The sequence below is a fragment of the Lynx canadensis genome, chromosome C2 (genome assembly GCF_007474595.2).
Source record: "Lynx canadensis isolate LIC74 chromosome C2, mLynCan4.pri.v2, whole genome shotgun sequence".
In the NCBI taxonomy this organism is placed as follows: Eukaryota; Metazoa; Chordata; class Mammalia; order Carnivora; family Felidae; genus Lynx; species Lynx canadensis.
The window spans coordinates 137,680,908-137,752,996 of record NC_044311.2 but is presented as its reverse complement, the minus strand read 5'-3'; positions in this window follow the sequence as shown (position 1 = coordinate 137,752,996).

The following is a 72,089-nucleotide window of genomic DNA, read 5'->3' as shown; positions in this document are numbered from 1 at the left end:
CAAGAGTCACATGCTCTACCAACTGAGTTAGCAAAGAGCACTTAAAACAGATTAACTTTTAGTTAACTTTTAATTAACTTTTAATTAAATAAGATTAACTTAAAACAGATTAACTAGGTGGCTTGGTGGAGTGTCCAATTCTTGATTTCGGCTAAGGTCATGATGCCACCGTTTGTGAGATAGACCCCCCACGTCAGGCTCCATGCTGACAGCACAAAGCCTGCTTGGTGTTCTCTCTCTCCCTCTCTCTCGGCCCCTCCCCTGCTTGAGCTCTCTCTCTCCAAAACAAACAAACATTTAAAACAAAAGATTCTGTCTCTTCTCCCTCTACCACTCTCCCCTGCTGGCACATGTGCTCTCTCTCTCTCTCTCTCTCTCTCTCTCTCTAAAAAAAAAAAGCATTAACTTTTAACTGAAATTTTATTTTATTGTTTTTTCTTAAATTCGTGGTTAAGGTAATACAATTACCAAAGAAGAACCAGCCAGCATAATTATGTAAAGTCTTAGTTAAATGTAACGCACTGAATTATTTTTACTGATGATACCTGGAAAAAAAAAAAAGAGAGGGGACCCTCGGTGGCTCAGCTGGTTAAGTTTTCGACTCTTGATTTTGGCTCAGGTCATAATCTCAGGGTTCATGGGATCAATCCTCACATCGACTCAGCTGTCAGCACAGAGCCTTCTTGGGATTCTCTCTCTCCATCTCTCTCTGCCCCTCCCCCACTCATTCTCTTTCTCTGTCTCTGTCTCTCTCTCTCTCAAAATAAATAAATAAATAAAATTTTTTAAAAAGCCACAGTCATTATTGTAATGTCCATTTAAAGATAGAAATGTCGCTGAAATTTAATTTTTTTTAAATTCTTTTAATGTTTATTTTTGAGAAAGAGAAAGACAGAATGCAAGCAGAAGAGAGGCAGAAAGAGAGGAAAACAGAGGATCCAAAGCAGGTTCCAGTTACCGAGCTATCAGCACAGGGCCCCACATGAGGCTCCAACCCACAAACTGTGAGATCATGACCTGAGCTGAAGTCGGATACTTAACCAGACTGAGCTACCCAGGCGCCCCTAAAAATTTTGTTCAAAAGCAATATATGATTTGCATGCATGTTTGGAAAAGGCAGCTGTACTTGTCCGTATGTCTGTGCTTTCCTAAACTATTTGGCTTAGTTTACAGTTTATTTCAGTATTTCAGTATATTCTCAGCACTTTACATTTGCATCTGTTTTATTTTTAAAGACACTGATTTTAGAGGGAATGAAATAAATGGAGCCTCAGACTAATATGTCCTAATATGTTTTCTCTATATTTCAAAACATTAAAGTGCATTCAGAACAATTAAAATATATTGGGATGTATACACCTCCAGAGAAATACTAAGCAACCCTGGCTTGAAGTAGCTTCAATGAGATAAAACAAGCTAAAAACTATTTGTAATTTCGGTGGATATCCTCATGGTATAAAGAGAGAAAAAGACATAATGAGGTTAAGTGACAATTTTTATAATCATTTATCGTCATTGATAGGATTTTGAGAATTTCAGGTGAATATATATTCAGGTAAGAATGGTTCTAGAGGTTATGGTCGTTTAAACAGTAGGTTTCGGCTGAAAACGTTTATTAGATACCAAAGGGGTATTATGACACAGCACTGAGGTCACAGTTAATGGCATTTGACAAGATGTTGTTCTTACTCAGGTTATTAATGTGAGAAGGGAAACCATTGTATTGCCAGACGTTATATTTAAAGGCAGGTCATTCCCTCTCTGAAAGGATATATATTTTGAGTCTAGCTATGGGCAAAAGGAGAAAACAGTGATATATATGATGGGTGGTTGTAATAAATAAAACACTTCTGTAGGAGATTTTGAGTGTTGGCCTGCTGGGATTATCAGCATGGGCAAATCAGATATGTAGGGCAATGGGACAAAAGATGAAGCTAGTCATATACTTGCATTATTATTTCCTTTATATTTGTTAAATAGCAAAACACTTAATATTGAAAATTAAAAGACAGATAATGGGGCACCTGGGTGGCTCAGTCAGTTAAACGTCCAACTTCGGCTCAGGCCATGATCTCACAGCTTGTGAGTTCGAGCCCCACATCAAGCTCTGTGCTGACAGTTTAGAGCCTGGAGCCTGCTTCGGTTTCTGTGTCTCCTTCTATCTCTGTCCCTCCTCCACTTGTGCTCTGTCTCTCTCTGTCTCTCAAAAATAAACAAATGTAAAAAAATAAATAAATAAAAGATAACATTTCAAGTCTATAATTTGAAGAACCAATATATATTTTTTTAAATTTTAATTCCACTATAGTTAACATACAGTGTTATGTTAGTTTCAGGTGTACAATATAGTGATTCAACAATCCCATACCTCACCCAGTCCTCATCATAAGTATACTCTTAATCCCCTTCACTGATTTCATCCATCTTCCCACCCACCTGCTCTTTGCTGCCCATCAGTTTGTTCTCTGTGGTTAAAAGTCTGTTTTCTGGTTTGCCTCTTTTTTTCTTTGTTCATTTGTTTTGTTTCTTAAATTCAAAATATGAATGAAATCACATTGTATTTGTCTTTCTCTGACTGACTTATCTCACTTAGCATTTTACCCTCTGGGTCCATTCATGCTGTGGAAAATGGCAAGGTTTCATTCTTTTTATGGCTGAGTAATATCCCATATATATAACACATCTTATTCATCCATTCATCTATCAATGGGCACTTGACATAATTTAGCTATTGTAAATAGTGTTGCAATAAACATAGGGGTGCATATATCTTTTTGAATTGGTGTTTTCATAGTCTTTTTAAAATTTTTTTAATGTTTTTATTTATTTTTGAGGGAAAGAGAGAGAGAGAGAGAGAGCACGAGCAGGGGAGGGGCAGAGAGAGAGGGAGACACAGAATCTGAAGCAGGCTCCTGGCTCTGAGCTGTCAGCACAGAACCCGATGTGGGACTCAAACCCATGAACTCTGAGATCATGATTTGAGCCGAAGTCAGAGCGGCTTAACTGACTGAGCCACCCAGGTGTCCCAGTGTTTTTGTAGTTTTTAGGGAAATATTTTGTAGTGGAATTACTGAATCATATGGTAATTCTGTTTTTAATTTTTTGAGGAACCTCTATATTGTTCTCCATAATGTCTACACCAGTCTGCATTCCCAGCAACAGTGCATGAACAACCAGTATAATTTTAAGGTAAATATTAATAATACATATCTACTACATTAGTTGTGTAGATACACCAGTTAGAGTTAGCAACTTCTTAGTTATAGACAAATTATTTGAACATGGTCTTGTTTTATATCAAAAATCAGCTAGGAATTTTATTTTCCCTTTTATTGTCATACATACATAGGTGTCCAGTTAGTCATCAGTCTACACTGGAACCAGAAAGAAAGATGCTTTTTGTTTCTTTCCAGCTTCTTTCTTACTACCTCTCAGAGGTAGTAAGTATTACAGTCACAGTTACAATCACTCATATAAAGATACAATTAAGCCTTAATTGCATTCCTTTTCCTGCTTCCCTCATCAAGGAATTAAAATCCTGAAATAAAAGATAAAGGATATTTTTGAGTGGTTTTGGAGGAAAATAACAAGTAATGGGAAAGTTTTTTTTTTTCAAAATGTTTAGGCCATTTAAAATTCGCAAGTACTTAAAATAAATTTTTTATTGTCCCTCCCACCCACATTATAAAGGAAAGGAAATTAAAGTAAATCTGTATTGAACATAGTACATTTTCCAAAATGTACTTTTAAAGACAAAATAGATAGCAAACAAATTCTTAATAGATAAAGTATTTACATTCAAGTGCATAAGTCAGATTGGGAGACAAATTAATGTATTCTAATCCCTTGTGATCTCTCTGTCTCCCCCAAATCCTGCTATATTTACATTATGTAAAATTATGCATAGCATTCTCTTTTACACCAAAATGCTTTGCTTTCTAACATTTTTACATGCCTCAGTCTTTTTTCTAAAACTATTAAAATCTCTTAAAATAAAGACTATATCCTAAGAGACTTTTGAATTTTTAAGACCTTTATAAAGTTTTGAACATACAGAGGTTTTGTATCTATTTTAGTCAAAATATCTAAATAAATGACTTGCACATTGAAAGTGACATTTTTATTTAATTAAAAACTAATTTTGTATTTAATTATATAAAGAATAACATTTAAATTTCATTATCTGTGATTAGCAATGTTGGTATGTATTTTATTTTAAGAAATAAAATTAATAATATATGAAAATGGTGGTGATCTATTTACCTAGCATCCTACCATCCTATTAACAAACTTTTAATCCATAAATTGAATGACATATGCACATATTTTCATATATTAATGGGGATAGAATTACACAGTACATATTAATTCCTTTTAACTTTATGTAATATATGTGAATTATATATTAATTTAAAATCTATGCATGTTGATTATCCAGAGGTCATGCTGATAGAACTCTCTCCTCTCTCTTATTTTTTCCCTCCTTCCCCCTCTTTCTTACCCTCTACACACACCCATAGAGCACATGCATGACTGTTAAAAAGCAAAATGTGGAATAATCCACAGTTATACATTCTTACAATTATTGTATCATACATAAGATAACTGAATTACTTTTGATAGAGGATGTAGCCAAGGGAAATTGTCAGAGGTACTGAGGTTTATTGTCTGACGTTGATACATTGAAATAAAAAATCCTTCCTTTTCAGATGCCCTTGAGACATTGGCACTTTCTTGTCTCAGAGTCCCTCATTGTCCCAGAGTCCCTTCTAATATTTTTTGCTTTATTTATGGTGTTCTTGTGTATGAACTACTGCAATTGCCCATCAGCAAGCATAATCCCTCTCCAAGGAACTGGGAATTCACAGAATGTTGCTGGTACAGTCTTATTCTATACAAACACAATGTGGTCAGTCATTCAGTGTGTTGGCAATATTTTTCTTATTTTTTTCCTTTAAAAAAGGTCCTTTGTTTTTGTTGTTGTTGTTTTAGAAATATGCTAACTTGATTGTACTCAAAATGTGCAGTCCTTGTAGACGTGGTTTACTGTATTAACAATGAAAATTTTTCTACACTTTCCATTCAAATTGGCATTCCCCTCAAAATAATTCACATCTCTCACCTCATATTCATTAGTGCTAAGAAGGCTTTGTTTAATTTTTCTTATTTAAAAAAAGGTAATATATTCCAACCTGCTGCCTTTTTGTAAAAATAAAAACAATTCTGTGAAATCAAAATATGAATCAAATACCCAGTGTTTAGAAGACTCTTAAAATGTTAAACTGTATTTTAAAAATAATATAAGTTTGTGAGCTATAATTTACCAAACTACTATTTGTTAGACAATATAGTATGAGTCTCAGAAGAAGAAATCCATCTCTGGATTCCATTGTTTGCTTTTATTTAAGGTATCACATGAAAATAATATAAATCTTTCCACTTGTGGAAATAGTAACAACTTAAAAATTAGTTGTTATAGCCTAGGAAATCCTGATGAAAGTATCTAGAGATGAAGAACTTGTCTCATCAAATTTTAGAATACATTATGAAGCTCTTGTGTTTAACACACTATAATATTGGCACAAGGATAGACAAACTGGCCAATTGAACAGAATGGAGATTTCAAAAATGGATCTCTATATACATGGCTATATGATTTGTAAGAATGATGAAGCAGACCAATGGAAAAGGTTGTCCTTTTCTTTTTTTTTTTTTTTAAATTTTTTTTCAACGTTTATTTATTTTTGGGACAGAGAGAGACAGAGCATGAACGGGGGAGGGGCAGAGAGAGAGGGAGACACAGAATCGGAAACAGGCTCCAGGCTCTGAGCCATCAGCCCAGAGCCTGACGCGGGGCTCGAACTCACGCACCGCGAGATCGTGACCTGGCTGAAGTCGGACGCTTAACCGACTGCGCCACCCAGGCGCCCCAAGGTTGTCCTTTTCAATGACAGGTAGTGGGTCAATTAGATATCCATGAGAAAAAAAAAAGCCCAATAGTTCCACGTAATAGCACATAACTGTGAACATGCATACACACACACACACACACACACACACACACACTCATGATTCCAGAAAATTGCAGATTTAAACGCTTAAAGTAAAACAATATATCTTTGGGTGAAAACTATACAACTTCATGACTTTAGACAAACATTTCTTACAAGAAGTAAAATTAATCAGTCATAAAAGGAGCATAATTAACTATATTAAAATCATAACTTGCATGATTAAAAAACACCAATGAGAGTGAAAAGATAAGTGACAGATTGGAGAAGATATAAAATGATAGGTAGAAAGACAGATGACAGATAGGGGTGCCTGAGTGGTTCAATCAGTTAAGCGTCCAATTTAGGCTCAGGTCATAATCTCGAGGTCCGTGAGTTGGGCTCTGTACTGACAGCCTAGAGCTTGGAGCCTGTTTCAGATTCTGTGTCTCCCTCTCTCTCTCTGCTCCTCCCCCACTTGTGATCTCTCTCTCTCTCTCTCTCTCTCTCTCTTCCTCTCTCTCTCTCTCTCTCTCTCTCTCAAAAGTAAATAAATATTAAGAAAAAATAAAAAAGAAGATGGATGATAGATAGATAGATAGAGACACAGAGAGACAAAAGGTATATATGCATCATATCATACAATAGACTCATATCCTTTACGAAGAATCCCTACCAATCAATTAGAAAATGACATATAAATACGCACAAATCTTAATAGTTACTTTACAAAAGAAAAGTACTCTAATGACCAATTAGTATTTAAAATTTGTAAAATATCATTAGTCACCAGGAATTGAATCAAATAGAGTGGATGCTGAAAAAAGAATGTGCTATTCATGGTTTTCTTAAGTCATCAGATCCCTACTTGAGTAAACTTATGAAAAAATAAAAGGATATGATGGCAGTGAAACAAACGTAGTCTAAGGTAGGTCTGTGATGAATAAAAATATCTAATCTAATCTCAGGGAAAAATCTAAACTGAAATTTTAGAACAGAAGGCAGGTAATGCTAGAGACAAAGGACAAGCTAAAAGTTGTGATGTGGTTAAAATTGGTCTGTGTGCTTGGATATTTCCATACTTTAGTAGTTCTTCCTACTTAATGTGATTATAGTAAAGTAGATAATAATGCATGTAAATTAATCTCTAGGTTCTTTAGTTTTCCTATGCAGTCATCGCTCAGCCTAGAAGCTACCTTTATCATAGGGATGCAAGTATGGAATAAACACAGTATATATGGTTCAGTACTATCTGTGGTTTCACACATGCACTGAAGGTCTTGGAACATATCCCATGTGGAAAAGGGGAACTACTGTATACTAACATCTTCCATATTACCAGTTAGAAAGGTCCTTATCTTCTAAGGCCTCAAGATAAATAATGTTAGAAATTAGACGCTGCAATTAATTGTAACAACAGCCAACAAAGCAAACAGGAGACTAAATGCATAACTGTGAGGTATCTCCTAGTCTACAGTCAAGGCAGTGATGTGGAAAGAGGAGAAACCTAATTTTTGGGATGGAAAATCAGTGTGAATGACTGGAGAATCTTCTAGCCCCCAATTCTGAAACTTCTGGTTCAGCACATACAGCTCTATCTTTCTTGCAAGATGAAGCAGTCCTACTTCCCTGGAGACAGTGTAGACCTCCGTGGGGTGGGTGCCCCTAGATGATGGTTGCACTTCTTAAGTTCTTCTCTAGTTTCTCTTCACTGTATCTAGACCAATAAGTGTGGTCAGGTCTTAGTATGAGAGAAGTATATTCTGGCCCAGGAGAAAATAGCTTACTCCCTGAAATATTGCTAGACCAAAAAAATATATGTACTGATAAGAACAATGAAAACTGTGTCCAAATATATATTAAGTATGCTGAAACAGGGGGAACAGTCTCAAAGGCTGCCTAAGGAAAACTGAATTGGCATGTGATCATGGAGCCATTTCCTATGTCTCCCGATTTAATATTTTATCAATGATAAATAAAGCCAGGTTTACTTCGGGGATGCTCCGTTGAAAGTTGCATTAGACAATGCCATAATGTCATGAAGTGTAGATGACAGAACCTGTTCATACAAAACAGTTAGGAGGCTCATAAAATTCGTCAGGCCATGCTTACCAGAAAAGCACAGAGGACACACACTCCACTCAGACAATAAGAAACGGAACCTGCATCATTAGGCAAGCACATGGTGAGTGTCCTCTGCATGTCAGGGTTGATGGTGGAGAGATATGTCCATAGAACTAGGCTCGGTAAGGTTGAGTGATGCTATGATGTGATTCTGAACAGCAGAAGTTCAGTTTTGACCCTCAACCATAAGAGGCACTAAAAGCATCAACATCAGAATGGGCAGCAGAATGTGGGAAATTAGTATACAAGTCTCTGGCATTGGTTAATAAATTGTGATTTTTTTTCCTGAATGGGTCTTTGATATGGCTTGTTAAATACATCTTGTAAAAAGAGCTGGAAACATATATGCATGAACATCACAGAATAGGTACATATTCCAATACCTGAATTTACAAGGTGCTCAATTTATTTTTCAAGTGGCCTCATTGATACATATTATAAGATGGATTCTATTTTTTTCTTAGTAGAGTTGACACACAAGTTTACATTAGTTTTTGAGTGTACAACATAATCATTTAAAGGTTTTGCACACTGAAGGAAACCATTGACAAAACAAAAAGGCAATTTGATAAATAGGAGAAGATATCTTTAAATGATGTATCAAATAAGGGGTTAATATCCAAAGTATATAAAGAACATATACAACTCAACACCACAGAGGAAGAAAAAGAAAAACAAATAAACCAATAAAAATGGGCAGAGGACCTAAATAGACATTTTTCCAAAGAAGACATACAAATGGCCTACAGACACATAAAAAGATGTTCAACATCACTCATCCATCATAAGGGAAATGCAAATCAAAACTACAATGAGATATCACCTCGCACCTGTCAGAACGGCTGCAATCAAAACCACAAGAGACAATAAGTGTTAGTGAGGATGTGGAGAAAAAAGAATCTTGCGCACTGTTGGTGGGAATGTAAATGGGTGCAGCCACTGTGGAAAACAGTATGGAGTTTCCTCAAAAAAAAAAAAAAATATCCTATGATCCGGAAATTCCACTAATGGATATTTATCCGAAGAAAATGAAAACAGTAATTTGAAAGGATGTATGCCCCTCTCGATTGGGAGATCTTAACCATGAAAAATAGGTAGGCAACCAGGCAATGGCCTACTTCTACAAACAGGAAAAAAAGAGTTGGTGAGAAACAGACTGATGTCAGATGCGACAATGGAAAATTACAAGTCCTCACCCTTTCCAGTTCTGAACCGTTTTTAAGATCCATGCTCCGCATAATGAAAGCAAGACAGAAATACCACTGTATCACTCTATAATTATTCCTCCAGTCCTTTCTCAAAGGTATATGCAACCAGTTACCTTAGCAACTGTATACTGGAGAAAACTGAATACCTAAGGCATTTGATGTCTATTGGTCCTGATTCTAAAGGACACGAATACTATTATAGTTCTGCAGTGACAGTGAAGGTCTCACGGATGCAAAACACAAATGGAATCCTAGCCCAAGAGTCTCTTATGGTTTATCCAATATTTCTGAATTTCTAACTGCTGTTCGTGTTCCTGGTTCTTAAACGCTTTATTGATACAGATAATCAAAGAACAAACAGAACCTTCATGTTTGTTCCCTGATGGGAGGAAGTATCACCAGGAAAATCATAATTCATTATATTCTGGGGTCACCCTCAATGATAGAAAGTAATCCCCACCATATCCTCAATCCAAAACAGGTAAGTGAAGCTGAATTATATGGACTAGCTCAAATGCAACCAATAGTTATGCCTCAATCTCCATTTACTTCCAGTTATGGGGTTTTTACTAGCACTAACCAACAGACCATCTGGCACTCGATGTTTTGCGACTGGTCTGGCAAATGCATTTTTTTTTCAGTACTCATCAGAAAAAAGGATCAAAAACATCAAGGAACAACAGGATGCTTTACTCTCTTCCCCAGGGCTATGTTAATTTCCCTTCTGTCAGTTACTATATAGTCCACTGGGACTCTTATCCTCCAGACCAGGGGTTTGGCAAGCTATAGCCAGGAGCCAAAAAGCTAGCCTGCATTTTTGTGCTTATGAGCTAAGAATGTTTTTTTTTTTTTTTCTTTCATTTTAAAGAAACATAAAAATAAAACAAAGCAAACAAATAAAATGTAATAGAGACATTCATGTCCTATAAAACCTAAATATGTACTGCCTGGTCCTTACAAAGTTTGTCAAATTCCAATCTAGACCCTGGTATATCTTTTGTAGATGCTTATTTAACAATAAATATACATACAGTTTTCCCCATATTAAGTGGTGTTTTTTAATCCTTAAAACTACTAATTCCATCTCCACAACAATCTATGCAGATGAGTCTTGTTATTATGTTTATTTTAGGGATGATACAGTCGATGATGCTCAAAATGGTTCTGTGACTTGCCCAAGTCATACTGTAGCAGGATTCTTGCACAGAGAGTCATGACCGGGAGGCTTTTCTTTCCAGGAAGCAACTTTATTCCTTCCTGCACCACTCAGTTGGTTCATACCCTAAGAACTGAGCCCCGAACCACCACATGGGTAGTTTTCTATATATTTTCTACTTCTTTGTCTTCCATATATGGTAACATACAAACATGTAGTCTGCCTACGCGGTCTCATGTTACAAGGTCTTGAAGGATGTTGTCATGTAAGTATACAGCCAGGTTGCCTTGAGGTTTTGTTTTTGTTTTTGTGTTCCTTTTCCTTAGGGAGGGGACCCTACCAACAATACAAGCTAGTGAATGCTGGAGTCAAGATTAAAACCTAGGTTTACGGCTTTATATTCTCTAATCCCCATTCCATAATTGAAAACATTTGTTATGTACTTAATATTCTTATAATCAAGTTTTACTGAAATTTTATTGAAGAGGCAAATATATATGAGAATTTGAGAGCAAATAAAAAAAAGTATTTAATGTAAAATGGTGCAAGCAAGTAAATGAAAATATGGGGTTTCAAGTAAAGCAGCATCCTAGGGAAGTTTTTGTCACATTAATGCTTCTTATATGAAAATACACATTAAAATTCATGAAACATGGTGTGGGAATAGAGAATGGGATTCTTATTACTCACCCAGCAATACCATGATTGGTCATTTTACGTAGTGAGATGAATAGAGTGACTAATTGGGTTAATTTCTGTAGCTACCTGTCTCTTTGTTACTTCTCTAGATTAAGAACATAATGGGGGAGCCTGACTGGCTCAATCAGTGGACCATGTGACCCTTGATTGTAGATTCATGGTTGTAAATTTGAGTTCCATCTTGAATATAGAGATTCCATAAAATAAAGGTTTTTTTTTTTTTTAAGAACATATCAGATGTCCAGATCATAGGTATATTAACACTGATCTATTGCTATGGTGATGGCAAAAAGAAGATTTCAGCCGCAGAAGTTTGGACTTCTTGGGCTCACAGGTGTAATCTGTATTGGAAAGTCAATAATTCATTAAAATATCTAATATCATTGCTAACTGGAAATTTTTGTCATCTCATAAGTGAGAAAACAATGTCTGGGGCTCTCTCATTTCTTTAATTTGCCACAATTTTGTAAAGCATACCTATTTTTCTGTTAGGAAGATTATGAAATAGCAGAATTCCCAGTTGAGGTAATTTAGAATGCCTTTTCTTTGCTTCTTATAACCAATTCGTCCTTTGGGGAGGGGGTGTTTTAATGTGTAATCCCTTCTATTATATTCTGAGTTTAATTTTGTAAGTGACTTTAGAAGCTGTGTGGAAATAAACACATATAGACCTTGGTATAAGAAGTATACCAACATAGAGAGTTCTAAATTAGAAGAAAGAGAAAGGTCTGTATGTGAAATATACATGCTAAGAATAGTATATAAAGCTACTGATTATAAAACTGATTAATTCAGAGTTGTCTAACAAATACACAACTCAGGCAGTGCTGAAACCTGACAAATATCTGTTCGTTAGAATAATGATGATGCTTTATGTGAGGGCTAGAACATCGCCAGGTTTGCGCTGTTCTCATGAAGGCAAATCAGCTGGTTTGTTTCCCCTCAATTCTTCAATCTCTTTCTTACAAGGATTTTTACCCATCCCCTGATTTTCATAGTATGTATATGCCAAAATAATTCTTGAAATATGGCATTGAGTCTGCTTTATTATTCTATTTAAGTGGCTATTTCTCTAACCCCTCCAAGATGTTTTAAGGTATAGGATTGTCCTCCACATTATCATTTTTTTTAATTTCTTATTTGCCTTAGAAAATATTCCTTATAGTCAAAACCCTCTAATGTATTTCCCAATAGCTTACACTCATTGGAGAATTTATTCTGAGACATGAGGAGGAAAAGCAAATAGCAGAGCACGGTTGTGGGTAAAGATAAATTTATTTTCATGAGCCATTGAGGAGAATTCTGAAGAATCTTCCAATTCCAAAGCAACATTATTTTCTTAAAGGCGAGAATATTCACGAGCCAAAAAAAAAAAAAAAATAGTGCCTTAGGGAAGGTCAAGATTGAATACGCAATTGTCCAGCCCTAGAAAACTTTCTCTGTTACAAGTGTGGAATTATAATGAGAAGACACAACAAACTTCAAACTGGACCATTTTTTAAAAAGTTAGTGATGAATAGAAAGTTTAGATGACAGAGCACCAGTGGACTAAACTTGATTAATCAAATAAAACTAACTCAGAAAAATTAGGTTGTATGCTCATTTGGCTGACCTTATTTTATTTCATCAATAAGCAAATGCCTATTTGTTCACCTAAAATTTCTCTATACAATTGGTTGACATTAGTGTTCTCACCCTTTTGTGTCTCAATACACTGGCACAATTAAACGATGTGTCTAGCACTCATTGGTAGTTTTAATTATTAAATTATTTTTAGATTAAGCATTTCTGTGAACAGTTCGGAATTTAAAAACAAACACACAAAAGCATGAAATTGATTGCCTGCACCTGTGGACTTAGCTTCCATAAACTTGAGACAGTCTTATTAAAAGCAGGCCAATGAAAAATAAATTAAATAAATTAAAGGAGGCCAATACCAGAGAATTATTGACCTACATTTTTCTGGCATTGTAGGAAACAGGACCAGGTACTAACAATGTAGCAACTTTAGTGCTACATTTATATGGCAATTATAATGTAAATCCTCAGTTGCTACTTTATATTTTATTGGAAATGCATTGTGTGTGATCATCATACTAAATTTCATTCTTGAGGAAACAATTTAGTTTTAGACTTTTTTTTTTCTGATGGTTTTTCTCTTTTTGTTCTTGTAGTTCTTATGCTCAACTGTTTTGAATTTGTTTTCCTTCCTGCCTGAAATCCTGAATCCAATTCACTGACCTAAAATCCTTATTAAGTTGCATATATCTTTTCATCAGAAACCTAACAATTTTGCTGACACACTATCTTCTTAGGGGCACAAATTATTCTTAGGTGGTTTAAAAAAAAATAGCTTTCACTAACAGTGTTTGCTTTTGCGTTGTTTTTCAAATGCAAAACATAGATGGCTGATAAGTGTCACAGCAAAACCCAGTATCATCAGTGCAAGCTTTTAATGTTCTATTTCAAAGAGCCAAAAGGAAAGAACAAGAAAAAAATATCCCAGCTCTACTTCTCTTTTACTGTTAAATTCCTTATGATCAAGTAAGCAACTTAGGTTGTTTTAAAAGTTTGACACCTGTCATAAAAGATATTGGGGGGATCATCCAAATTCTAATATTCAATTCTATTCTGGGAGTTTAGAGGACTTTAAAATGATTTCTTGAGGATTCACATTAAAGCAGTTTCACCCATAGATGAAAATCGAAGGGTCTGATTTTGGAAGTGCCACAATCCTGCAGCAAGGTGAGGTGACAGTGATTTCTCACTCTGAGGTTAGTGCCAACACACAGCGTCTGCTGATTTAGCTAAACAGTGTTTGACCTCATTTCTTAGTATGGCTTCATCTCTGTTTCTAAGCATATGCATGCAGTCTAAGTGTATATGCAGTTGATAGATTGTTCAAGAAGTAAGCATTTTATGCATTACTCCTGCCCTTTCTGGTTTTCCATTGTTCACCTTGTTGTCAAAAACAAACAAACAACAACCACAAAACACTGCTGCATCCATTAGCAGGTGACTAGGAACTGAAGGGAGAAGGGAGTTTTGCCCCATAATGTAGTTATAGCAGGAGGTTTGGGGAATCCAAGCCCTGGCGAAAACGAACTGAGTAGGCTTTACTTCTGTATGTGCTAGGGGTATTGAACACGACCACAGTATATGCTAACTCTGAAAGTTTACAGAGTGGCATTAAATATTTATGTGCTGACTATATTACATCAGGGGCATTAATTCTAAGCTGTTAAATATTTAAGGACCTGGAGTGTTTAGCATGAGGACACTTAATTATGTTTTTCATTGCACTTTAGTGACAACAGATATTGTTCGTAAAATTGAGAAAGCTTGGAGAAAATTCCATGTGGGTTCCCAAAGTATTTTGCCCATATAAATATAATGTTAACCTCTTCTTTCTACATATTAGGACATTGGAATCATGAAAATTTGGTGTGCTTATAGCATGTACAACATTTCTAAATTGGGTTAAAGCTGCTATTTATAGACCCTAAAAAGAAATAAAATATGCATACCTATCCAAGGGCTCACTTACCCGCACTCTTATACATGCACATGGACACACACACACACACACACACACACACACACACACTCAGTCTGTCATCTGAAAATTACGATAACAATAGCACCCTCAAAATTAGAATTAAATACACTCATTTGTAGATCCATTGCTGAGCCTGGTGTATGATAAGTGACAAATAAATACAGTTCCCTATTCCATCTTTAAAACCAGTAAACAGGGGCACCTGAGTGGCTCAGTTGGTTAAGCATCTGACTCTTGATTTCTGCCCAGGTCATGTTCTCCCGGTTCCTGAGACATTTTAGCCCCACTTCTGGCTGTGTGCTCCCAGTGCAGAGCCTGCTTGGAATTCTTTCTCTCCTCTCTCTCTGCCCCTCCGCTGCTCACTCTCTCTCTTTCTCTATCTCTCTAAATAAATAAATAAATAAATAAATAAATAAATAAATAAGAAAAATATAAACATCTGACAGAAGGGAGGTGGGTGGCCAGATGGGATAAATAGGTAATGCGAATTGTTGAATCACTATATTGTACACCTGAAACCAATATTAAACTGTGTGATAACTAACTGGAATTTAAATAAAAACTTTTAAAAAGTCCAGTTGTAAGTAGTATGTATTATAAATTAAGGACATGAAAAGAAAGGTGTTTCTCAATATATTTCTCAATAATCATGCTGATGATATTGTTTCTAAATATAATCGCCGTACCAATATCATCTAGGGTTTCCTCTATGCTGTCTTCTAAGAGTTTCATAGTTTTGTGTTTAACGTGTAGTTTTTTTTCAATAAGTGAAATTTATTGTCAAATTGGTTTCCATACAACACCCAGTGCTCATCCCAAAAGGTGCCCTCCTCAATACCCATCACCCACCCTCCCCTCCCTCCCACCCCCCATCAACCCTCAGTTTGTTCTCAGTTTTTAACAGTCTCTTATGCTTTGGCTCTCTCCCACTCTACCCCAAAGGCAAGGGAATTAAAAGCAAAAATGAACTACTGGGACCTTATGAAGATAAAAAGCTTCTGCACAGCAAAGGAAACAACCAACAAAACTAAAAGGCAACCAACGGAATGGGAAAAGATATTTGCAAATGACATATCGGACAAAGGGCTAGTATCCAAAATCTATAAAGAGCTCACCAAACTCCACACCCGAAAAACAAATAACCCAGTGAAGAAATGGGCAGAAAACATGAATAGACACTTCTCTAAAGAAGACATCCGGATGGCCAACAGCCACATAATATGTAGTTTTATGATCCATTCCGAGTTCAGTTTTGTGGAGATTGTAAATCTTAAGTTTAGATTCTTCTTCTTCTACTTTTTTTTTTTTTTTACATGCAGATGTTCAGTTTTTTTCCGTGTCATTTGTTGAAAACAATTTGTTACATTGTTTTGTGCTTGCTCCTTTGTCAAATATCAGCTGATTATATTTATGTAGGTCTATTTCTGGGCTTTCTATTCTGTTCTATGATGTGTTTGTCTATATTTTCCTCAATACCACACTGTCTTCCTTACTGCAGCTTTATACTAAGTCTTGAAGTCAGGTAGTGTTAGTCCTCCAACGTTGTTTCTCTCTTTCAGCACTGTGTTTGCCACTCTTAATTTTTTTTTTTTTTTTTGCCTCTCCATATAAACTGTAGAATCACTTTGTCTATATTCATAAAATAACTTTCTGGCATTTTGAATGAAATTGCACTGGATCTACAGATCAAGTTGGGAAGATCTGACATCCTGACAATATTAAATTGTCTTAACTATGACATGGGCTATCTTTCCATTTATTTGGTTATTTTTTATTTCATTCATCAAAGTTTTGTAGTTTTCTTCAGGTACATCATGTACACATTTTGTTAGATTTATGCCCAAGCATTTCATTGTGAGGGTGCTAATTCAAATAGGACTGCGGTTTTAATTTTAAATTCTGCCTGCTCATTTCTGGTAACATAGGCAAGTGATGGGCTTTTGTATGTTAACCTTGGTTTCTGTAAACTTGCTATAATTGCTTAATAGTTCCAGGAGGGTTTTTTTTGTCATTTCAAAACAAATTTTCTACACAGATGAAATTGTCATCTGTGACCAAAGACAGTTTTATGTCTCCTTTGCCAATCTCCTTTTCCCTTTTTATGTTTTATAGAATTTTCCAGAACTTGTAGTATAATGTTGAAAAGAAGTAGAGAGAGAAGACATGATTACCTTGTGTCTGATCTTAATTGGAAAGTTTCTCACCATTAAATATGATGCTAGCTGTGTTTTGTGTGTTTGTTAGTTTATAGATAGTCTTTATCCAGTTGAGAAACTTTTCCTCTATCCCCTATCTGTGTCTCTCTGTATCTCCGCCCCAACCCATTCGCATTCTGTGTCTCTCTCAAAAATCAAAATAAACATTAAAAAATTTTTTTAAAAAGACAATTATAGAGTGTTAGTATAACTTCCTTAAATTTTGTGGAATTCACCATAAATCCAAGATGCTCTTGTACTTCCTGTTTTGTAAAGTTATTATTGATTTAATTTCTTTAATAAACATAGACATATTCAAATTGTGTATTTTTGGGTGAGTTTTGGCAGACTGTGTTTTTCAAGGAATTTGTCCATTTCATCTGGGTTTCCATTTTGTGAGCATAGAGTTATTCATAGTATTCCTTCAGTTTCTGTGATATTTGTAGTCGTGCCCCCACTTTTATTTCTGATATTAGTGATTTGTGTCATCCACATTATTTTCTTAGTTAGCCTGACTAGAGCTTTATCAATTTTATTGATTCTTTCACAGAACAAGCTTTTTGTTTTATTGATTTTCCCTACTTTTTTTTTCGTTTTCAATTTTATTGATTTCCATTCTGATTCTTATCATTTCTCATTTTTCATTCTGATCATTCTCATCATTTTTGGCTTACTTTGGATTAAATTACTCTCCTTTTTCCCATTTCCTCAGATGGAAATTTAGATTACTGATTTTAGATTTTTCCTACTCTAATGTATGCTTTCAATGCTATAAATTTCCTATTAAGCACTGCATTCCACAATTTTGATTAAGTTGTGTTTTCATTTTCATTTAGTTCAGAATACTTTTTAAATTTCTCTTGAAATTTATTCTTTTACCCATATGGTATTTAGAAGTATATTGCTTAATCTCCGTGTATTTTGAGATTGTCCAGTTTTCTTTCTCTTGTTGATTTCTGGTTTCATCCCCTTAGGGTCTAAAAGTAGATATTGTATGATTTGTATGATTTGTATTCTTTTAAAATTGTTAAGGTGTGTTTTATTGTCCAGAATGTTGTCTATCTTAATGAATGTTTTATATAAACATTAGAAAAAAAGTAAATTCTGTTCTGGAATAGACTACAGATGTCAATTCTATCTAGTTGATTGATGGTGCTGTTGAATTCAACTATGCCTTTACTAATTTTCTGTCTGGTTGATCTGTCCATTTCTAAGACAAAAGCTTTGAAGTCTCCAACTATGATCATGCATTTATCTATCTTTTTTGCATTTCTCTCAGTTTTTGCCTCATAGAGTTTTCATGCTTTATTAGGTGCATACATGTTAAGAATTGTTGTGTCTTCTAGGAGAATTGACCCTTTTATTGTTATGTAATGTTTTTCGTTATCCCTGATAGCCTTTTAATAATTTTAATGTCTGCTATGTCTTGTTCTGATGCTTGATCTGTCTCTTCAAAGTGTGTGTGTGTGTGTGTGTGTGTGTGTGTGTGTGTATGTGTATGTATTTTCCTTCTGATATGGTTTGTAATTTTTTCTTGCTAGCTAAACATCATGGATCAGGTAAAGGGGATTGTTGCACATAGGTTCTTGGTAATGTGTTGGTAAGGTATGGGGTGAGGGAAACCATTCTATGGCCCTAAGATTAGGTCTAGGTATTTTAGTGAGCTTATTTCTATTTCTCTGGATGATGAACTTCACAAGTTCTCAGTTTTGTTTTTCTCCTCCTTAATTGGGACAAGATGACTAAAGTGTTCTGCAGTTGGGTATTTTCCTTCCTCTAGATAAATTAGGCTCTGATAAAATCTGATAAAATCAGCAGGTTAAGCTCTGGTTAAATAGTTTCTTGTAAGGGCAAACCTTGTTAAAAAAAAAAAACAAACAAACAAACAAACAAACAAACAAAATGCTCTGGGATATTTCAAAATGATTTTTTTCCATTTCTCCTGCTAGAAACAGGAAGAGATATTTCTCTGACATGTACTATGGGAACTTGGTCAAAATCCTAGAGGCAAATGTCACAGTAATGTGGAGGCCATCCTATCCCATGATTGGGTTCTCCCAAAGTTTTTAGCTCATAGAACTCTCCACACTGAGCCTCTAGCAATTTGTCAATTCCAGTTCAGGTTTTCCTACTCACCGCCGGATCCTGCAGAATTTCTGGTCCTGAGTTTCTGCTGTGTTTGCCTGTTGGTCTTCAATCCTGAACACAATGGTTTGCCCTGTTGCCTCCCTTTTCTTATACATCCAAGGAAAAATGGTTGATCTTTTCAGTCTGCTCATATTTTACTGGTCAAGATGGAATGGCAACTTCCAAGCTATTTAAATGCAGAACCAGAAACCAGCTAAATTAATGTATTTCTACATTTCTACATATATTTCTATATTTCTACCAAACAAAAATTTAATTTTGTGTTCCATTCAAATCTCTAAGCCTTTAATAATTCTATTCCTGTGCATATATTTGTCCTCTAGAACTTCTACTTTATGATTCCCTTGAAAGTTAGCTGGAGACCGTCAGATTAAGAGCCATTTTTCAAAATAATAATAATAATAATAAAAACCCTTATTGGGTGTGTGAAAATATCTTTTGTATCTGAGATCTCAAAGTGATGAAAAACAAACATGTTTTGTCCTGTATGTCTGTGACCCAAATACAGCTCTCAACCTCCTACTAGTAGTAACTTGGGAAGAATCTTCTTTTGTGTTGTATTCCATTCTCACCAGCTCAGGGTGGATAAGACTTTACCAAATGCTCAACTTTGTCTCAGCCTTTGAATGTCAAAAAGACCTAGCTCAATAAGTGCAAGGTCATTATGGTTGTTTTCTCCCAAAAGCCAGAGAACATGCAATGGCTGAGAGAGAAAGAGAAAGAGGGAGGATTTTCTTTGGCAAGTTTTGTTTTTAGATTCAGATTCCACTCTCCATTTGAGTATTTATCTTTCCTGTGAAAAACAGTGAGAACCTGAACTTTAAAAGAGTTTAATTCACAACTCACAGGCAGTTGCTGGAAAATCTCAGGGGCCCTGGCTCAAATAAACTTAGAATTAATAGAAGAAAAGAAGAAGAAGGAGAAGAAGAAGAAGAAGAAGAAGAAGAAGAAGAAGAACAACAACAACAACAACAACAACAAGAACAAGAAGAAGCTATATTCTTTTCTAGCTTTTTTCTCCAGAAAACAACTTGCTGTAAGGAGTGTTAGTTAAATAAACAATTAACTGATGAGAGTATTTAGACTAAGGTAGGCAGTGAGGGAGACAGGAACTATAGCAATCCATAAAGACTTCTTTTAAAAGAACCAAAAGGTGTTAGTTTCAAAAACAGGAAAAATCAAGCATATTTGATTTAATTAATTTTAATGACATAATAATTTCTTCAACTCTTCAACCTTCCATGAAGATGGTAAAGAAGACATTATAAAAACAAAACTACATTAAATCGATGTTCTACAAAAGTTGATCTTTGAATACATGTGTTTGATATTCTTCCTTGAACCTGCAATATTATTTCCTATATAATATTCAAAACTAGCTGATGCAAAAAGCCAAAAGTCAATCTTATGAGGTTCTAAAATTTCAAACTCTTTACACATCTCTCCCATAGTTTAAGTAGGAAAAATAGTCTAATTGAATAATAATATAATTCCTTCTGAAAAACCTCTATGACTATTAATTTCACAGCCAATTTTAACACAGGTTGTTATTGTATTAAAGTTTATATTTTTATGAAACTAACAAAGACTGAAATATTACAAGGTAGCATATTGAAGTGGTAACGGTTTCACTAATCTTTGTCAAGCAGAAAGTTTAGTTGGTGTTGTTTAATGAATATTGAGGCATTCAACCAGGATCACACCATGAAGCTTAAAAACTGGCTAAGAAAGGATTTAGCAGTACATCATTGTTTTGGTTTGTTTTGTTATCATTCAGTTTCTATTTTTTTTTCTTTATCCTCTGGATATAACATAGCTGTCTAACATCCAGATAGGAAATACTATTTCTTATTTTTTTTTTTAGGAAAAAGATAAATTTTGAATGGATGTCTTCACCTGCTGCACAGCAGTTGAGGCATGAAAACAGCAGCAAGGCAGAGCCAAAAGATATATTATGGAATTTGTGGGAAAAAAATAACAATCAAGACACTATTCTTTTAAAAGGTGGTCCAGGGGCACCTGGGTGGCTAAGTTGGTTAAGCATTCAGCTCAGGTCATAATCTCACAGTTCGCGAGTTCGAGTCCTGAATCGGGCTCTGTGCTGACAGCTCTGAGCCTGGAGCCTCCTTCCAATTCTGTCTCTTCCTCTCTCCCTATTCCTCCCCTGATTGCACTTTGCCTCTCTCTCTCTCTCTCAAAAATAAATAATCATTATATATATATATATATATATATATATATATATATATATATGGTCCTGCTGAAAAGGAGATATAGGGCTTCTAGTAGAGACTGTGAACTTGGCAAAGTTCAGAGAAATGATAGCCAAAGTTTAAGGTGTAGGGGGCACCCGGATGGCTCAGTCGGTTAAGCATCTGACTTGGGCTCAAGTCATGTATTCACAGTTCATGAGTTCAAGTCCTCAGTAGGGCTCTGTGCTGACAGCTCAGAGCCTGAAGCCTTCTTCTGATTCTTTCTCTCTCTCTCTCTCTGCCCCTTTCCCCACTCACATTCTGTCTCTGTCTCTCTTTCTCAAAAATAAATAAAAACATTAAAATTAAAAAAATATATATTAAGGTGTGTGGTTGCAAGAATCAATATTTTTTTAATCATTAATGTAGAGGCTGCTTTTGGGCATACAGGTTTGAGTGATGGAATATAGAAAGGGCCCACAGTGACTAGCCGCCTGAATACACACAGGTCCATCAGGCAACCCACCTCAACATATCCAAAGGTCCTAACCAGCCAATGGGCTACTTACAACCAAGCCCAGTTCCCAAAAAGGGGGAAATTTCCTAAGTCGCCATACCTCCTTACCTTCCCCTTTAAAAATGGTCCCTACCCACTTCCTCTTGGAGACAGCCTCTCATTTGCTGTCCTGCCTATTGCTCCCTTGTGATATTTTCCATAAATTTCTATCTCTTTTGTTCTGCGTCAGGTGAATTCTTTTCACTGCCCATGCCATTGACGTCCATCCAATTGGCACCCCACATTTGGGGGCACCATCTGATTGGGAGAGACACCACATTTAGACACCATAATTAATAAGTGTTGTATTCTAAAGAAAAAATAGATTGAAAGATAAACACATTTTAGTGTCATTATATAAACTGTCATTTTTAAATAATGATACTAATTCCACAATCTGGGCATGGAATGTGATCCTCTTACTTTGCAGTCATGCTTGATCATCAGTTGAATTAAATGTCAACCTTACATAGACTTGAACAGTCTCCAGAATTGCTACCATTCACCCTCAAGTCTGTTAACACAAATGCCACAGAGAAAGTAATGTTAACTTGCACCATGCTTGAAAGGGATCTGTACATGACTGGTACTTAAAATCACATTACCCTTATACACACATATTCTCAAGCTTACCTCCTATCTCATCTCTAATTCTTACTAACAATGAAGATGTTCTTTTCCATGTGCAACAGAAATGATACATTTTTCTCATTAAACTTATAGGACTTCAATTTATACACATCTCCATTTCCTGATCGACAGAAATGTATTTACATTTTTCTGCACAAAGACTTGTGTATATTCCCCTATGATCTCAGCACCTTCAATTACTTGACTCTATCTAGGTAATACGTTTTGATCAAACCAGGATAAACATAAATGTGATGGAGAAGAGCTTATCTTCAGGATCTTCCTATCCCTTAAGGTTTCTTTCAACTCAAATATCCTATCCATAGATGCATACTTTTTCTCTTTGTCATTGGCCTTTGCAATATGAATGGAAAGAGAATGGAAAGGGAAAAGAGAAGGAAATGGGAGGGAAGGAAGGAATGGAGAAAATAAGAGAAGGAAGAGAAGGCAAGGGGGAATTAATTAGGACTATGATATTACTGAGCATCAGATTAATAAAGGATATATTATAATAATCTTCAAAAAGAAGTTTAGGTCATGTGTATCACTATGTTCAATATATAAATTTGGGGGTAATATAAAATTATATTCTTCTAGTTAAAATTATTCTAACATAAAAACTGATGCTTACAATTTCTCTTTTCAGCAATCATGTGGTTCATTTCTCTCTCTTTCTACACATTCTCAGGATGCTGAAATTTCAAGGTTAAGAGTTGTAGCCCCTGTTGTGGGAAACAGACATAATGACAATTATATTATGTTATAAAAAATGCCTTAGAAGTAATAAAGGAAGGCATGACAAATCCATCCTGAGAAACTGGGGAAGTAATATTTGAGTTAGCTCCTTCGGGACTATAAGGATGGATTGTATTTTATTTATTTATTTTTCTTTTTTTTTTTATATATATATGAAATTTATTGACAAATTGGTTTCCATACAACACCCAGTGCTCATCCCAAAAGGTGCCCTCCTCAATACCCATCGGATTGTATTTTATTAGAGTGATAAGAAGTAACATGAAATATAAAGCCCAGATACTTGTAACATAATCTTATGTTTGAGAAAATAGGAGAAATTTAATACAACTAGATCATAGAAAGCATGAGTCATGACCGTAACCAAAAGTGGGATTAGAATGGGATTTCAGAGACATTTCAGACTGCAAAAAGAGGTTCACTCTTTTACCTTCAATCAGTAGCAACTATGTTACAAAGAGCAAAAATTGAGAAAGGTATGACTAGATCCATGTTCTAATGGAATAATGTAAAAGAGAGAATAGACCAGAGAGGAATAATGAGATGCCTTTAAAAGGTCTATTAAAATAGTCATGGTATGAGATAGTGACAACCTGATAAAAGTCAATGGAGGTAGGAATTAAGAAAAGGGAGTAATCAAGAGGTACTTACTAAAAACTTTGGACTGAGAATGGTGCTTTATTACATTAAATCAGTGTTCTGACAGTTAATGAGAAACAATGTATTCAAAAGTATAGTATAATGAATTATTACCAGCATGTGAAATTTATAAGCCTATTTTATAAAATTCAAGTGAATTGTTTTGGTATCTTTTCTTGCATCTACCTCAAATAATATTTTATTATTATAATAGTTCTAGTAAGCAGGCAATATTACCCCCTTGAGAGATAAGCAAGTGAAAGATTTGCTTTAAATTAGTAGTTCAAGGTCACATCTTAGATTGGAGATATAAACCAGCTTAGTTGTTGCCACAGAGTCCAAGTTTGTTTGATTAAGTCCAACAGTTCAAAATTACTTCAAATATTTGTGAGCTGGTGTCAAGAACATGAAGGTAGTGAAGTAACACGATAGCCAAGACCAAAATGTTGGTGTCAGAAGACCAATACCAGAGACGTGGGGAAATAATCACACTTGGCCTTTAGAGAAGACTGAGGATAATGGAGCTGGACTTCATCTACGCATACCAAAAGGTGACATTATGTCAAATATTTATATTTTTCTGTATAAAACATATTATCCCACAACATTTACAAACAGAAAAAAAATAATTGTAATAAGGTTTACTTTTACTTGTCATTTTAAGATTTGAAGGAAATACTGTGGAGTATAAGGCCTTTCTTATTACGGTCACAACGTACGACTCACAACGTCTAGAATGCTAGCATTACGGTGTAAGTTCCGTCGATCTCAAGGACAGTCATGAATACAAAATGAGTGGCATAGGAAAGACTATATCTATGTCTTAGAGTATCTTTCTCATACGTGTTTTTCCTTTCAGTATGGACCTACCCATGCAATTGCAGCTGGTGAAGGAGTAAACCACAAAAGGAATCACAGAAATGTCAGAATTAACAAGTCTCTAAAAGGCATTTATTTATGCTTCTTAATTCATTTAAGAAATGAATGCTTAGCTGGGGTTCCTGGGTGGCTCAGTCGGTTGAGCGTCCGACTTCGGCTCAGGTCATGATCTCACCGTTTGTGGGTTCGAGCCCCACGTGGGGCTCTGTGCTGACGGCTCAGAGCCTGGAACCTGCTACGGATTCTCTGTCTCCCTCTCTCTCTCTTCCCCTCTCCCACTCATGCTCTGTCTCTCTCTGTCTCAAAAATAAAATAAACGTTAAAAAAAAAAAAGAAATGAACGCTTAGAAGTATAAATGGCCTGTTTTGGTCAAACTTTTAATGACATCCAGGGTTGAAATACAGGATTGCTGCTGTTTCATTTGATGCCCCTTCCTTCACAAAGCCAAACAAATAATCATGCTATAATATCTTAAAAATATTATCAAAATACAAGAAAATAATTGCTTGGTTCTTTGGAAAGGGGATGAAATAAATAAGCAAATGTAAGCTGACATCTTGAAGAAAACAAATTGATATATTTAAAGAGATGCTGAAACTAATGTAACATCACATACCAGCTAAAATCAAATAAAAATTAAGTAACACAATACATGTTTAAGTTTTTTTTTAATAAAGAAATATAACACTACCTGCGATGGAGGCAGGAAAGTACTTTATCTTCATTTATTTTTCCCTCCTATAAGTTTATTTCCTCCATAAAAAAAAAATGACAGCAAAGAGTTAAGCCAGAGACTTACTGAATGTTACATATATAACATTGTCAGAATATAATGTGTGATTCCAAGGCAATTGACAAATGCATTTTCATAATTATTTCCACTTACTCTTTGGGGGAAGGTGGGGACTGAGCATTTTCAATTGCTTTTTGAGGCAGAATCTCAGCTAGACAATAGATTGTAATTAGAATACTCCCAAGCAAAAAAGAGAACTGCACTCCCAGCATCCTGAGATAGCAGTCAAAATGCAGCAGGTGGGCAAGAATTACAGCATGCCAGCAAGAGACAATATTTCAGTGACTACAACAGCTTACAGAAAGGAAGTGAAATAACATAAATACAATAAGAGCATGGGTGTAGCAGCCTCCACTCTGTTAATTAGACTGCATTCACACTTCAGTCATGCAGTAATAATCCACTCCATCCCCTTTAACCAACAGTTCAAATTCTGCCATGATGTTCCAGGCAGATAAAGAATGTGGTATGATGTGTTTCACCAACTCAGGTATCATTATGTTACTGTCCTCGTTATGATAAAACTTTCAAATACTTTTTTTGCCTTCAGATGAAAATATTTGTGGTAAAATTATTACTAATCTTTTAAAGGTCAACTTAGAAATTTTTATATTATTTCTGTCACTGACGCTCACGTGCCTGAAATCATCTACCAATAATGTTCTGTTTTTCTTTAATGAAAGGCACAGAATTTCTAAATACAGCACCACTGTTAACTTTGGTCTTGGTTTCTTATATTAGTGATGATTCAAATGAATTTATACCCAAGGAAACGAAAAATTCTATACCTTGTGTAGTGAAACATCATATAACAGAGTAAAAGTTAGCTAGTATATTTCATATTGTACACACATACAACTCCTGTTCTTTTCTTCACTCCTTCAACAACCTGGTGATAAGCATTTGCCTTCAATGTCCATATGAATGTAAATGTACACAGACAAGCATATGATAGATCTGTTCATCTATGTCAATATAAAACAGATTCTATATCAATTGCATTACACTGTTTTTAGTTTTTGAAAAAGCACTCTGTAGTGCTATCGAACTATTCACACAAGTGTCTAAAGAAAAGTAGGATTAAAATCATGCCAGCCCAACTTTAAATCAAAGTAATTTGGAAGACAAGACTCCTGTTTGATGTTGGTTTTCCTTACTATTGTCATTAATAGCAGTTCATCTGCAGTGCAAGTTGCGCTATTAGTCACCTCTGAAAATTGGTCACTTTTTCAGTGTGACACTTTTGCAGAATTGTTGAGGCACATTGGTTTCTTCCTGCCCGTGATTAAGCTCACCACTTCCTCAAATCTAAATGCTTACTATTTAGGCAAAACAATAGTAGCTAACAGCATACTACTTGTTTTTCACTTGCATTTGAAATTGAAGATTTTAAATTGGTTCTTTTACTTGTTGTTGTTTTGTTTTGTTCTGGTTTTGTTTTTGCTTTTGCTGTCTCTTCTTTTGCCTGTTTCCCCTTAAGAACCCAGGGTGAATGATCAATGTACCTTGCTTGGCGCACTCTTGTTTGGTGAGAGACAACAGGCTCTTTCTCCTTCTTCCTATGATCTCAAGAAACTCTCCTGGGCTGCAGGGGCAGTGACAGTCCATGATTTTTCATACTCCAGTCAGGGACTGTGTTGATTAAACGCACTTCATAAAACTTCACTACAACCTATTTTTCTCCTTTCCCAGCACAAGGCTCAGGGACAGGCTCAGAAGTTGATTAGGTGATAAGGGACTGAGCTTTCAGGGTGTTTCTATCTTATAATGTGATTAGCATAGATCCCAAGCTCCTGATTCATCTGGTCTTGTAAAGGAATATAACTGATGTCTTGGAATAAAAAAAAATGTAGTCATAGATGTACTTAAAAGTACAGACTGCACACTTCCACAGTCTTCTAGAATGAAAATAGCATATGATTGTGCAGATAAAATACAGTGAACAGAAAATAGACCACTGATTTTCTTTTCTGATCCTAGTCAGAGTCACTATGATATGAAGGAGCAACGATTAGCCTGAGTACTTCTGTGAAACTGCAATTTGCTTAGAATGTGGAACTAAATATTATAAAAACGAGGATCTGTTTGAATTTGCTTTCAGTTACAGATCTTCCAAACTTTTGGAAGACCGAAAGTTTTTGAAGCGTTCCAATGAGATTTAAAAACAAATCGGGGCGCCTGGGTGGCGCAGTCGGTTAAGCGTCCGACTTCAGCCAGGTCACGATCTCGCGGTCCGGGAGTTCGAGCCCCGCGTCAGGCTCTGGGCTGATGGCTCAGAGCCTGGAGCCTGTTTCCGATTCTGTGTCTCCCTCTCTCTCTGCCCCTCCCCCGTTCATGCTCTGTCTCTCTCTGTCCCAAAAATAAATAAACGTAGAAAAAAAAATTAAAAAAAAAAAAAAAACAAATTAAAAGCACCTGACATCAATAGACTTTAAAACAAATGCATTTTGTCTTTTCTTTGTTTTCTTACCACAAAGGAGTAGTATTTTCCATTTGGAAGTTGGGGCACTTATAACATTGTACTACTTTTTCTTAAATGTAATTTATTGTCAAATTAGCTAATATACAGCGTATACAGTGTGCTCTTGGCTTTGGGAGTAGATTCCCATGATTCATCACTTACCTAAAACACCCAGTGCTCATCCCAAGTCCCCTCCTCAATGTTCATCACCAATTTTCCCCAACACCTTCTCTGTATTAAAAGTCTCTTATGGTTTACCTCCCTCTCTGTAACTAATTTTTTTTTCGTTCCCTTCCCCCATGATGCTCTGTTAAGTTTCTCAACTTCCACATGTAAGTGAAAACATATGATATCTGTCTTTCTCTGATTGACTTATTTCACTTATCATAATACCCTCTGCTTTTTTGACACAAATTAGGGAGACAATTAAGACAAGCAGCATCACAGCAGTAAAGAGTAAATCTGAAATCGGTGCCCCTTCCTCCACCTCCAAACTGCTGCAACTTCTGCAAATAACCCCTGACCTAAATCTTTCTCGAGGTCAAAGGTATATTAACTCCAGCATCCATGTGGCCAGGCGTCACAAAGAGTGTGTAAGATGTTGTATTGTCTATGAATGCCACATTTGTTTAACACATGAGTCTGCATTATGTGTAGTCTGTGCATAATTCACCTTATTCATCGTTTGAAAAGGCTAAAACTCATTGGTGACAGTGACACTATCTTTCTTTTTGTCCATTAGTGGGTTGACTAGCACAGGTGGAGGAGTTGTACAGAAAACGGAAGATGATAGTTTCATTATTTATTTATGTGTACTCTTGAAAAAAAAATTTTCTCTGAAAAATAAAAACATTTTTTTTAAAATTTTTTAATGTTTATTTATTTCTGAGACAGAGAGAGACAGAGCATGAGCTGGGGAGGGACAAAGAGAGAGGGAGACACAGAATCCGAAGCAGGCTCTAGGCTCTGAGCCATCAGCACAGAGCCCAGTGTGGGGCTTGAACCCACGAACTGTGAGATCATGCCCTGAGCCAAATTCAGATGCTTCATTTCCTTCCTTCTGCTAAGTTTGGGCTTAATTTGTTCTTCTTTTTCCAGTTCTTTAAGTTTTATAGTTAGGTTGTTTAAGATCTTTCTAATTTACTAATAGGTGCATTTAAAAAAATATAAACCTTGCTCTGAGAACAGCTTTTGCTGAATTCCGTAATATCTGATATGTTGTATTTCTATTTTCATTTGTTTCAAATATTTTTTTAAAAATTTTCTTCTTGATTTGTTCTTTGACCCAATGGTTGTTTACAAATGTGTTTTTTAGGTTCCACATATTTGTAGATCTTCTCACTTCTTCTCCTTAGTGATTTCTAGTTTCATATTATTGAGGTCAGAGAAGATAGCTAAAATGACTTTAATCTTCTTAAATTTACTAAAACTGGTTTTGTGAACTATCACATGTGATATATCTTGGAGAATGTTCCATATGCACTTGATGCTGTTAGATGGAATGTTCTGTTTATGTCTATTAAATCCATTTGTTTTAAAGTATTGCTCAATTCCAATGTTTCCTTGTTGATTTTCTGCCTGGACAATTTGTCCATTGATAAAAGGAGGCATTGAAATCCTTTACAATTATTGGATTGTTGTCTGTTTCTCCTCTAATATCTGTTATTTGCTTAATATATTTTGGGGCTCAGGTGTTGGGAGTGCACATATTTACAAGTGTTATGTCCTCTTGATACACTGATTACTTTCATTATATAAAACCTTTTTTAGTACCTCTTTACTTTTATTAGCTTGAGGTCTGTTTTGTCTAAGGTAAGTATGTCTACACCCATACTTGTTTGCTTGAAATATCTTCCATCTTTTCACTTTGAACCTACGTGTGTCTTTAGAACTGAAATGAGCGTCCTGTAGACAGTAGGCATGCAGTTGGGTCTTATTTTGTATTTATCCATCCAACCACTCTGTGCCTTTAGATTGTTGAGTTCAATCCATTTATATTTAGAGTGATTATTGATATGTAAGGATTTACTACTGTCATGTTTTGCCTTGTGGTTATTTTGCCTCTCCATAATTTCTTTCTCCTTCTGTTTCTGTCTTTGTAAGCTGGTGTCTTTTCATGGTGATTTTCTCAGTTTCCCCTTTTTATGTTTTGTGTCTCTGCTCTTGACTTTTGCTTTGCATTTCCATGAAGTTTACAAAAACTTTTATAGAAAAAAATTTGTTTTTTTAATGCTGATAGCAATTTACTTTCATTCCCCTATGAAGTTTCCATACTTTTACTCTTCACCTTTTATATTTTTGATGTCACAAAATATCTTTTTATGCTATGATTTTGTTACCAAGTTGTAGTGGCTCTTTTTAATGTTCTTCTTCCTTTCACCTTTATGCTATAATTAAGAGTTTAATATACTATTCTAAACGTGAATTACAGTTTTATTTTTTTAATTTTTTTAATGTCTATTTATTTTTGAGAGAGACAGAGACAGAATGCGAGTGGGTTAGGGGCAGAGAGAGAGAGGGAGACACAGAAGCCGAAGCAGGCTCCGGGCTCTAGCTGTCAGTACAGAGCCCAATGAGGGGCTCGAACTCACCAGCTGTGAGATCATGACCTGAGCCTAAGTCGGACTCTTAACTGACTGAGCCACCCAGCCCCTGAATTACAGTTTTCTAATTTTGACTACTTATCACCTTAATCAGAGTTCTTTGTGCTTCCATCTTTTTGTTTCAGCTTGAAGGTCCTCCACATCTTATAAGGCAGGTCCGGTGATAGTGAACTCTCTCAGCTTTTGTTCATCTGGAAAAACTTTTACTTCTTCAAACCTGAAGGAAAACTTTGCCAAATAGAGTATTCTTGGCTGGCAGTTCTTATCATTCAATATTTCCATTGTCATTCCACTCTCTCCTGGCCATAGAGTTTTCCCTGAGAAATCTGCTGATACTTTAATGGGAGTTCCCTGTAGTTTAACCTATTTTTTTTCTCGTTTCATTAAAATTCTTTCTTTATCACTGAATTTTGGCAGTTCTAATATAATGTGTCCTGGAGAAGATCTTTTGGGTTGAGACAATAAGGTGTTCTGTTAACTTCATAGACTTGTATATCCAGTTCCTTCCCTGGGTTTGGAACATTCTCAGTATCATTTCTTTAAATATGCTCTCTATCCTCTTCTCTCTTTTCCTTCTGGAATACCAATTACTCTTATGGTGGCTTTCCTAATGGAGTCTGATACTTCCTGTAGGGCTGTCTCACTTTTTAAAATCTTAGTTCTCTCTTCTCTCCTGAATCATTTCTTATTCCCATCTTTAAACTAACTTATCCTCTTTTCCATCGGATCTTCTCTATTTTGAATGCTTTTAATGCATTTTTCACCTCATTTATTGACTTCTTCAGCTCTAGAATTTGTTTGGTTATTTTTTTAAGAATCTCAATATCTTTGGTAAAGTACTCTTTCTGTTTAATAATTTTATTATTGAAATCCTTGTATTGTCATTTTGAGTTTTCTTGTAGCTGTTGAATTTCTTCATAATAGCTATTTCGAATTCTTTTTCAGTTAGACCTCAGATATTCCATATCTCTGGGTATTAGAATGAGGGGAATTTTTTATCTTATTCTGGTAGGAAGCCTCATTGGAAGGTATTTCCAGGACCATTAGGTCATGGATAGGCAAATTTTTTCTATAAAACTTCTGATAATAAAAATTTTACAGTGGGTGGGCCACATAGAGTCCCTGTTGCAACTTTCATGTTTTCTTTCACAACTCCTTAAAAATGTACAATTCTTAGCTCACTCGCTATACAAAAATAAGATGTGAATCTAATCTGGCCATGGGCGATAGTTTATTAACTCCTGGTAGATGTGATCTATGCAACCCATAATTCCTGAGGTATGGACAAATCAATAGTCTGGATCTCCCCCTTTCCCATTAAAGGAGGTACTTTTCACTTAAAAGAATGTGTCAGGTTCTAAATTCAGCTGAAGTTCATCAACACGCAAAGTTAATTTTCTATTAGTATTATTATTACTATTAATTATCTCCACTTTACTACTAAATGCCACGAGACAACAATTTAACTTCAGGTATAGAAAGGCACTTCATTACATAAAATTCCCTAAGCATTTTAATTTTTTGAGCCTGACACTCATTTCAATTTACTTAGTTTCTTCAGAAGCATTTATTCACCATGATCTTATAAATATTATTACCCTATGTTTTCCTGCTGCAGCTATTTTCCTAAATCTGTGCCCTAATGAAGCACAAAGTTCTAGGAGATCACACATTATAACTTAATTAGATGATACTTTTTATTTATAAAATTTTCTTTTCTTCTTTTTTTTTTAATTTTAGAGAGAGGAAGAGAGTGCAAATGAGGGAGGGGCAGAGGGAGACAGGGAGAGAGAGAGAGAGAGAGAGAGAGAGAGTCCCAAGCAGGTGTCATGCTTAGCCCAGAGCCCAATGCAGCGATTGAACCCATGACCCTGGGATCATGACCTGAGCCAAAATCAAGAGTCACACACTTATCTGACTGACCCACCTATGTGCCCCTTGATAAAGCTGTTTCTTAATGTTCTTTATCAACTTCATTAACATATCCTTATAATAAAAATCCACCAGTTTTAAGGGTACAACTTGATTAGTTTTAAAAAGTATATAATGATATAACAACACAATCATAATATAGGACATTTCCATCACTCCATGTGTCCCTTTGGTGCAGTCTCTCTTTCCCAAGCCCTGGACTCTGGAAACTCCTGGCCCACATTTTATCCTTTATTTGTGCCTTTCCTAGAATTTCATAAAAATGGGATCATACAATATGTACTCTTTGTGTTTGGCTTCTTTTTCTTAGAATAATGCATTTGGGATTCAATGGTGTTGTTGCATGTACCAATACTTTATTTCTTGCTACTGCTGAGCAGTATTCCATCATATAGCTATTTTTTAATCCATCTACCAGTTGATAAATGTTAGGGATCATTTCCATCTTCTCCTTTCTGGGAATTACATTTGTACGCATGAACTTTTATATAGTTCATTGTGTTGGACACATGTGATTAGATGTTTCTTGATTGCAAGGAATTGCAAGTTTTCTATTTGTAACATGAATGTGAATTTTCCTGCATTTCAGACAATTTCAAAGTTATAAAAAATATCAAAATGCTCTATTTCTGCAGGTTCATTTAAAAAAATTCCTAGTCCAAATTTCCTTGTTCATTTTGTATTTTGAATTCAAACATCAAATCTGAATCTGGTCAATTTAAACAAAAACAAAAAAACAAAAAAAATAATTTGATGGAAAGATAAAAAGTAACATGTAAATAACCAGGTATGTTAAGAGTAAGAATTGAGGCAGCTTATTCAGGTCATGTATTCAGGGCCCTGCTATAAGATCAGATAATCTCCAAATGTTTTTTAATATTTATTTATTTTGAGACAAAGGGAGAGACAGAGTGTGAGCAGCAGGAGGGGGAGACACAGAATTCGAAGCAGGTTCCATGTTCTGAGCTGTCAGCACAGCCTGATGCAGGGCTCGACTCACAAACCACAAGATCACGACCTGAGCCAAAGTCAGACGCTTAACAACTGAGCCACCCAGGGGCCCCTAAATCAAATTAATTTAAAAATAGAAGGCATACACAATGGAAGAAATAGTTGTCATCACCAAAACACATGAAAAACCAAAGTTAAAAAAAAAAAAAACTCTAAAACAGTTGAATTTAATTAATTTAGCGATTTAATCGGATTAACTCAATTTTTTTAAAAGAATAAGAACTAAGAAAGAAAAGCCATAAGAACTAAATGTCTGAATCTGATACTTCAGATGGTTTCAACAAACACAGTAGAGAAGAGGAGTGAAAATGAAAATATCACTCCATGATTTTTTTTTATGGCGTGGTAGAAAGAGGACAAACTTATTGACTTACTGTGCAGCTAAATAGTTGTGCACCTAAATCATGGTTGTGCACGATTACATGTGAATCTGTTAAACATTCTCATATCTGGACCACAGCACGTATCATTTCAGTCAGAATCTCTGGGAATGGGAGCCCGGTGACACCCACATGCAGCCAAGGCTGAGAACTAGTGAAGAAGAAAAAGAAGAGGTGGGGGAAGGGGATAGTGATAGAATCCAAATAAGACTACAATCACTTGAAACGTTTTCTTTCTTTATACTCCTGACAGTTTCTCTTTGAATGGACACTTTAATTTTCTAAGGTTAGCTGTTCCCAGAAATATGAAACTGTAAATCTAGTATTTGTGTTCGTATCTACCCATATTCAAAGAGAACGAAAATGTCAAAAGTGTCCCTTGAAGAATTTCAGTTGAGAGGCTCCTGGGTGGCTCAGTCGGTTAAGCGTCAGCTCAGGTCATGATCTCACACTCTGAGAGTTCGAGCCCCGCGTCGGGCTCTATGCTGACAGCTCGGAGCCTGCTTCCGATTCTGTGTCTCGCTCTCTCTCTGCCCCTCCCCTGCTCATGTTCTGTCTCTCTCTGTCTGAAAAATAAATGAAAACCTTTAAAAATTTTAAAAGAAAAGAATTTCAATTGGAATAACTGCATTCATATTTTCCTCAGGAATGAAATAAATCTCTTTGGCTAAAGACGGTATGATATCATGATTTGACCAGTTTGACTTACCCATTTAACCTTGTTTACTGACAAAGAAGTGAAATAGAAAAAAAAAAGAAATTTAACAAGATAGCCTGACTATAAAAACACAAAAGTAGAAGTTGGTAAGAAGGCCAAATACTAAATACCAAAAAGTAAATACTAACCTCTTCAAAGTAGCAGCATAAGATTTTAGTTTTTGGTGTCTTAAAATAGGACAATGGTAAACGTCATCATTCACAAATAACAATCAAGAATTTGCATGCATAAGACAAAAGAGAATCACAATAGTTCAATCACATGTATATGGAAAAATTGAAAAAAAAAGAAGAAAATTAAAAGGGTGACAACATACGTGTCTCAAGAATGACCTTTAAAAAAAAAAGAATGTTCTGAAATAAATCAATACATATATATAAGTTGTATGGGAACTTTGTTGGTTGTTGTGTTTGGCCTCATAATGCTTTCTCTAACTAAGCCAGTATGACTTAGCATAGTTCCAGTTGGACGAACACTGTGTCAGTAGATTTGAGAAAATCAACTGGACAGAGCTTGAGTGCTGAGGGGTATCACCTTTTAAATGTGCACAGTATTGGTATCTCAGCAAAAGTCACTCTGATAAATTACAGAAGCCAAGGTAGAGGTAAGGCAATATGTAATCATATTCTGATTGCAATTTTGAGGAATGCATGACTAAGATACTGCTCCAATATTTTTAGAGAAGCTGTAATAGTGCTTTGTAGTTAGAGGTTTTAGAATGACTTAAAGGACACACAATAGGCAATTATTTAAAATGTAGCAAGGGAGCCTTGGCCTCTTGGAGAACACTCACAATAGTTATTTTGCTTTGGGTAAGTCCAATATGCAAACACCTACTTCAGAATTGCCATGGTCCACCAGAAGAAAAAATTGTGTCATTGATATTTTGTAGACTTTATTACAAAGAATTAAATGACAGGGGTCATCATTTCTTTTGCAACATTATGGGAAGAATACAAATTGACTTCTTTTCACAAAGACCTGAGCATTTGGAAAGACACATAGGAAGCAAAAGAATGTTGAGTGGGAAGTGTCGCTTCAAAGAAAATTGATGATGCAAGCAGGATGAGAGAAAATCAATGGGTTTAGTGTGAGGCATAGGAGGAATGAGAGATTCATAAGAGATTGTTGAGAGAGTCCAATCTTGGAGTAAAGAGTGCCAAATGAAGAAAAACTAAAGACACTGTGGAATGGCTTCATTATTTCAATCAAAAGAATAATGCTCATTTTATGGTGACATCAATTTAATGAAATAGAGGACATCCCATATCCAGTGATGTAAACAGTAATGAAAGCATAGAAATATTCCAAACATGTTGGGAACGTGTACACACACACACACACACACACACACACACACACACACACTTCTATGAAACAGAAAAGGATTCAGTTGATTGTTGTGAATGGAAACAAGATTTGTTCATTCCCCACAACTATTATATTTCTTTGTTGTATATTTAAATATGTTGTATATTTCAACACATTAAATATGTATATTTAAATGTATTTAAATATGTTATATAAATATGTTGCATATTTAAACGTAATGAGGGGAGCCTGGGTGGCTCAGTCGGTTAAGCGTCCGACTTCAGGTCAGGTCATGATCTCGCGGTCCATGAGTTTGAGCCCCGCATCGGACTCTGTGCTGACAGCTCAGAGCCTGGAGCCTGTTTCAGATTCTGTGTCTCCCTCTCTCTCTGACCCTCCCCCGTTCATGCTCTGTCTCTCCCTGTCTCAAAAATAAATAAACGTTAAAATAAATAAATAAATAAACATAATGTATTTGTGTATAAACATTTATACATACTTTTGAATATATGGAATATAGTTGTAATAACTAATGTCTTTGCAAATTATAACATATGTCCATTCTAGGTGTATTTTCATTGATTGAATATTGTTATTTTCCTGATTCTTTGTTTATATGATAATCTTTGGGTGCAAGACATTGTGAATTTTACCTTGATGGATGCTGGCTATTTTTATATATCTTAAAAACTTCTGAGTTTCAAAAAAAGAAAAAAAAACTTTTGAGTTTATGGAGGGCGTAATTCAATTAATTTACTTGGAATATGTTGATCCTTCCTGGTATTCTTTTGTTGTTGTTGATGCTGATGTTTTAAGGTAGAGTCAGTGCAGTCCTCATTCTAAGGTTTATTAGTCCCTACTACCTAAATAAGACCTACTTAAGTATTCTACCCAATACTCCATGAATTTTGGGATTTTCCAGCATAGCTGGTGAGAGCAAACACAACACTGCTCAAGCACTAAGCATTGTTTACTTTAATCCTTTTGATGGTCATTTACAAAAATAGACAAATGAACAATGAAGAAAAAATGTACGTATTAAGGATTATAACATAATAACATGGATAAATTATTTCCAAAAGATAGAACCCTCAGCAGCATAAACAACTTGTTTGTTCCCAGTCAATGACCTTCTCCTTTGCATTTAATGTAGTCAACTTTAGCATTGCCATGACACCCTGAATCCCCACTGAGTTGCATCATGTTGGCAATTCTACCCCCTGCATCCAAACTCAAGGGGAACAACACAGGCTTTCAATAGGCTAATCAAAGCCACTTCCATGCTCTCTAGGAGAGCAAATTAAGTTGATTATTTTTATTGCTCAAATGCAAATGCCATTGCACTAAAAATTAAAGATATATAATGCATAGGTTGTATTCAGTGTCAACATTTTAATATACTCTTGCAGAAAAGCCTACACAGTGCTTTTAAATTTACACATAATTATAGAGAATTACATCATTAAATTTTAGTGTAGCACTATTATGGAAAAGAAATGTGTTAAGTAACTATAGACAGCTTTTTTTCATCTTTTAGAATGCTATTAGATATTGGTTAAACAGTTTATATTTTTTTCACATAGAATTTGTAAACACATTAGTGGAAGTATCAATAGAAAAACACATAATTTTAAATGGAAATATTACCATTCAATTATTTGCACTGAGTGTCTCTTTAGTAATCAAGTAAAGCAGACACACTCATGTGATATAAAGCTATCATTACAAATAACGCAAATCACCATTACCATACATTACAATTGCACTCCACAGAACCTTATTCTTTTTTATTAAGTTGTTTATTTTAATTCCAGTATATTAACATACAGTGTTATATTAGCTTTAGGTGTACAATGTAGTGATTTAACATTTCTATAGATCATTACTCAGTGCTCATTATAAGTGTATTCTTAATCCCTGTTCGTATTCCCCCCATGCCCCCATCCACCTCCCCTCTAATATGCTTTATTTTATTTTTTCAACTGTTTTATAAGTTTGTTTATTTATTTTAAGAGAGAAAGAAAGAGAGAGGAAGAGAGACTGCACATAAGAAATGAGGGGCAGAGAGAGAAGGAGAGAGAGAATCTCAAGCAGGCTTTGTGCTGTCAGCACGGACCCCTATGTGGGGCTAGCTACCATGAACCATGAGATCATGACCTGAGATGAAATCAAGAATAGGGTGCTTAACCAGGTTCCCCTGACATGCTTTATTTTAAACAAGTACCCTCAGTTAAATTTATTTTTTTTTCAACAAGAACATTTTTTTTACTGGAAGCATACTTCAGTATACATGGTTTTATATATATATATATATATATATATATATATATATATATATATACATATATATATATATAACCATGTATAAATATATATATCTCCATCCATGAAAAATAGAATGTGCATTTTATTCAAGTATACACAGAAGAATTCCCTGGTTAAATAAAAAAAAAAGAAACAACAAATATTAAAAATTTAGAAAGTCCAAAAACCTTATTTTTAGAGTAGAACCCCCTTGAATGAAAAAGATTTAAACATAAACATAATTTGAAACTTATGGAGGGAAAAGAAATATTTCACTTACAAGTTTTATTTGAAATATCTCAACCTGAGAAAAAAATGGAAAAATGATCGGTAGTTTTTGAACTACAATGGATTCAGTACATGGAGCGATCCCTTACAAAATAGATAATGTTGAAATATTAACACAATTACTAATTGCTTGCTTGGTATATGAAAGTTGTACTCCAAGCTTTTTGAGAGAAAAGTTAAATAAATAACACGAAAGCAGTACCCACCACCAGCAAAAAGATTCTGACTCACTGAAAGCTCAAATGATGGTTAGAATTTTTAACAAGAAATTGTTTTTAATGAAGTTATGTACATTGTGTATTTAGCCATAATGCTATTGCACACTCATTAAACTACAGTATTATATAAGCATAACTTTTGAATGCACAAGGAAACCAAAAAAATTAACTTGACTTGCTTTATTACTATATTTGTTTCATTGCAGTTGCCTGGAACCAAACTCACAATATCACCAAAGTATGCCTGTGTGTCACTCAAAAATATATCTCTTTGGCATAAGGATTTTTCTGAACTGATTATCTTAAGAAACAGCAGACACAAGAGAAGTTCTGAAGATAGAGCATGTTTCCCCTTTTTAAGAGAAATTTACATTTATAAAGGAAATCTCATTTATAAAGGAAATCTCTCTGTATCCAGTAGAGAAGGATGATTCTTAATTGCAAGAGTTAAATCTGTCTATCAAACTTAAATCTGTCTATCAAACCTTACCCTTGTGCACAGTACTTTGCCCCACCACTTTCCCACGATTTGCCTCACCTACCCAGAAACCCCAAATCTCTTTTCTTGAGTTGACATTAGTGAATAAGCACCCCTTAGAGTCAATCATCTCTGAGTTTTTCTCATGTATATACAAGACATACATATTAATACTCCTCTGTTTGGTTTTCTCTTGTCAATCTCTCTCTTCTAACAGAGACTTAGCCAAGGACCTAGAAGGATTAAGGCGAAAAGAAAGAAAGAAGAAAGAAAGAAAGAAAGAAAGAAAGAAAGAAAGAAAGAAAGAAAGAAAGAAAGAAAGAAAAAAATTGTTTTTGTTTTACAACATCTAATTACACCGAAAAAGGTATGTTTTTTTTTCTCATTGTTAAAAAACAAAATTCAACTGAGTAAATTTGAAGATTGAATCGGCTGCATTCAACAATTCACAGACAGGGCAGTATCCAGTCTAGGAAGTAGAAAGGGGCTCCAAGGAATTGTACAAAATAGAAGATTTATAAAGTCAGAAAGTGGATAAGACAAAGGAGTCATAAAGACAAGATTATTTCTGATAAGGTCACCTTCTTTTGGAGAAAGGGATGTCTATCAGGCACATAACCTCACTTACCCTGGTCAGTTTATTCCAGATTGACTGGTTAAAAGGTTACATTTTGCAACTAAGCCTTGGTTTGCCTAAGGTGGGGGCAGGTGATTATTTTGGGCGTGTTGTTTCATTTTTAACAAGCTGCTCTGAGATGCTTTTTTTTTTTCAAGTTATGTTTTTATTTCATTGTATACTGCTCAAATAGCAATAACTGACAAAGTTTAGTAGAACAATTGTACACACTATTCATCTTGGCCAAGTTCGAGAATGGCACCTCATTTGAACAGACCTGTAGACCTGAGGAATTTGATTTCATTCTGAAATTGTCCAGGCCTCAAAAATACTGGTAGGAAAACCACACGTACTTTAAAGTCCTGGTGTTATGACATCTTTCTTTGATTTTTGATAACCTTTTTTCGTTAATTTATTAGAGTTATTTTTAGGCATTTCAGCATTTTATAAGCAAGTTATGATTTATTTATTTATCCAGAAGACATTTATTTAGGGGTTAAACAATAAAACGTTCTTAACTTCCTAAAAGTCAAAAAGGTGGAATTGCAAAGTGTACTGTCTCAGGATCTTGAGAGTTCTTGTGAACTGTGGAAACTAATTTTTTTTCTCTTGCTATGTACTTTCTTCATAAGAACTCAAATATTTAGATTGTCAAATAATACTCTTTTAGAAAAAGGAATATCTTTGATGTTAAATTGAAGTGGAAATGAGGATATATATTTGAAATCTATCATAAATAGATGAACTTTTCCCATACATAGAATGAGCAAAGATGAATGAAGGAACAGACATTACGGAGAGCTATCAGAGATCAGCGTAAGTAAAAGAGAGGGAAGGGTTGGCCTGTAGTAACCAAATTATGCACTGAGAGATGGTTATCCTCTATTCTGGAATATTATTAGGAAATTTATCAGTGCTTTGCGAAAATCCTTCCAGATGTCATGTAGATCGAAGTTACATGAATGCAAAGAATGACACCATTCAGTTGACACCTAAGAATGTAATTTCCTCTGTTAAGGTCCTGTGAGTTCTTACTAATAAAATCAGCTAAAATGTGATGAGACATATTAAAAATTACAAGCACTATTCACTAAATTCAAATTCAGAAAAACTATTCTGATTTTATATAATAATTGTGAATTAAAACTCAGGTAATCTGTTTTTGTTAATCAGGAAATGAGTGGATAATACTAGGATGCAAACCAAACATTAACAGTATATTTAAAAGAACACTGTAAATTTTTTTTTGTTTTTTTTTGTCTTTTTTTTTTATTTTTTTTTAATGTTTATTTATTTTTGAGACAGAGAGAGACAGAGCATGAGCAGAGGAGGGGCAGAGAAAGAGGGAGACACAGAATCTGAAACAGGCTCCAGGGTCCGAGCTGTCAGCACAGAGCCCGACGCGGGGCTCGAACTCACGAACTGTGAGATCATGACCTGAGCCGAAGTCGGACACTTAACCGACTGAGCCACCCAGGCGCCCCAAGAACACTGTAAATTAATAAGCATGTTCCTGCTTTGTTATTTAATAATCGTAGGGGAGAAAAGTAATTTTCTCTCTACCATTCAGAATTCTTAGCTGAGACTCTTGCAATAAAAGACAGATTGACAAGAGAAAAAACTAACAAGCTTGTTAACATGTATCCCTCATATATACATGAGAAATACCCAGGGGGAAATGGGAAACTCCCTGAGGTGTTCTAAACCACCAGCTTAAATATCATATTCAGCTAAAGACCAAAGAGAGAAGTGTGGGGAGACCAGTATTGGGAAGTTACCAGGAAAAGTAAGGTAGGGTTTGTTTGTAGACTTGTACAGAAGAGTCTATGCCTTCTCTATGGATAAGGGTCTCCTGTGATTTAGAATCATCTTTCTCCTCCTGGCACAGAGAGGAAGCTAAGCTTACAAATGGACAGATCCTCTATAAAAGTAAGTTTTCTGTATAAAAGGGATACTTCTACTCTGTTTTCAGAGTTTCTCCCGAGTCTGCTGTTTCTCAATCAGTCCAAAATAATCTTTCGGACAAAGAGGCATATTTTGAGGCGGCACATTCTGCTACCCTTCCTGATATTAACATTTAGGTAAATCTCTCATTCTCTAGGACTAGCTAATGTCCCAAAGTGTTTGAAAAATAATGATTATTTTTGAGACGAGTCTGTTAAAGTAACACTTTTTAAAAAATATAGGTTCATATGTTCTTGTTAACTACTTATCATAAGCTTAGACAGTTTTGTGAAGTTATTGGTTTGTTCCCACAAAGAATATAATATGTCCAAACAACCAAAATTATTTACTTGTACTTAATGATCAATTACTGATTGAAAAACTCATCTGTGTATTATGGCTGGCAGTTTCCAATGACAGAATCTTAATATTTTTGGTATGTGTAACCATTCAATATTCAAGACTCAGCTGAAATGTTTTCCTTTTTCCATTGTTTTTTAAATGAGAAAAGCTGTACTTATTTTTCTAGCAGTAACTTCTTAACAGAAAAAAAATATATATATGAATGTATTGAATAAGTCAAAATGGAATATGTAGTATTTTATTAGATTTTATTTTGGTTGTGGACACTTTATCCCAATATTTTCTTCAGAGGCAAACTTTGTTTTTATTTCTTTTTAAATAAATTTTTAATGTTTATTTATGTATTTATGTATTTATTTATTTATTTACTTACTTATTTAATATTTATTTTTGAGATAGAGAGCAAGCAGGGGACAGGCAGAGAGAGAGAGAGAGAGAGAGAGAGAGAGAGAGATTGAGACTACCAGTCTCCGCACTGTCAGTGCAGAACCTGATATGGGGCTCGAACTCACAAACCAAGAGATCACCCCTTGAGCCAAAATCAAGAGCAGGCACTTAACTGACTGAGCCACCCAGGCACCCCAAACTTTGTTTGTATTTCAGTAAGGTCATCTACTCAAGCCAGAACACTTTCGGTTAAATTAAATGTGTAAAGAGCTAAACAGAGGACCTAACCTGTATTTCAGGAGGCTTACTAGGGGTTTTCTATCTACTTAAGATTATAGAACAAAATCTTTCTACTTCTAGGCTTCTTGCCTATTTTCTTGATTTAAATTTCTGCTTCATAATGCCCTTTGGACATATTAAGTCCTGTATGGAGGGACTTTAAGAAAATATTGCCCAACTTTCCTGAGTTCTGTCCATAGTACAGCTTGATTTTCATTTTTATTATTTTTGCTGAGCAAATATCTCAACAAATTTAATGAAGCCATAGTCCTATCTGAGTTTTGCAGTCAGTCTGTTTTAATGTCCTTTGGAAGAAAGAGTATCAAATCTGGAAGGGAAGTCAACTGTGGCCCTGCTATTAAGTTTTTTCTTTCATGACATATCAATTTAATATTGATATTTTGAATATGAAAGGCTTCCATACCTGAATGATTACTTGTAATCAGTAAGCATCTCAGTAATGTGTATTTTCCTTGTGAATCCAACTTGTTAATATATAGCTGAAGCAGACCTAAACCCTTTTTCCTCAATGTCTCAAAGGGGCAAAGTGTCATTACTTTCATTTTACTTTGAATGATTTCTAATAGTTGGTGTATGTACCTTGCATCTTCGACCTTCTAATTGAAATAAACCAAAATCTTCTTTAAAGACCTGCGCTTTTGGGGATTTTATATCTCTTTATTGCAGATTGAATTTCCTCTACTGCAGTCCTAGTTATTGTTCCTAGTTTCCTTGATCAAATGTACCAACGAGGGTGGAGGTTCAGGTTCCCTCCACTCCAAATGTGAGGAACATTTCTCCCTGGGAGTTGTGGTAATTTTCCAAATAATCACTCTAGTCACAGAAGTCACTATATCACATAGAGACAAAGCAGAGGTCTTCAAGAGGACACTATCTTTCCGGTCCCCCAGATTATCCGTTCCAGGCTCAAAGATCCCACACCAGCCCCGTAGCAGGGATGCGGGTTTTCTAGATTATTACCGCCTTGGAGTTCGGCTCCCCTCTACCCAACCCACCTGAAAATTTGCCTATGCTAACTAATTGACACATTTATATAAATTACTGTCTTTATTTTTTTTGGATGATAGATTAGATAAATAGATATCAAAGAACAAAGTTAAATTAGAACATGCTTTTCTACTGTTTCAATCAATAATTACTTAAACATCCACAGACACTTTTAATTTCTATTTAACTTTGTCGTGTTGCATAGGATGTATTTGTCAGGAGAAATATATAGCTGCTATTGAAAATAAATGATCAAAATATACTAACACAGCAAGGAGACAGTGATCTCTGTGCATAACCCTTGAGAAAATCCATATGACATTAAAAACCACTATACAATTTTGCAAAACAAAAAGTGACCATAAACAACATCAATTAGTAAAATTCAAAGGTCATTTTTAATTTTTTTTTCTTTGCTCAGTTGAACATAAATTGAGAGCTCCAAACTCATGGAAATAAAAATGCTATCAAACGGCAAAGGTTTTATAAAAAATTCTCATATTTTATAAAACTTCATTAGTTTATTCAAGCTCCAATTAGATGCAGCTTATAGCAACTACCTATTTAGATTTTCCAGTATAACCCAATGAAACAGCATGTCTGAAATTTAAAATTTTCACTTTCCATGAATTTCTGCATTTTTTCCGTTTAGAATGGTACTTTTAGGGAGAGGATGTTCTTCCGCTGGGAAATTAGATCAATATCTTCTCTAAAAATTCAGTAGGGAGCCATGTTTTATCAGGATGGTACATCTTATTGTAGTGTTCTATTTCTCACTGAAATAGTGGCATGTGTCTCAATGGCCACACGTGGGTTCCCCGCTGCCATTACAAGTGAGTATGAAGGGGCACCTGGGTGGCTCAGTCGGTTAAGCGGCCGACTTCGGCTCAGGTCATGATCTCACGGTCCGTGGGTTCGAGCCCCGCGTCGGGCTCTGTGCTGACAGCTCGGAGCCTGGAGCCTGTTTCAGATTCTGCATCTCCCTCTCTCTGACCCTCCCCCGTTCATGCTCTGTCTCTCTCTGTCTCAAAAATAAATAAATGTTAAAAAAAAAATTAATAAAAAAAAAAAAACAAGTGAGTATGAAGCCATTTCCCTGGTGGAAACAGCTCCAGGACTGACATTTCACTACAATGAAGGGAGCTGGGGTTCCTCCAAGTACAATGACACTAAATGCTTCCCCACTTCCCCACTTTTCCCATTGAGAATCTCAAGGAGGATAAGAACTGAAATGCGGCTTAGGTTCCTACAGGACAATCTACTTGTAATTGTAACTTTTTATATAATTGGATGTACGCGCCTAAGTGGCCTTCATACCTAATGTTCTTCAACCTTACAATGTTTGTCAAAGATCCAAAAAAATGCTGGGGTTCTACGTGAAACATGTAATTCAAACTAATATTGTTTCTTAGATATAATTTATTCACCTCTGGCTGACTTGACACAGGAGTACATTTTATGGACAGTGAAAATTAATCTGCTAATAAGTTAACAAAAAAATATTTCTCCTCAATCAGGACTTAGTTTCTGCAGTCATTTCACCTCACAAGTTTGTCTTTCTAAATTAACTATTTTCATCACTCTTCACATACTGTACCAAGCATGAATGAATCTGTCTTCTTGCCTTTTATAGATGCCTATGTAGATTTAGTAAATGCACTGTTTCATTTGTAATAGTATGATAAGTAGGTGAATACTGTATTTTTTCTGATTGACAAAAAATGGAAAGTTTCACAGTATACAAAACTAAAAATTATTTTTGGGGGCCTCCTGGGTAGCTCAGTCAGTTAAGCTTCCAACTCTTGATTTCAGCTCAGGTCATGATCTCAGGGTCCGGAGATCAAGCCTTGGCTCTGCTCTGGGTGTGGAACCTGCTTAAGACTCTCTCTCTTTCTCCCTCTGCCTCTTGCTCATGCACCCTCTTCCTCTCTCTTCCTCTCTCTCCCTCTCTCTCCCTCTCTCTCTCTTTCTGTCTCTCTCTCTCTCAGAAAAAAAGAAAAAAATAGTTTAAAATTATTTTCTTGGTCTTATTTAGCAGCCACATCATGCCTCCATACCGTTTATAGTGGAACTCGTCTATTTTCTTTTGTCTTTTTTCCTTTTTTTTCGCCATTAATGACTTTGGTGATGAAATACAAAACATTCATTTATCCATGTTTTATTCATTCTTCTACTTAGTCAATAGTTCTTAAATTCTTATCTGACTCTACTACAGAAAATAAGCCAAAGAAAATCTGTGAGCTTTAAAAGTCCTTTCATCAGTTACTATTAATTTTGTCAATTCTCCTCTAATAATGAATAATAAGAAGTATATTTGAAAATAACCAAGTGTGTTTCAATGGCAGATGCCTAGACATTTGATAAAGTTTATCTATTAAAACATTTCATCAGATATATTTTTTTAATTCTGTTATTTATTAAACCAAAGTGTAATTGGGGCGCCTGGGTGGCTCAGTTGGTTGAGCGGCCGACTTCGGCTCAGGTCATGATCTCGCGGTCCATGAGTTCAAGCCCCGCGTCGGGCTCTGTGCTGACAGCTCAGAGCCTGGAGCCTGTTTCAGATTCTGTGTCTCCCTCTCTCTCTCTGACCCTCCCCCGTTCCTGCTCTGTCTGTGTCAAAAATAAATAAAACGTTAAAAAAATTAAAAAAAAAAATAAACCAAAGTGTAATTGAAAAACATCTGTATAATGAAAACGCATTTTCAATCCTGTATTATTTTAACTCTATGTACGTCAAATAAAAGTGACGACATTTACAAAATTTTGAAAAAACAAGTTAACAACCATTGACACTCTTGATTAAACAGAATTTCTTCAGAGAACCTTAAAAAAGTCATAAAATTTAAAATTAATAATTTAGGGGCGCCTGGGTGGCGCGGTCGGTTAAGCGTCCGACTTCAGCCAGGTCACGATCTAGCGGTCCGTGAGTTCGAGCCCCGCGTCGGGCTCTGGGCTGATGGCTCAGAGCCTGGAGCCTGTTTCCGATTCTGTGTCTCCCTCTCTCTCTGCCCCTCCCCCGTTCATGCTCTGTCTCTCTCTGTCCCCCCAAAAAATAAATAAACGTTGAAAAAAAATTAAAAAAAAATAAAATTAATAATTTAATGATTTTGAAGATATCTGAACAGCTATGTTCGGTTGTGTCATGCATGTAGTTGTATTCAATCTGATTTAGTGTCGATTCTGTTTTTACTTGATTCTCAGTGTCTCATCCTGCATAGGCATTCAAGGAATTAATGCAAGATTAAGTTTGTTTCTATTTTATAGTTTTGGGTGAAAATTTCCCAACTACTAATCTGTTGTCCTGAACACATTAAACTCTATAAAAACATTGAGAATTGAAACATTTTATTTCTTTGCTAAATACATACCTATATGTTAAACACCAGATATAAAAGAGTAGTTTAACAGTCTTCTCAGAAGAAGGCAAAAAGAAAAACAAAATTACACTGCAGACTGAGCATTTTTTTCTAAGCCGCAGTGAATTGCCATAATACTTTCTAAGGTTGGGTCATCTTCTAATATGTTATCCTGTGAATTTTCATTGTCATAAAACATCTTTGAGAAGTTCTGCCATGTGAAATTTGACTGACATCACTCTGTCTGAAATATCTTCATCCTTTCTGTAACAATGTGTTTCCCCATGTTTGTTGGGAAGCTCACCTTTAATGAAATTCCTTGACTGCTTATCTCAAGTCTCTGAAACCATGGCGGTATCAACATTTCCATGGTCCCCTATTTCTTCTAGAACTCCATTTATATTATATTTGAATTGAACTTCCAGTGTTGGCTTCTTATGGTCTTGAACTCATATTTTTGTGGCCCAATGAGTTCTTTCTGTGATCCGTTTTGTAAAATGTCACTTGGGTTTATCACTAGGAGATGAAAAGGCATCACAACTACATGTTTGCTCTCTGTATGAACTGAACAAAAGATGGGCTGTGACCACCTACCATCGGACTTGAAAGTATATGAATGTAAATGATTATGATGAACAGGTTACTTATATGGTGATTTGTGAACTGAAGAACTGACTGTGATGTTTGTGCTTTATTGCAATTGCTAGCAGTTAACTCCCCTAGGTTAGAAACTTGAATCATATTTTTGGGGGGGCTGATTTTAATTCACAATGGTAAATGGAATTTGTGAACATCATAAACAGGCAAAGCAAGGACAGCCATCCATTGTTTCATATGCAAACAATTTTAAAAACCTGAATATACATTTTCTTTGTGTTCTGTGAACACTGAAAACTGACCCCCAAACAATAACAAAGCATATCATACATCCTCTATTGAACCAAAAAGAGGTTTTATGGACAGTTAATGTTTTTCTGCATCTCTCTAATCCTGTTCATCCCAAACCTGTTACTGTGTGCATTTTAAAGAACAGATACAAAGAAACTTAAGGGATGCCTGGGTGGCTCAGCCAGTTTAGCGTGGGACTACTGGTTTCAGCTCAGGTCATGATCTCGAGGTTTTGTGAGTTCGAGCCCCATGTCAGGCTCTGCACTGGCAGTGTGGGGCCTGCTTAGAATCCTATCTATCTCACTTCTCCTCTGTCTCTCCCTGACTTCTGCTGTATGTGTCTCTCTTTCTCAAAAACAAAAACAAAAACAAAAACAAAACAACCTTAAGAAAAAACTTAAAAAAAATAGACTTAATTTTCAAAAGGATATTTGAAATCTATGCCTATTTTTGCTTATTTCTTATAAACTCACACAGATCCTGTATGCCTCTTCCAGTGTCCCACAAGCAAAACAACAAATGCTTTCAATTCTGGAACACTTTTGGTACACTTTGTTAATGTCTACATAATCTTCAATTCTTTACACTTTTTAAAGTGATGTACATATAGCAGAGATGAACATCACAGGTACTCTTGCCAGAGTCACAATGGAGTTAGGAGGAGAAAATTATTCAGCCACTCTCACACTCCTGTATTTTATTCTTAAATCATTGTAACCAATTACTGGGAAATGTAACTGATGAAGAAAATGTTTCCTCCCAGTGGGAACAGAATTTTTGATATGCAGAGTGGCTTTAGTCAGGAGTTAAATTACTCCCTTGAGATTTGGTTCGTTCAGTTTCCTGTCAGGGTCCACTCCTACAAAGGGTGAAATGGCAGGGGGTCATCAAGCAAATGTCTGGTTAGAAAATGTTTTACGGTAATGTAGTGGCATGCCAATATCAAACATAGGAACAGATGAGGCAAGGATCGAGGAGCACAGAGAGGTTAGGAAAGCAAATATTCCCGGAGCGCCTGGGTGGCGCAGTCCGCTAAGCGTCTGACTTCAGTCAGGTCACGATCTCGCGGTCCGTGAATTCGAGCCCCGCGTCGGGCTCTGGGCTGATGGCTCAGAGCCTGGAGCCTGTTTCCGATTCTGTGTCTCCCTCTCTCTCTCTGCCCCTCCCCCATTCATGCTCTGTCTCTCTCTGTCCCAAAAATAAATAAACGTTGAAAAAAAAAATTAAAAAAAAAAAAAAAAGGAAAGCAAATATTCCCTCTCACGTACAGGCAAGCTGGTGAACAAACCTATTTGATACAGGCAAAGTTGACAGTTCTCATTCTGGAAGGTCCTACTTTTACTGTGTAATCTGCATTTCACTCAAATGTTATTCTTTTCTGCCCTCATGTTTCTATAGAGAATATTATCATTGCTTATGCTTCTAATACTTTAGAAATAATACATATTTATAGTATATATAAAATATATGAAATTAAGGGTATAATCCTCCTTTCCTTAGTACACATCTCATATCATGTTATTTATCTCACAGACTCCAAATACATCTGTAAATAATGGGGTATCAATTAAGCCTTTTCTTGTTACTCTGGATTTGAAAAAGTTGAAACAGAATTATTCACTAGGGACCAAAGCTGAAGAAAGCAGTTGTCAAATACTGTTCACTCTAAAGAGAGCCATCAATCGCTGGGACAGGCATTAACTACAGGCGTACCAAACAATGGAAAGAAGTATCCACCTGTTCTGCATCAATATTCCATTCCTTTCCAAAATATATAAAGTGACCTAAGAGGAAGAAGAGAGAAAAATTCTTCGAATCAAGGGTTTTTTTTTGTTTTGTTTTGTTTTTGTTTTTTTTTTGTTTTTTTTTTTTTTTTGTTTTTTGTTTTTTTTTTGTTCTCGAGAAAACTGCTGTGGTTCTTCAGACCCATAAAATAGAGGGACGTTCACTGCCTCCTTTCCTGATTCAGCCAAAGGGAAGCTGGTTTTACGAGTGCCACATCCAAAACATGCTTCAGATGGTGAGGCCAATCTTGTTTCCTGGATGGTCTTCTAATGAACTTGACAATCTGAAGGGCTACTATTCTTGGGAGATCTTGATATGTGATCCCTGAATTTGAGAAAAAGGTTTTAAACAGAGACTGGTGCTTACGTCTTTCCAAGACGCAAGGTTTAAAGAAATAACCCATTCACTCTTTTCTTGGTTGGTGTCGAAAACCTTAGGGGACAGCCACACCTACCTTCTACACCTGGCTTTTCTTTCCAGCTTGGACACTCTCCTCACCTCACTGGAGCTCTTACACCCAAGGCTAGCATCAGGATGTCCTCTCTCTGGGAAATCAGAGCCTCTCAAACCAATTTATACTACCTTACAAGACACAAAAAGTGCTTCTTTCTGTGTACTTTGTGTATACTGGATATTGATAAAAGTTTTGTAATGTGACCATGTCATAAATGAATCCTGGTGTCTGTTCATGGATTAATTTGCATCATAATAAAGTGTTCAGGTATGGAATACTTGTATTTATTTTGTATAAAATATCAGTTCATTGTTGGCCTTTTACTGTGGAGATGTTTATTCCTTTTTACTATGTTGATTCTATTTATCTTTTTAATTTAATTAGCCTTTATCTGCCAAATGTGATGCTTTTTTAGAACATGCCATTTAATGTTGACTTATTTTTTTAACCATAGAAGTATTTGATTATTATATAGACATATATTTCTATATTTTGTGGAATGCTTAGAAATATGCTCTAAAACCAAATTTATAAAGATAGTTTTGCCTAAATTGGAGTACATGTGAGCATAACCTAACATTATCATAAAAATGTGATAAAAAGTTATTATTATTACTGTTTCCACATAACTAATAACTTTTCCCAGCATCATTTATTGAATTGTATGACATACCACTGCTAGAAACAATTATATCTCTCTCTTAAAATAAATTATCTCATGTATATTTATTTTAGATATTTTAATTATTTTTTGACCCATCATTCCTTAGTTAGTACTTTAAGGTTTTGATTAATTCAGTCCTATATAATGTTTTATTTTGTAGTAAGAGTATACCTTCTTGTCAATCCCTTTTTCTCTGAATTTTCATGGTTATTTGCATTTTTAAAAAATACTCCTTAAGTTCGTATTTTTATTTATTTTGAGAGAGATAGAGAGCAAGTGAGGGATGGACACAGAGAGAGGGCAACAGAATCCCAGACAGATTCTGCACTGTCAGTGCAGAACCCGAGATGGGGCTCAAACTCACAAACTGTGAGATCAAGACCTAAGCTGAAACCAAGAGTTGGACTTTTAACCGACTGAGCTACCCAGTCTCCCCGGTTATTTGCATTTATTAATTACTGACTTAGGTTTATTAGAGGAACTTTAGATCCATCTTGTTACCTACTTTCTCTCTCAAAATATGTATTGATGTTTTTAAAATGTTGATTGCTTTGAATTCCAAAATAATCAGAATTTATAATTTTACAACACTGACTTATTATCTCTAAAGGCATGTGATCCCCACCCATTTATTCAGGTCACTTATGTTTTCATCTCTTTTATGTATTTCCTTCATATTTGTTTCTTTGTTTCTTAAGATATGCATAAATATTTGCAAAACACAATAAAGAAAGCTTGGCTGCGGATCACCTTTTAAACTTCTATTTTTTCATGTTTTCAGCTTTACTGAAGTATAAATGAAAATTAAAGTTGTATGCAGTTAGATGTAGTACTTGATGTTTTTGTATAAACATACATTGTGAAATGATCACTATAATTAACTTATCCATCACCTTACATAGTTACTATTTCTTTCTTCTTTCCTTTCCTTCTCCTTTCTTTCCTTCTCTTCTCTTCTCTTCTCTTCTCTTCTCTTCTCTTCTCTTCTCTTCTCTTCTCTTCTTTTCTCCTCTCCTCTCCTCTCCTCTCCTCTCCTCTCCTCTCCTCTCCTCTCGTCTCCTTTCCTCTCCTCCCTTCTCTTCCTTTTGTTGTGGTGAGGATGCTTAAGATCTGTGACCTCTTACAAATTTCAAGTAGACCATACAATATTGTTACTTACAGTCTTCCTGCTATACATTAGATCTTGAGAACTTGTTCATTGTACATCACTGAAAATTTGTACCCTTGGCGAACACATCCCTTTTTTCTCTCTCCCCCTAGTCTCTTACAACAACCATTCTACTGTCTGCTTCTATGAGTTTGATTATTTTAGATTCCACACATAAACCAGATCATGTAGTATTTGTCTTTCCAAATCTCACTTATTTCACTTAGCATAATGTTCCCCAGATTCATCCCGTGTTGTCACAAATGGCAGAATTGCCCTCCTTTTTAGTGTTAATAGTCCATGATATACTATTCATATATAATCTTTATTTATTCATTTGTTTTAAGTAAATTAAATCACACTTGTCTCTGGAAAGAAAGTAAAATCAGTGGACGGCTGTGTTCATGCACTTGAAGATGGGAAGGAGAGCTCAGATGTACAAGAAAGACAGAATCAAGCCTACCCATAGAAATTTGAAAACTTGTGAACGTATTCACAGAAGAACAATAACAACAATTTAATTTACCAATGGAGCTACATTAACAGTTTACCTCATGTGCAATTCAAGGACGGAAACTATTAAAATTTAAAATATTGTAGTTACCTTACTATATTTGGAAACTATAAAGAAAATAGTAATATTCTGTGATGGAAAAATATTTAGAATTGTTTACAATAACAATCTTGTTTTTAAAGAAAGGCCATGGCACAAATGAAAAAGTTGGGTTACGTAAGTTATAGTTTAGGCCTGCAATCATATTTGGTGGCTTTAAGCAGGCATGGTTTTAACTGCACAGCTCAGGCGTCAGCCTGTCTACTTCAAATTCGCGCTTTCACTTTATTGTGAGTCCAAGGCCAAGTTCTTAATGTGTCTGTGGCTGTGTCTTTGTCAGTAAAAGGCAATAAATGGTGATAATAATCCTGCCTAACTATCTCATAAGGTAGGTATAAAGATTAAATGTAATAACACTGGTCATGGCCAAGGACAGTTTTTGACTCATTCTGAACACCTAATATATGATCTCTATTGATGAGAATGATGTTACAAAAGTCCCTGTATTAAAAAGAAAATAAATTATTTCTAATTTTTGAGTTAAATGTTCAAAATACAGTGTTTTATAACTTTTTTAAAGTAAAGTCTTCCCTGACATGGGGCTAGAACTCACAACCCTGAGATTGAGGATCACACACTCCACTGAGTCAGCCTGGTACCACTTTTAAAACATTTTTAATGTCAGAAAAACAAAAATATTGCAGATGGTTTTCTCTAAGATGTGGAATTGTGTCTATTTTTTATTATCTTTCTCCTTTAAAAGTAAATTTATGGTAATATATAATCTTTATTATTTTTTAATGTTTATTTTTGAGAGAGAGAGAGAGGGAGAGAGGATGAACAGGGAAGGGGCAGAGAGAGAGGGAGACACAGAATCCAAAGCAGGCTCCAGGCTCTGAGCTGTCAGCACAGAGCCCCAAGCAGGGCCTGAGCCCACAAGCCAGGAGATCATAACACGAGCAGACATTAGACACTCAAACAACCGAGCCACCCAAGCACATCTAGTAAGTATATAATCTAACTGAAGTTAAATTATGAATATGAGCCAAAGAAGAAATGGAAAATCTTCCATTTCTCAAAAAGTCACTATTCTGGCTATTGTTGGTTTGGTGAATGTGACCAAAAACGTATAAATACGAATTAAAAATTGAAGTTACAATAAGGCTCTCTGTAAACATCGAGAATTACATGATAAAATAACTATCCAGATCCGCAATCCTACAATTACACACTTCATGCTCTTAGAAATATTCGGTATAGTTATCAGTAATAAACACAGTGTGTTTTCTCTCTCAATCTTTGCATCCTAGGCTTGGGAAGAAAAGAAAAGAAAAAAAATCTGAATACGAAAGAAAAAAAATAGTTTGTCAGATCCTCAGAACCTGGATCTGGGTTGCCAAGAACTGCAGAAAACACCTTTGTATGCTTCCCGTGCCCATTCCCTAATGCCTATCTCTTTTCAATAAGTAATGACTGGAATTATTCACATTCTAACAGGACAAAAATGGAAATTACTATCGCGCTCGACGATTCCCAGGGCCATAGAGTGAGATGAAAATGTGTGTTATCTTATGTTTGCACTATTCTCCATAGAATAACTCAAGTTAGCTTGCACATGAAAGAAGGAGAAAAAAGAAATCATGCAATGGGCAGCCTATTTCTTGAGAGGTTATAATCAGCACTCAGCTAAATAGAGTGAAACTCGTCGGGATGAAGAAAGTGAAAGACTATTCAAAAGCACTTCTGCCCACTTACATGGCCAGCATAAAGAAAATACTAATAGGTGTGCACTGTACTATTATTGCCTTTCCAAAATTTGTGATAGCATTAAATATGATTTTGAATTATTCCTCAAGATGGCATTTAAACATGTTCTCTATTTAAAATGCACACCTTTATAATATTTCTTTTATCTTCTCCACTGTGGCTCTTCTCCATCTAGCTCTTTCATGTAAATTGCTGGCTGCCTATTATTTGTTGTTTCAGCGATTTCCCGTCTTCCGTGCTTCCGTGTTTTATTTTGTTACATGTCTCAGGAGAAAGAAATTTTAATAACTTTTATTTTAACCACATTCTTCACTTTTAGTTTTGTGCTGGGGACTTACATGCTTTTATATATTGCCATAGTTTGTGCTGGAAGATGTTAATTTTTAATAAGTATTTTCCTACTGGATAATCTGTGTTTTTTAGAATTTTGTGTTTAGAGATAAGATACTTTCCCCCGAAGTCGTCATGGTTTTAAAGGTTCATTGACTTGTTTCAATCTTGCCATTCTAGTGTATAACATAACCCAAAGTCAAGGTTAGGTCAAAGTTTTATAAATAGCTATGTTTTTCTTTTCCATTTTTTTTTTGAAAGAAGACAACAAACATTTTCAGATGATATTTTTCTTTAATAATTTAAAATTCATGAAAAGTATATCTCTATATATACACACATACACATAAACACACATTACTCTCTGACAATGCCAATGAATTATTTAAAATTTTTTAAAAGGTATGTTTTCCATTAAAATATAGTAGGCTGATAAAATGTACACTCTAACCTTCTTTCCAAATGCTTTAAAATATTGGTAACACCTCATACGATTGTGTCTTAAGAGGTTACTATTATTTACCCCATTATATATATATATATATATATATATATATATATATATATATAAGCCAAAACGAGAGACTGAGGAACTGATGTAAGATCATACAGAGGGTAAGTAGCAGATCCCAGGCAGTCTGGTACATACCTTGCAATTGTTATCATCAGAGCACATACCTTGTAATTGTTATCGTCATCATTGTATTCCTTCATACCTTAACAAGGAAACAAAATTTTTAGAACTGGGTATACTCAAAATAAGCCCTCTTAAGAGATAATAAAACAGCTAATATTTGTTGAGAATTTTCAGTGCCTGAATTATTTTAATTATATTACATTTAAAAACATTACATGAGGGGCACCTGGGTGGGTCAGACAGTGAAGTGTCCGACTTCGGTCCAGGTTATGATCTCAGGGTTGGTGAGCTGGAGCCCCGCATCAGGCGCTATGCTGACAGCTCAGAGCCTGCTTCAGATTCTGCATCTCTCTCTCTGCCCCTCTCCCACTCTCACTCTGTCTCTCTCCTTCTCTCTCTCAAAAACAAATAAACACACACAAAAAAAGAAAGGAAAACAAATTACATGAATGAAGTAATTTAACCCATAATGTACGTTTCAGTGCATCCCTATTTTAGAGATAAGTCACCCGCGGCTTGAATGATATTAACTAATCAACCTAAGGTTACACAGCTTGAGAGCGGTAATGCCAGGGAAGATTCTAACTCAGGAAATTTGGTTCCAGAAGGTACGGTTGTTAACCAGAGACACCATTTTAGTCTTTCTCACTTATATCAGTTGGTTGTTCACTGGTCCAGATGTGAATAAGCAATATTTAGTGTTTTCAACTCAGATTTAAATTGCTATTTTAGGCTATGGAGACTTTGTCTTTAAGACTTTTCCATTTGAAGAGATTATCATTCTTGAAGGTCCTGTGCCAAATTAGTGGAGGCAATCCTTAAAAGCAAAGCAACAATGAACCACTTTTAAGACTTGACAAAAGTTAAATGGATACTTGAAATAAAAACTCATAGTGGGGTACTGATAAAAGTTCTGTAAACAAATACAAATGCACAAAAAAATTCATAAATAGAACTTCTATTTGTCTAGAAATTATGTACACCCATGAAAATGCCATTTTCTGACCAGGAAATCCAAAGAGCATCATGCTTTAGCCATTGGTGTGGAGGTGCATCTGCCTACATTACCCCTTGCTCTGGACTATCTATGCGATAGAAGAACAAAAAGTCCTTGAAATGAAAGCTGAGCTGCGTCTTCCCCTGGTATTAACTAAGATCCTGCAAAAGCATCTCATAACGCTAGCTAAAACCATGGGGAACGTGGAGTGCGTTATCAGAGTGGAAGTCATGAAAATCAGTCTCAACTGGTTATCAGTTACAGAAGTTACAGAAGTTACAGAAGTTACAGAAGTTACAGAAGTTACATAAGTACAAGACAAGTCCCTACTTTTACCTTCTTTGTCGTCGGTGTATGTGTATGTCTCAGCATGTGCGTAAATTTTCTACTTTTTATTTTCACCCTCTGCCATTTTCTATTGGGGCCCATATGAATACATTTTCCATGCGGTTGACCTCAATAAGAACAAGACTTTGTCTAAGAGGGGAAAAACACTCTTCACATATCCCAGAATGCACGAAATAGGACATATGGGATTCTATCTCTGTGGGTAGGAGTTGCATCTGGATTCAGTTAAGCACGCATTGTTGTTTTTCTTGTGGAATTTTAACATAAATGAATGTAGACAATGGTGTGTGGATGTTGGACCACCAAAGGATCAAATATAATGAATATTATATTTTTGCTATCCTTCATGACTTCTTTCTCTCTTTTTTTTTTTTTTTTTTTTTTTTTTTTTTTTTTAGTAAGAGAAGCCCAATTTTTCTGTGAGAATAATCTCTTTGCACAATAGGTAATATTAATGGGAGTGTCACTCATGTACACAGGCACATGACCCAACTCAGGCCTGACAAATGTCCTCTTGTTGCCTCTGTAGGACACAGCACAAGGGTTAAAAATGTTAAGAGTTGTCCCACTGTGGTGCTGTCTTGGGAAGAAAAGGTCTATTTGCTTTTGTCTTCCAGATTCCTTGACCTGTCTTGGCCAAGGCCATTTCTTTTCACCCTGTTAAGCTATGACTCCCTAAGCTTCAAATAATTTTCTTTCTTACTTTCATTATTCGGAGAAACTTTGTAGTTTGTGCAGCCAAAGAAATGAGGAAACATTTGTGGTTTCTTTCCCTCAGTGCTCATTATGCTCACACTTGTTTCTTAAGACAACAGATTCATAAAAAATAATAACTTTCTAGGGAATAAAGTCTCCTATTGGTCTTAACATGAGCAAAAGCAGGTGCTTTTGTTTTTGTTTTTTTTTTCCCTTTAAAGTTGTTCACTATATATTTTTGCCTTCATATTTTCAAATATTAGTGTGATTTGAATATAATGGATATATTTGTTTTCTTCTAGAAAGTTTAATAAGATCCTAAATAAGCCAAATTGACAGTTATTTTTTAGCTTTTCTTTAAGATAATATTTCCTAGAAATGAGTCTAACATCTTACAAAAACTTTAAGTCAGTACAACATTGGGATGATATAATTTTTCTAAGATTTATTTATTTTTAGAGAGGTATAGCACAAGTCAGGGAGAGGGGCAGAGGAAGAGAAAGAATCCCAAAAAGGATCCATGTTCAGCCCAGAGTCCCGTTCAGGGCTCATTCCCACTACTTTGGGATCATGACTTGAGCATAAAACAAGAATTGATCGCTCAACTGACTGAGCCACCCAGGCAGGTGCCCCACATTCCCTTTGGTTAATCAATGATCTAGAGCAGGTGTATCAACCCTTCTGGCCAGTGAGATGTAAGTGGAACTTTGTAGTTATGCTTTAGCAAATTTTGTTCTCCAATCTAAAAAGCTAAGTGCATGAAGTAAAATAACCTTCATCAACCTCTGCTTTTTCTGCTTTTGTCTATTGTGGTGTGAGTAATGAGATTCTTAAATTTGCGTCAGCTACCCAGAGAGGGTATGTAGTGAGGACGGTAGTAGACCAGGAAGATGAGAACGGCTTGAGCTTTCCCTATTGTTATTGAGCAGTTGAAACTTGCACCTGCCTCCTTCCAAATTGCTGGGTGATTTTCTGCGTTTGTTTGTGCAGCTTGGCACTGACCAAACCTAGGGAGGTATGCTCTTGGTAAGTCTATATGTGACTACTGTCCACCATGATGGGAATGCGTTCCTGGTACTGTGCAAGGTGCAACATGTGTTTTTGGTAGGTGTATGTGCTGGCCCAATAAGAGAGATAGTAAATGCCTTAACTGTATAAGTCACTTCAGTTGGATATCATATTTTCAGCAAACAAACTGACATAAAAATAACTCTGAAAAAAAATACATAGTGGCTAGCTGTTTCTCTTGCAATAAACCACTATAAATGAATGACATAAATTAGCAATATTTAAAATATGAATTGTCATGAACGTTTATCATCTATGATTAAAATGGCAATATTAAAATACAGAGTAAGCTGACATTATCTTGAGTACAATTTTACACATTTTAATACTTATTAAGTGTCTTGATAATACCTAAGTTTATAACTACTTTAAATGAATTGTTATTATTTTACACTGATAACTATGTCATTATTCTATATAATAGGAAATAATTAATTGGTTATTCCAAAGTTGACCCAAAATAATGTGGGAGTGTTTATAAGAATGCTATTCTGGTTACAATCTTTATACAAAAGAATATGAGAGCTTATAACAAAAGAATTCAGGGTACTAAATGAAAATAAAATGAGCCCAGAAATTATACCCTTCGACATAGCATTCAATGAAGAAAGCCTCACTTCCTCATTTAATAAAAATATAAGTATATATAAATTTGTATATAACTACATATTTAAAAATGCATAAATTTACATATTACAATTATATTATTTATATTTTAAATAGTATGAATAAATTAAATATAGATTTTAAAATTATAAGCTAAATTATATTTATATTATTTATGTTATGAATAATATAAATAACTAAATTAAACATAAAATTTTAAATGTAAAAACTTAAAGATAGTTATAAAATAAATTTTAATGTTATATACATATATATAAATTTTATTATCACTTGAAAAAATATAATCCTTCAGGGTGTTTTAAACTGTATACCAACATATTCCTCAATCTAATTTCATAAAGACACTTGCCATTTGGAGTATTTATGAAAGAAGTTAACCTGACAACTGGTGGAGACAGCCTTGCTTTTAGGGCTGGTGCAATATTTTATATTAAAGGACGTAATGCGGCCCCTGGGTGGTTCAGTCGGTTAAGCATCTAACTCTTGATTTCAGCTCAGGTCTTGATCTCAAGATCAAGATGTGGGTTCAAGCCCCACATCGGGCTCTCTGAAGATAGCTCAGACCTGGAGCCAGCTTTAGATTCTGTGTCTCCCCCTCTCTCTGTCCCTCCCCCACCCCTGCTGACACTGTTTCTCTCTCTCTCTCTCTCTCTTTCTCTCTCTCTCTCTCTCTCTCCCTGTCTCAAAAATAAGTGATAAACATTAAAAATAATAAAGTACTTAAGGACCCCAAAACACGTTGGTGTTAATTATACCAGTTTTTTAAAAAATTAATGTGGAGCAGATTAGTAGAAAGAAAGAAAGAAAGAAAGAAAGAAAGAAAGAAAGAGAAAGGCCACCCTGTTAAAAAAAGATGTTTCTGCCCAGTCGGCCTTAATTAAACAAGAACAAGTTTACAAGCCTCAGTAATCAAGGATACACTATATTAGAGATATTTAGGAAGATGGATCATTGTTTTATTTGGGTTCTACTTTTTACTCCCTAGAGAAATTAAATACCAACGTGATTGCCTTCATTAGTACACTTTTAATTTCTCTCAAAACGTTTCATCTCTTCTAACACCATAATAAATAGGGTGCAGTGCAAAGGTAATTAATCCATTGTGCAATGAAAGAGAAAGATAATGTGCTTACTTTGACTTCTTTTATTATGAATTAATTCACAATCAAAGTTACTGAAAACTACAATTAATTTTGCATGTTATTCTCCTGGAATACATGTCTCTGTATTGAAATTCTTAGATGCATAATAAATGTGTATATTTGAAAAAATGTACAACAAATAAGATACCTTGCTGAGGAAAGTTTATTAGATGCTGGATGTGTTTATTTAGGTTATATTTGTGTTGAGACTCATGACTTCACACTGCTCACAGATATGTAATTATGCAGCTAATCATGAGAAGTTTATTTCATGTAGGATTAAAAGGACTATTTTAAAATATTTTTGCTTGCAGTATAATTTTGTATTATGAAAGGAAACATTTTAACAATATATTTGCTAACAAATATAAGCAGTTTCTGCGGTACGGTCAAAACATAGTTCATCTTTCAATAACTTGTCAAAAGTTTATTAACACAATAAGCATTTGACTATTGTTTTTGTCATTTGAGAGAATAGGATTGTGTTCTAAATAAAAAGTAATCTGTGTTAATAGATGAGAATACAGAATACGAGAGTATGTCTTTGAGAGGCAGGGAGATATGATGGAGAAAACTGTAGAGGGAGATTCCATTAGAAATGTGAGAGGTACTGAGTCTATTTCATTATATTTATACATTCTGCCTTGAAAGTAGAGCCAGAGTCACGGCAGAAGTGCTAAAAACCTGGCCTGTCTCTTTTTCTCTCTTATTATGGCAAGACCTTACAGACCTACAGATGTATACTCTTTTTATTTATAAGTCTCTTCACTCTTATTAAGAACTCCACAAAACCGCTGGGGACTATTGGGGATCAGTGTCATGGCTAATCAATCCTAGGGGATGGACGTCTATATCTCAGGCCTTGGAATCAATTAATTTGCAACAAGAGCCGCTATTTTTTTTTTTTTTGAGAGTTGCTTTTCTTATTAGTAATAAAGGAAGACATTGAAGGATTTTGAAAGATCCAACTTAAGATCTCAAATGATTTGTCTGAGTGCTGTGTAAGTAAATAATTGACCATTGAGGCCAGGGATGAAGATAGAGGAGATCAATTAGGAAACTATTACAAGCACAAGATGTTCGAGACTGAACCACTGTTAAGATAGTAGGCATGGGATGAAGTGATTGAATTTGTGCTATATTTTGAAAGCAGAGCAGACAGAATTTACTGAAGGACCCAATGTAGAGGGAGGAGAGAAAAGAATCAAGGGTGAGTCCAGTAAATCTGGCTTAAGTAACTAACAAACACGAAATGTTAGTCATCAAAATATGTGAGAATATGGGAGAAGGGTTTCTGGGGAAAAAAATCTGGAGTTTGGTTTGCAATGTGTTAATTTGCTGAGATCTAAGAAACACCCATGTGTCACATAGGGTGAATAGGCAGTTGGTTAGAGGGAGCATTGGTTAGAGTAGAAGTCACAGATTCAGATGCAAATTTAGGTATCTTCTTATCAATGCTATTTAAACCTCTGAGATTGAATGAGATCACCTGGTGGGAGGCTTTGGAGGAAAAGCCTCCCATGACTGTACCCAGAGACAATCTTTTAGATGTCCAGGAAGTGAGTAGGAATCAGATAAAGAGATCGGGGAAGGGAGAGGGACATCAAACAACCCTAAACTGAAAACCACTTTACTGGACTTCTAAGAAGGAAACCAGGTAAACGTGGTGGCCTAGAGGTTAAATAAAAATTTTAAATTCCATGGAAGAATGAGCGATCCGCTATGTCAAAGAGGTTAGGTAAGGTAAGGGCTAAAAAGCAACAGTGGTAGTCATTGATACACCCTATCTGCCTTCCTTGACTATTGGAATAACCTCATAGCTGGCTAGTCTGTCTGCTTCCACTCTCGTTCTCCCATATCTATTCTCAAAACAGCAGCCGGCATGATACTAGTAATATAAGTCTGACCATGTTGAAAATTCTCCATTTCTTTCTATCTTAATCAGTGCTAGCAAAGAGTCTTAATAAAGGCTGACATTGCCCCATACTGTTTGGACTCATACTACTTGTATGATCTCATCTCCCACTCTCCACTTGGCTCATCCCTCTGAAGCTCTTCCTGCAACACCTGGACAAGACCCCACCTCATGAGGCATTTTGAGCATTTTCCCCTTGCGCCAGACATTCTCTTTCCAGATGATCATGTGGCTCACTCCACCATTTTCTTCCAGTCTTTGATCACGTCAGCTTCTCAGAAATTTTTCACTTATAATTATTATTTAAAATTGCAAATACTTGGGGCGACTGGGTGGCTCAGTTGGTTGAACATCTGACTCTTGGGTTCGGCTCAGGTTATGATCTCATGGTTTCATAGGTTCAAGCCCCACATCAGGCTCTGCACTGACAGCACTGAGCCTGTTTGAGATTCTCTCTCTGCCCCTCCTCCACTGGAGCTATCTCTGTCTCTCTCAAAATGAATAAATAAATAAACTCAAAAAAATTGCAAATACTCTTCTACTTTGCTACTTAGTCCATTTGCCCTTTTTTATTTATCATAATAGCACTCGGCACCTTCTGCCATATTAATTATTTTTAATGTCTGTCTATATCCATTAAAAATTAGTTTCATATCAGCAATGCTTTTTTTCTGCATATCAGAAATGGAACATGCTGGGCAAATATTAAGCACCCAGTAAATATCTGTTGAATAAATTAATAAAATAATGAGTTATTTTTTTCTACTGTAAACATGCACAATCAACAAATAGTATAATTATAAAGAGAAGAGTAGGGCAATTGGCTTGGGAAATAATGTAAGTTACCATTGACAGTTCTATACCCATTTATTTGAATCACAAGTCATTACATCAAGATATTTCATGATTTTCCACAGAAAAATAACACAAAACAAAACATTTTTTTGTACATTCAAAAAGCTGTACTTATTTAATGTATGCAACTTGATTAGTTTGGAGAGAAAGATTCACTCATAAAATTCACCATAATCGATGCCATAAACACATTCATCACCTTTAAACATTTCCTTTCACTCTCTTTATTGTTTTTCTTTTATGATAAGAATACACCAGAAAATCTACTTTCTTAGCAAATTATAAGTGTATAATACAATATTGTTCATTATAGTCACTATGTCATATGGTAGATCTCTAGGACTTATTCATCTTGCCTGGCTAAAACTTTGCACCTTTTGACACACCTCCATATTTCCCCTTGTCTCCAATCCTTAGTAACTACCTTTCTACCCTCTGCTTGTGTAACTTTGACTGTTTCAGATACTTTGTGTAACTGGGATCATATAGTTGTTCTTTTAGGTCAATATGGCTTATTTATTTTGCATAATATCCCCTGGCCCTGTTGTCGTGTCATCTATGTTGTTGCAAATGGCTGTATACCATGGACACATATGTAGGTTGTTTCCCCATCTTGGCCATTGTGATCGTGACTACTGCTGCAGTGAACATGATTGTTCAGATCTCTCTTTAAGATTCTGATTTCAATATTTTAGATATATACCAAAAAGGAGAATTGCTGGACTCTATGGTAGTTTTATTTTTAATTTTTTGAGGAACTTTCATGCCATTGTGCATGAACGCATGGCGTTCGTATTCAAAAAATGATTTTCTAGGTATAAGTATAGTGATATATAGAAGAAAAAAATCTAGACCAATTCACAAGTGTGTGTTTCATAATATTTATTTTTCATAATTTTATTTAAATGTTTTACTTGATTTTTTTACTCACTAAAGTAACACATGCTCATGGTAGCCTGCAAATATTTTTACTCTTCTGTAACTTAAAATAATTTTTAAGGCTTTATTTTTTTAGAGCAGTTTTTGGTTGACATTAAAATTGAGAGGAAAATACAGGGATTTCCCATGTGCCTCCACACGTACATAGCCTTCCATATTATCATATCACTCGCCAGGCAAAATACATTTTTTACCAAGGATAAATCCTACATTGACACATCAGAATCACCCAAAGTCTGTAGTTTATCTTAGCGTTCATTTTTGGTGTTGTGCATTCTGTGGGTTTGGACAAATGTATAATGACATATATCCATCACTATAATATTGTAAAGAGCATTTTCACCTAAAAATCTGTGATCTGCCAATTCATCTCTCCTCTCTTCCACCCCTAACAACCACCAATATTTTTATAATCTTCACAGCTTTGCCTCTATCAGGATGTCAAATAGTTGAAATCGTACAATATGTAGTCTTCTTTCACTTACTGTTATAAATTTAAGATTTCTCCATTTCTTTTCATGGCTTCATGGCTTATTTCTCTTTAGCACTGACATTCCATTGTTTGGAATTTATTATTTATCCAATTCCTTGCTGAAGGCCTTCTTGGTTCCTTCTAAGTTTTAGCAATCATGAATAAAGCTTCTATAAACATCCACGTGCAGATTTTTGGGTGTACATAAATTTCCAGTTTTTTGGGTAAACACCAAGAAGTGCATTTGCTGGATTATAGGGTAAAAGCATGTTTAGTTTTGCAAGAAAGCACAAAACTGTCTTCCAAAAAATGGCTGTACCATTTTGCATTCCCAGCAGCAATAGATTAGTTTCTTCTGCTTCACATCCTCACAAGTACATGGTGTTGTCAGTATTCTGGATCTGGGCCGCTCTAATAGGTGAGCGGTGGTATCTTACTTTGTGTTGATTTGCATTTGCCTGTGACATATGAATTAGGGCATCTTTTCATGTATTTACTTGCCTTTTATAACTTCTTATTTAATGAATTTGTTTTCTCAATTCCAATGTAATTAATATACAGTGTAATATTAATTTCACATGTACAATATAGTGATTCAACAATTCTATACATTACCCGGTGCTCGTCATGAAAAGTGTATTCGTAATCTCCTTCACCTATTTCAAGCAAATGTTCACCCATCTCCCCTCTGGTAACCATCTATTTGTTCTCTATAGTTAAGTGTCATTTGTTTGTCTCTTTTTTCTTTGTTTTGATCCTTCCACATATGAGTGAAGTCATATGGTATTTGTCTTTCTCTAACTGAAATATTCATTTAACATTATACCTTCTAGATCCAACCATGTTGTGTCAAATGGCAAGGTTTCATTCTTTTTTATGATTGAGTAATATTCCACTGTATATATGTATCATTCTTCTTTATCCATTCATCTATCGAGGAACGCTTGGGTTACTTCCATAATTTATCTTTTGTAAATAATGCTGCTATAAACATAGGGGTGTATGTACCTTTTTGTTTTAGCGTTTTCATATTATTTGGGTAAATGCCCAGTATGTAACTCATATTTATCTTTCACTAAGAGCATCAAATGATTTTGGTGCTATTTCAATATTAGGCTGTTAAATTCAGAAATCATTTCTAGAGCTTTTCTTCATTCTAAATTCTATAATTCCATAGAATTTTCTATTTTTCTATATATCTTAGTATCCATACATATCCATACATTCTATTCTCTCTTCTTTTACTGATTGTGGTTATATGAGAAAATTTCTGACATATATACATATATTAATGTATATAATTATATTTAATATTTGAATAAATAGAAATCCATCCAAAAGTTTAAAAATTCAATTTGGAGAAAATAGAAGAATAAATTCAGATATTTTTTGAAAATTGTCACACCCTGGGATATTTAGTAGGAATGATGCTACAAATTTTTTAACAAGGAAGTATACAAGGATTGGAAAAATTCAATATAATTAAAACTGATAATTTTTGTTAACTCCTATTTTAATGATTTAGATACAAGTATTTTGTCTCAATTATCTAGATTTCACCAATCCACTTTACATGGTCATAGATTAGGACAAGCAAACTAGGTATTTAGAAAGAAAATCACTTATTATTAACACGAAATTGCTTAGAATCTGATTTAATTTGATTGTCTTATGATTTGAAAGGTAACAGTTTCAGTTAAATGTCTGTGAAAAGCAAATTTAAGCATGTCTGAATTCATAAGCATAATGAATTAACAAGGTACAAAAATTTTTACTCGTTACTCTCCTTTGAACACCTCACCAACATCGCATCATCACCGATGTTTCCTATTGAACAGTTTTTGTTTCAGCTGGTAGTATATCCTATAAGACTAAATTATATATTTGCATAAAATTCTATGCATTACACATTAGAGTAATCTTTCAAATTTGTCACCTTCCAAAAGAGTAATGAATCAGGGGATATATGTAATTTTGCTCCATTATTCAAACTTAATATGAGCACTGGAATATGTTAAATACATTTAGGTGAAACATGATTTATAGCCTTTGTGTAAAAACCTACAGATAATGCCATCTCAATATTATACTTCTTCATCTGTGTTATTTATTCTAAAATGTATTTCATATTTCAAAGAGAAGTAGCATATTCCAACTTCAGTGATGGAACATTAATTGTACATTCATGCATGAAATACGGTCCCACCAAATATCACCTGCAGAATTTCATGTGTAAATTTGTTTTCTTCATATGAATAGTGATCCTTAATTAGATAGTATGCAATCTTATCTCTGGAAAAATTAAAGTGTTTGAATATGTATCATAGAACACTTCTTTTTATACTTTATACACAGATACTTTTAAAGATTAATAAGCATAGCGAAAGTAATTTTAGCAAGATCCTGAGAGGAGTAGGCTATTGGACATTTTTTCCAAATGCACGAATTCGTGGAGAAAGTGTATTTTGTTTTCTGAATACACCTCTCACCCCACATGATCCCAGTATTCTTTTATAACCCCATGTATATTACTTCCATTATTTAAGGCCATGCAGCTTAAAGAATATAAACTTTGAAATAGCCTATGAACATTATTTCTCACACAAACTAATTAAGAGGCAAGGAAAAAATAAAACAGCTGCTAAATTTCTTTGGAGAGTTTATTGTTTGGAATAAATAGAGCTTAGTGAAAACCAGTTCATCCTGAGCCAATGTGTATAGGTTGGAGTCTTGCTCCAGATCCTACAACCTCTATGACTTTGGCCAACTTTGCATGCAAGAAGGATAACAAGAGTATTGGCATCCTAAGCTTTTGTGAAGACTAAATCAATTTGCACATATGATATATTTAAACAGTGCTTGAAACAACAAGAATAAAGTAAATGCAGCTAAATTTATTTTTCATGACTCTTCAGATATACGCAATTTACCCCTCTATGTGTTGTTTTGCATATATATATATATATATATATATATACTGATATATGTATATATATGTATATATATACATATATATGTATATATATACATGCATGGATTCTAATGTATATATATATATGTGTATACATATATAGTGTGTGTGTGTATGTGTACAGTGTGTGTGTATATATATATATTTATATACATATATATAAGTATAGATTCTAAGATATATTTAGTACCATTTTTATCCTCTGATAAAATATTCAATCAAGTCCTCCATAAGGAATAAGATATTTGTTTTGGTAAAACTTTTTATTAATCACCGTTATTTTCTTCAGCAGAAATGTGATCATCAAAGTAGTCAAAGGAAAACTTATCCAACTTACCATTCATTGATTCACAAGTAAGAGAATATAAATCAAGGGAAAGGATGTAAAGAATTTGGCATTTCTTATTCCTTAATGCTAAATAATGGAAAAATGTAAATTTCTCAACAAAACAAGCATCTAAAGTTAAAACCAACCACCTTTGCCACCAAATGATCTTTTCCTCCCTACCTAAAATACATATTAAATATTTATTTATTATAATATATACTTTACATATTAAATATTTAAAGAAAAATGGACAAAGGTCCAGGACTAAATGAACTCTGAATTTCTCAAGATTTAGTTTAATAATGTCTAGTCATGAAATCATCATATATATGTAACACATTTTTAATTTCTAAAATGTTAATTATTTAATATTTCCATATGTCCGTAATATAAATCCAAAATAGATTAAGGAAATTAGTGCTTTGCTTATATGTTACAAAGGTGTTTTTTCCAAATGTGATTTTTTATTGTGTTTATATATATTTTTTTTTACTGTGCAATGTAAAAATGTATTATCTAGCTGAAATGTTACTTCCTGGAAGGCTTTTTGGATTCTACATTGTACTAGAATATGTTACTCATTTAAAAAAAACATCATTTTAACACTACTCCTTTGTTTTTTAACCATGTTTTCAAATTTACCCAAAACAATCTATGTATTTAATGCAACCCTTATCAAAATACCACCAGCATGTTTTACACAGCTAAAACAAACAATCCTAAAATTTGTATGGAACCACAAAAGATTCCAAATAGTCCAAGTAATCTTGAAAAAGAAAAGCAAAGTGGAGGCATCACAATTCTGGATTTCAAGTTATTTTACAAAGCTGAAGTGGTCAGGACAGTATGGTAAACTGGCACAAAATTAGGAACATAGATCAATAGAACAGAATAGAAAACCCAGAGATGAACCCACAACTATATGGCCAATTGATCATCAACAAAGCAGGAAAGACTAAAGAAGACAGTCTTTTCAACAAATGGTGGTGGAATGCAAATGAATGAAACTGGAACCCAGTTTAGTTTTGAGACCACTTTTGGACCATTTAGTGCACTGAAGCATTAGTTAAATGATGCCTTCATGTCCTAATATAGATGAAGGATTCTAAGCAACTTTTCAACTTATCAATTATAATTTTAAAGATTATTAGAAACAAAAATATAATACAAAAGTTTTTATTACATTTATCAGTTATGGTACAAAGTGACAAAAGATTGGAAGGACATCTTTGGATGTCATTTGATTATGTTCTTTTAGGTAAAACATATTTTCCTTCCTTTGATTCATGGGGGAAAAATTGCCAACTTGCCTATGATATCTCATATCCAATTTTAACAGAGTATCTTTTTAAATAGCTTTCAATAAAATTCCATCTTAGCTATTTTAAATTCTTTCTTTATTTCAGGGAAATGGAGATGAGTTTGGTAACTCCCTGTCATAATGACACTGTATATTTAAATCAAATTTCAGAATTCACTTTTTTTTCCCCTAAGAATAATTCTAATCACCTTAAAATTCCCTTCTTGTTGTTTTGATTTGATTTGTACTTTAATAATCCTTCTGGCTTTTCTGGAATCTATTACAAAGCTATTCTGGAAATAGAAAACAATAAAAAGATCAGAGTCTGATCATGGCCAGTCTGGCCATGTGCATAAAATGTCATTAATTTAAATAGTACATAATCAATGAATGTCAGTTTAGCAGATGAGTGATTAAGTGAAACTATTGTACAGTTTGGCCATTAAGTACAAGCAGAAAGGCAGTATGTGCTTGAACATCAGTCTTAATTTCTTGGTCTATAAAATGGCTTATTCTAATTGTAAATACCCAAAAAGCTTCATAAGGAATATATGAATTACTATATGTATAGTACTTAAAATAGTGACTTGTCTCTAATAATCATCATAAAATTATTTGCTATTAGAAATATTAAGCTTTAAACAAGCAAGCAAAGATAAACTGGAATAAATGGTTTAAAAATAAATGTGCATCTCAAAAAGACAGGCTGCAAAAACCTCCAATAGCATGGAGGTTAAGGAACACCCTACTAAAGAACGAATGGGTCAACCAGGCAATTAGAGAAGAAATTTTAAAAAAATATATGAAAATAAATGAAGATGAAAATACAACAACCCAAACGCTTTGGGATGCAGCGAAGGCAGTCCTGAGGGGAAAATACATTGCAATCCAGGCCTATCCCAAGAAACAAGAAAAATCCCAAATACAAAATCTAACAGCACACCTAAAGGAAATAGAAGCAGAACAACAAAGACACCCCAAACCCAGCAGAAGAAGAGAAATAATAAAGATCAGAGCTGAAATAAACAATACAGAATCTATAAACACTGTAGAGCAGATCAATGAAACCAAGAGTTGTTTTTTTTTTTTTTTTGAAAAAATAAACAAAATTGATAAACCTCTAGCCAGGCTTCTCAAAAAGAAAAGGGAGAGGACCCAAATAGATAAAATCATGAATGAAAATGGAATTATTACAACCAATCCCTGAGAAATACAAGCAATTATCAGGGAATACTGTGAAAAATTATATGCCAACAAACTGGACACCCTGGAAGAAATGGACAAATTCCTAAGCACCCACACACTTCCAAAACTCAAACAGGAAGAAATAGAAAACTTGAACAGACCCATAACCAGCAAAGAAATTGAATCAGTTATCAAAATCTCCCAACAAATAAGAGTCCAGGACCAGATGGCTTCCCAGGGGAGTTCTACCAGACGTTTAAAGCAGAGATAATACCTATCCTTCTCAAGGTGTTCCAAAAAATAGAAAGGGAAAGAAAACTTCCAGACTCATTCTATGAACCCAGCATTACTTTGATTCCTAAACCAGACAGAGACCCAGCAAAAAAAGAGAACTACAGGCCAATATCCCTGATGAATATGGATGCAAAAATTCTCAATAAGATACTAGCAAATCGAATTCAACAGCATATAAAAAGAATTATTCATGATCAAGTGGGATTCATTCCTGGGCTGCAGGGCTGGTTCAACATTCTCAAATCAATCAATGTGATACATCACATTAATAAAAGAAAAGATAAGAACCATATGATCCTGTCAATCGATGCAGAAAAAGCATTTGACAAAATTCAGCATCCTTTCTTAATCAAAAAGACAGGCTCCAAACAAAAAACTTTAGCCTGTAAGCTGTTAGTCTCGTATTTCTAAAATTTATATAAATACTAGAATTGGAGGGTATTAAAAATCTTCTCATGTGTTTATGTAATCCCACTCAATTCTCACTTTCATGAAAAGAAGTGGGGCATGTAAATTCACGTGTAATCCCCTGTATTATGCGAATGATTAGGTAGATACATAGATCAAGGATCTGCAAACTGTGTCCCTTCCCCCAAATCCATCTCACTGTTTCTTTTGTAAGTAAAGTATTACTGAAAAATGATTAGGTCCATCCCTGTACATATTGTCTCTGGCTGCTTTTATGCCACCGTGTTAAAGTTGAGAAGCTGCAAAAGGAACCTTATGGCCCATGAGAATGACAGGATTTGCTCTCTGGACCTGACCAAATAAAGATTTTACAGCTACATTTACAGATACCTGTAAATGATGAAGAAGAAAAGACATGCAGAGGTTGAATATATTACCAAATACATTTGAATTTATGAAAAAAAAAACTTTTTACCATTTTGAATAAAAAATGCATAATCCATTAAAGATACTTGCATCTAGAATTAAATACTGGTCAAATAAATCCTTTTCTTTATAATTGATTAGGCTTACTCCTTGAAATATTAATGTGCTTAATATTAATTAAGGTAGGTACATACCCCTGAGTAGATATTAAATATAGATAATATTTAGATAACATACGTAATGTTGAGTATTGCATTATGAAGTGTATTTAACAACATATATTCACAGCATTTTAAAATAAGAAAAGGAGAATATGCAATCATCTGAAAATCAGATGCATATACAAAATTCCATGTATGTTATATCACAAAGCAAACCTCATATTCCATGGAACAGAAACCACAGATTTTGTACAAACTCCATAAAATTAAAAACAAAACAAAACAAAAGACAAACAAACAAACAGCAACAAAAACAACAAAACCCAGGAGCATCTGCGTGGCTCAGTCTGTTAAGCACCTGATTCTTGATTTCCACTCAGGTCATGATCTCCTGGTTTGTGAGTTCAAGCCCCGCATCAAGCTCCATGCTAACAGGGCAGAGACTGTTTGGGATTCTCTCTCTCACTCTCTCTCTGCTACCCTCCCCCAATAAATAAGCGTTATAAAAGAAAAGAAAAACAGTGAAAGTAAAAGCGAAACTATTACAGAT